The 68,273-nt window shown below is 53.0% G+C and overlaps 2 protein-coding genes across 3 annotated transcripts in view; both read right to left on the bottom strand.

Moving 5' to 3' along the window:
- The window catches only part of LOC143962457 (sodium/potassium-transporting ATPase subunit beta-2-like), a 64,217-nt gene extending 57,908 nt beyond the window's left edge, over positions 1 to 6,309 (bottom strand). For both annotated transcript variants that reach the window (XM_077471727.1, XM_077471728.1), the window contains exon 1: positions 6,162 to 6,309. In XM_077471727.1, coding sequence (XP_077327853.1) covers positions 6,162 to 6,273 — 112 coding nt within the window. In that variant the 5' untranslated portion in view covers positions 6,274 to 6,309. The remainder of the gene's footprint in view (positions 1 to 6,161) is intronic.
- Positions 6,310 to 38,055: 31,746 nt separating this feature from the next.
- LOC143962460 (sodium/potassium-transporting ATPase subunit beta-2-like) lies at positions 38,056 to 56,686 on the bottom strand. The gene is made up of 7 exons (XM_077471730.1): positions 56,466 to 56,686; positions 55,497 to 55,625; positions 47,312 to 47,413; positions 43,919 to 44,112; positions 42,532 to 42,603; positions 41,169 to 41,270; positions 38,056 to 39,639 (listed from the first exon to the last, which is right to left on the bottom strand). Exons 1-7 carry the CDS (start codon positions 56,662 to 56,664, stop codon positions 39,475 to 39,477), a joined length of 963 nt encoding a protein of 320 aa, XP_077327856.1. The 5' UTR covers positions 56,665 to 56,686; the 3' UTR covers positions 38,056 to 39,474.
- Positions 56,687 to 68,273: the final 11,587 nt, after the last annotated feature.

Here is a 68,273-nt window from a genome sequence, read left to right on the forward strand (position 1 = left end):
GCCTTGTCCATCCCAAACCCCCAACAACTCATCAGCGCCTTGTCCATCCCAAACCCCCAACAACTCATCAGTGCCTTGTCCATCCCAAACCCCCAACAACTTATCATCACCTTGTCCATCCTAAACCCCCAACAACTCATCAGTGCCTTGTCCATCCCAAACCCCCAACAACTCATCAGCACCTTGTCCATCCCAAACCCCCAACAACTCATCAGCACCTTGTCCATCCCAAACCCCCAACAACTCATCAGTGCCTTGTCCATCCCAAACTCCCAACAACTCATCAGTGCCTTGTCCATCCCAAACCCCCAACAATTCATCAGCACCTTGTCCATCCCAAACTCCCAACAACTCATCAGTACCTTGTCCATCCCAAACCCCCAACAACTCATCAGCACCTTTTCCATCCCAAACTCCCAACAACTCATCAGTACCTTGTCCATCCCAAACCCCCAACAACTCATCAGCACCTTGTCCATCCCAAACTCCCAACAACTCATCAGTACCTTGTCCATCCCAAACCCCCAACAACTCATCAGCACCTTGTCCATCCCAAACCCCCAACAACTCATCAGCACCTTGTCCATCCCAAACCCCCAACAACTCATCAGCTCCTTGTCCATCCCAAACTCCCAACAACTCATCAGTGCCTTGTCCATCCCAAACCCCCAACAACTCATGAGTACCTTGTCCATCCCAAACTCCCAACAACTCATCAGCACCTTGTCCATCCCAAACTCCCAACAACTCATCAGTGCCTTGTCCATCCCAAACCCCCAACAACTCATCAGCACCTTGTCCATCCCAAACCCCCAACAACTCATCAGCTCCTTGTCCATCCCAAACTCCCAACAACTCATCAGTACCTTGTCCATCCCAAACTCCCAAGAACTCATCAGCACCTTGTCCATCCCAAACCCCTAACAACTCATCAGTGCCTTGTCCATCCCAAACCCCCAACAACTCATCAGCGCCTTGTCCATCCCAAACCTCCAACAACTCATCAGCTCCTTGTCCATCCCAAAAACCCAACAACTCATCAGCTCTTTGTCCATCCCAAACTCCCAACAACTCATCAGCACCTTGTCTATCCCAAACCCCCAACAACTCATCAATGCCTTGTCCATCCCAAACCCCCAACAACTCATCAGCCCCTTGTCTTTCCCAAACCCCCAACAACTCATCAGTGCCTTGTCCATCCCAAACCCCCAACAACTCATCAGTGCCTTGTCCATCCCAAACCCCCAACAACTCATCAATGCCTTGTCCATCCCAAACCCCCAACAACTCATCAGTACCTTGTCCATCCCAAACCCCCAACAACTCATCAGCACCTTGTCCATCCCAACCCCCCAACAAGTCTCAGCACCTTGTTCACCCCAAACCCCCAACAAATCATCAGCACCTTGTTCATCCCAAACCCCCAACAACTCATCAGTGCCTTGTCCATCCCAAACCCCCAACAACTCATCGGTACCTTGTCCATCCCAAACCCCCAACAACTCATCAGCTCCTTGTCCATCCCAAACCCCCAACAAATCATCAGCACCTTGTTCATCCCAAACCCCCAACAACTCATCAGCGCCTTGTCCATCCCAAACCCCCAACAACTCATCAGGGCCTTGTCCATCCCAAACCCCCAACAACTCATCAGTGCCTTGTCCATCCCAAACCCCCAACAACTCATCAGCCCCTTGTCTTTCCCAAACCCCCAACAACTCATCAGTGCCTTGTCCATCCCAAACCCCCAACAACTCATCAGTACCTTGTCCATCCCAAACCCCCAACAACTCATCAGTGCCTTGTCCATCCCAAACCCCCAACAACTCATCAGTGCCTTGTCCATCCCAAACCCCCAACAACTCATCAGTGCCTTGTCCATCCCAAACCCCCAACAACTCATCAGTACCTTGCCATCCCAAACCCCCAACTACTCATCAATGCCTTGTCCATCCCAAACCCCCAACAACTCATCAGCGCCTTGTCCATCCCAAACCCCCAACAACTCATCAGCTCCTTGTCCATCCCAAACCCCCAACAACTCATCCACACCTTGTCTATCCCAAACTCCCAACAACTCATCAGCGCCTTGTCCATCCCAAACCCCCAACAACTCATCAACACCTTGTCCATCCCAAACCCCCAACAACTCATCAGTGCCTTGTCCATCCCAAACCCCCAACAACTCATCAGCGCCTTGTCCATCCCAAACCCCCAACAACTCATCAGTGCCTTGTCCATCCTAAACCCTCAACAACTCATCAGCACCTTGTCCATCCCAAACCCCCAACAACTCATCAGTGCCTTGTCCATCCCAAACCCCCAACAACTCATCAGCGCCTTGTCCATCCCAAACCCCCAACAACTCATCAGTGCCTTGTCCATCCCAAACCCCCAACAACTTATCATCACCTTGTCCATCCTAAACCCCCAACAACTCATCAGTGCCTTGTCCATCCCAAACCCCCAACAACTCATCAGCACCTTGTCCATCCCAAACCCCCAACAACTCATCAGTGCCTTGTCCATCCCAAACTCCCAACAACTCATCAGTGCCTTGTCCATCCCAAACCCCCAACAATTCATCAGCACCTTGTCCATCCCAAACTCCCAACAACTCATCAGTACCTTGTCCATCCCAAACCCCCAACAACTCATCAGCACCTTTTCCATCCCAAACTCCCAACAACTCATCAGTACCTTGTCCATCCCAAACCCCCAACAACTCATCAGCACCTTGTCCATCCCAAACTCCCAACAACTCATCAGTACCTTGTCCATCCCAAACCCCCAACAACTCATCAGCACCTTGTCCATCCCAAACCCCCAACAACTCATCAGCACCTTGTCCATCCCAAACCCCCAACAACTCATCAGCTCCTTGTCCATCCCAAACCCCCAACAACTCATCAGCTCCTTGTCCATCCCAAACTCCCAACAACTCATCAGTGCCTTGTCCATCCCAAACCCCCAACAACTCATGAGTACCTTGTCCATCCCAAACTCCCAACAACTCATCAGCACCTTGTCCATCCCAAACTCCCAACAACTCATCAGTGCCTTGTCCATCCCAAACCCCCAACAACTCATCAGCACCTTGTCCATCCCAAACCCCCAACAACTCATCAGCTCCTTGTCCATCCCAAACTCCCAACAACTCATCAGTACCTTGTCCATCCCAAACTCCCAAGAACTCATCAGCACCTTGTCCATCCCAAACCCCTAACAACTCATCAGTGCCTTGTCCATCCCAAACCCCCAACAACTCATCAGCGCCTTGTCCATCCCAAACCTCCAACAACTCATCAGCTCCTTGTCCATCCCAAAAACCCAACAACTCATCAGCTCTTTGTCCATCCCAAACTCCCAACAACTCATCAGCACCTTGTCTATCCCAAACCCCCAACAACTCATCAATGCCTTGTCCATCCCAAACCCCCAACAACTCATCAGCCCCTTGTCTTTCCCAAACCCCCAACAACTCATCAGTGCCTTGTCCATCCCAAACCCCCAACAACTCATCAGTGCCTTGTCCATCCCAAACCCCCAACAACTCATCAATGCCTTGTCCATCCCAAACCCCCAACAACTCATCAGTGCCTTGTCCATCCCAAACCCCCAACAACTCATCAGTGCCTTGTCCATCCCAAACCCCCAACAACTCATCAGCGCCTTGTCCATCCCAAACCCCCAACTACTCATCAGTGCCTTGTCCATCCCAAACCCCCAACAACTCATCAGTGCCTTGTCCATCCCAAACCCCCAACAACTCATCAGCACCTTGTCCATCCCAAACCCCCAACAACTCATCAGTACCTTGTCCATCCCAAACCCCCAACAACTCATCAGTGCCTTGTCCATCCCAAACCCCCAACAACTCATCAGCGCCTTGTCCTGTGAAGTACTCTGAACTGTGATGTAGAGGGGGATCCCCCTGAACTGTGATGTGGGGGGCTGTAGAGGGGGATCCCCCTGAACTGCGATGTGGGGGGCTGTAGAGGAGGATCCCCCTGAACTGTGATGTAGAGGAGGATCCCCCTGATCTGTGATGTAGAGCATCCCCCTGAACTGTGGTGTAGAGGAGGATCCCCCTGAACTGTGATGTAGAGGAGGATCCCCCTGATCTGAGATGTAGAGGAGGATCACCCTGATCTGTGATGTAGAGGAGGATCCCCCTGAACTGTGATGTAGAGGAGGATCCCCCTGATCTGTGATGTAGAGGAGGATCCCCCTGATCTGTGATGTAGAGCATCCCCCTGAACTGTGGTGTAGAGGAGGATCCCCCTGAACTGTGATGTAGAGGAGGATCCCCCTGATCTGTGATGTAGAGCATCCCCCTGAACTGTGGTGTAGAGGAGGATCCCCCTGAACTGTGATGTAGAGGAGGATCCCCCTGATCTGAGATGTAGAGGAGGATCACCCTGATCTGTGATGTAGAGGAGGATCCCCCTGAACTGTGATGTAGAGGAGGATCCCCCTGAACTGTGATGTAGAGGAGGATCCCCCTGATCTGTGATGTAGAGGAGGATCACCCTGATCTGTGATGTAGAGGAGGATCCCCCTGAACTGTGATGTAGAGGAGCATCCCCCTGAACTGTGATGTAGAGGAGGATCCCCCTGATCTGTGATGTAGAGGAGGATCACCCTGATCTGTGATGTAGAGGAGGATCCCCCTGAACTGTGATGTAGAGGAGGATCCCCCTGAACTGTGATGTAGAGGAGGATCCCCCTGATCTGTGATGTAGAGGAGGATCCCCCTGAACTGTGATGTAGAGGAGGATCCCCCTGATCTGTGATGTAGAGGAGGATCCCCCTGAACTGTGATGTAGAGGAGGATCCCCCTGATCTGTGATGTAGAGGAGGATCCCCCTGAACTGTGATGTAGAGGAGGATCCCCCTGATCTGTGATGTAGAGGAGGATCCCCCTGATCTGTGATGTGGGGGGCTGTAGAGGAGGATCCCCCTGAACTGTGATGTAGAGGAGGATCCCCCTGAACTGTGATGTGGGGGGCTGTAGAGGAGGATCCCCCTGATATGTGATGTAGAGGAGGATCCCCCTGAATGGTGATGTGGGGGGCCGTAGAAGAGGATCCCCCTGAACTGTGATGTGGGGGGCTGTAGAGGAGGATCCCCCTGATATGTGATGTAGAGGAGGATCCCCCAGAATGGTGATGTGGGGGGCTGTAGAGGAGGATCCCCCTGAACTGTGATGTGGGGGGCTGTAGAGGAGCATCCCCCTGAAATGTGATGTGGGGGGCTGTAGAGGAGGATCCCCCTGAAATGTGATGTGGGGGGCTGTAGAGGAGGATCCCCCTGATCTCTGGTGTACAGGAGGATCCCTCTGAACGGTGATGTGGGGGCTGTAGAGGAGGATCCCCCTGATCTGTGGTGTAGAGGAGGATCCCCCTGAACGGGGATGTGGGGGGCTGTAGAGGAGGATCCCCCTGATAGGTGATGTAGAGGAGGATCCCCCTGAACGGTGATGTGGGGGGCTGTAGAGGGGATCCCCCTGAACTGTGATGTGGGGGGCTGTAGAGGAGGATCCCCCTGAACTTTGATGTGGGGGGCTGTAGAGGAGGATCCCCCTGATATGTGATGTAGAGGAGGATCCCCCTGAATGGTGATGTGGGGGCCGTAGAGGAGGATCCCCCTGAACTGTGATGTGGGGGGCTGTAGAGGAGGATCCCCCTCATATGTGATGTGGGGGGCTGTAGAGGAGGATCCCCCTGAACTGTGATGTGGGGGGCTGTAGAGGAGGATCCCCCTGATCTGTGGTGTAGAGGAGGATCCCCCTGAACGGTGATGTGGGGGGCTGTAGAGGAGGATCCCCCTGAAGGGTGATGTGGGGGGCTGTAGAGGAGGATCCCCCTGAACTGTGATGTGGGGGGCTGTAGAGGAGGATCCCCCTGATCTGTGGTGTAGAGGAGGATCCCCCTGAACTGTGATGTGGGGGGCTGTAGAGGAGGATCCCCCTGAAGGGTGATGTGGGGGGCTGTAGAGGAGGATCCCCCTGAACTGTGGTGTGGGGGGCTGTAGAGGAGGATCCCCTGAACGGTGATGTGAGGGGCTGTAGAGGAGGATCCCCCTGATCTGTGATGTGGGGGGCTGTAGAGGAGGATGGATGGGATGTTAGTACTTGTACAGATACCCCCCCTTCTTACCCCAGCTGCTGGCGGTGCGACCCATGAACTCTCGGGTTCTGGGGTTCCACATGAATTCCTTCCACTCATCCATAACCTGGGAACAGCTTTTCTTTTGGTTGGGCTCCGACATGCTGCCTGTCCGGTGCGCTGCCTCTGATCCCGGCTCTGCTCTGCCCTTCACTATTTATCCTCTCTGACCCCCCCAATAATCCTCCGTCCTCCTCCCCCTCACCTGTAGATGGCGACTCCGATAGCAGAGGTCACCTCCACCCCCAACATCTCTCCTTCATTATAGGATATTACTGATGATATCAGATTATACAATGGCTGCTTTATTCTGTGTTATATCTTATTATACTATGTATCCTTCCTCCCTGTACAGAGGATACTCGTCTCCCATTCTCTATAATATACTCGTCTCCCATTCTCTATAATATACTCGTCTCCCATTCTCTATAATATACTCGTCTCCCATTCTCTATAATATACTCGTCTCCCATTCTCTGTAATATACTCGTCTCCCATTCTCTATAATATACTCGTCTCCCATTCTCTGTAATATACTCTTCTCCCAGTCTCTATAATATACTCGTCTCCCATTCTCTATAATATACTCGTCTCCCATTCTCTGTAATATACTCTTCTCCCAGTCTCTATAATATACTCATCTCCCATTCTCTATAATATACTCGTCTCCCATTCTCTATAATATACTCTTCTCCCAGTCTCTTTACTATACTCTTCTCCCATTCTCTGTAATATACTCGTCTCCCATTCTCTGTAATATACTCTTCTCCCAGTCTCTATAATATACTCTTCTCCCAGTCTCTTTACTATACTCGTCTCCCATTCTCTGTAATATACTCGTCTCCCATTCTCTATAATATACTCGTCTCCCATTCTCTGTAATACACTCTTCTCCCAGTCTCTATATTATACTCGTCTCCCATTCTCTGTAATATACTCTTCTCCCAGTATCTATAATATACTCGTCTCCCATTCTCTGTAATATACTCTTCTCCCAGTCTCTATAATATACTCTTCTCCCAGTCTCTTTACTATACTCGTCTCCCATTCTCTGTAATATACTCGTCTCCCATTCTCTATAATATACTCGTCTCCCATTCTCTATAATATACTCGTCTCCCATTCTCTGTAATATACTCGTCTCCCATTCTCTATAATATACTCGTCTCCCATTCTCTGTAATATACTCTTCTCCCAGTCTCTATAATATACTCGTCTCCCATTCTCTATAATATACTCGTCTCCCATTCTCTGTAATATACTCTTCTCCCATTCTCCATAATATACTCGTCTCCCATTCTCTATAATATACTCGTCTCCCATTCTCTATAATATACTCGTCTCCCATTCTCTGTAATATACTCTTCACCAAGTCTCTGTAATATACTCTTCTCCCATTTCTCTATAATATACTCGTCTCCCATTCTCTATAATATACTCGTCTCCCATTCTCTGTAATATACTCTTCACCAAGTCTCTGTAATATACTCTTCTCCCATTCTCTATAATATACTCTTCTCCCATTCTCTATAATATACTCGTCTCCCATTCTCTATAATATACTCGTCTCCCATTCTCTGTAATATACTCTTCACCAAGTCTCTGTAATATACTCTTCTCCCATTTCTCTATAATATACTCTTCCCCCAGTCTCTATAATATACTCGTCTCCCATTCTCTATAATATACTCTTCTCCCAGTCTCTATAATATACTCGTCTCCCATTCTCTATAATATACTCGTCTCCCATTCTCTATAATATACTCGTCTCCCATTCTCTGTAATATACTCTTCTCCCAGTCTCTATAATATACTCGTCTCCTATTCTCTATAATATACTCGTCTCCCATTCTCTATAATATACTCGTCTCCTATTCTCTATAATATACTCGTCTCCCATTCTCTGTAATATACTCGTCTCCCATTCTCTATAATATACTCGTCTCCCATTCTCTGTAATATACTCGTCTCCCAGTCTCTATAATATACTCGTCTCCCATTCTCTATAATATACTCGTCTCCCATTCTCTGTAATATACTCTTCTCCCAGTCTCTATAATATACTCGTCTCCCATTCTCTATAATATACTCGTCTCCCAGTCTCTGTAATATACTCTTCTCCCAGTCTCTATAATATTCTCTTATTATATTTTATTCTCTTTATATAATTTTATACAATGTATCCCTCCTCCCCCTGTATACTCTTCTCTTCCCCGCACCGTGTTATATTTTATCTCTTTTATGGTGTCTTTACTTTTCTTCTCTTACACAATATTATATTCTTCTCTTTTATTGTGCACAACGAATACTCCTCTCTTCTACTACACGGTGTATATGAATCTCATCATTGCTCAGTCGGCGCTCCTTTACCATATTGTATCTTATTATTATACGATGTGATCCTTCTCTTCTACCGTATGATACTTCATCCTATTCCGTACTCTACACCGGTGTTCTCACCCCTCACTCCTCACTCCTCACTCCCCACTCCCCACTCCTCACTCCTCACTCCCTACTCCTCACTGCTCACTCCTCACTCCTCACTCCTCACTCCCTACTCCTCACTGCTCACTCCTCACTCCTCACTCCTCACTCCCTACTCCTCACTCCTCACTCCCCGCTCCCCACTCCTCACTCCCCACTCCTCACTCCCCACTCCCAACTCCTAATTCCCTACTCCTCACTCCCCACTCCTCACTCCTCACTCCCCACTCCTCACTCCTCACTCCCCACTCCTCACTCCCCACTCCTGCTCCTCACTCCTCACTCCCTACTCCTCACTCCCCACTCCTCACTCCCTACTCCTCACTCCTCACTCCTCACTCCCTACTCCTCACTCCCAACTCCTCACTCCCCACTCGTCACTCCTCACTCCCTACTCCTCACTCCCCACTCCTCACTCCTCACACCCTACTCCTCACTCCTGACTCCCCACTCTTCACTCCTCACTCCCCACTCCTCACTCCTCACTCCCGACTCCCCACTCCTCACTCCCCACACCTCACTCCCCACTCCTCACTCCCCACTCCCCACTCCTCACTCCCCACTCCCCACTCCTCACTCCCAACTCCCTACTCCTCACTCCTCACTTCCGACTCCCCACTCCTCACTCCCCACTCCTCACTCCTCACTCCGCACTCCCCACTCCTCACTCCCTACTCCTCACTCCCTACTCCTCACTCCTCACTCCCTGCTCCTCACTCCTCACTCCCCACTCCTCACTCCCCACTCCTCACTCCCTACTCCTCACTCCTCACTTCTCACTCCCCACTCCCCACTCCCCACTCCCCACTCCTCACTCCCCACTCCTCACTCCTCACTCCCCACTCCCCACTCCTCACTTCCCACTCCTCACTCCCCACTACCCACTCCTCACTCCCCACTCCCCACTCCTCATTCCCCACTCCTCACTCCTCACTCCCCACTCCCCACTCCTCACTTCCCACTCCTCACTCCCCACTCCCCACTCCTCACTCCCCACTCCCCAATCCTCACTCCCCACTCCTCACTCCCCACTCCCCACTCCTCACTCCCCACTCCTCACTCCCCACTCCCCACTCCTCACTCCTCACTCCCCACTCCCCACTCCCCACTCCTCACTCCTCACTCCTCACTCCCCACTCCCCACTCCTCACTCCTCACTCCCCACTCCTCACTCCCCACTCCCCACTCCTCACTCCCTACTCCTCACTCCTTACTCCTCGCTCCTCGCTCCCCACTCCTCACTCCCCACTCCCCACTCCTCACTCCCCACTTCTCACTCCCCACTCCTCACTCCCCACTCCCCACTCCTCACTCCTCACTCCCCACTCCTCACTCCCCACTCCCCACTCCTCACTCCTCACTCCTCACTCCCCACTCCCCACTCCTCACTCCCCACTCCTCACTCCCCACTCCCCACTCCTCACTCCTCACTCCCCACTCCTCACTCCCCACTCCCCACTCCTCACTCCCTACTCCTCACTCCTCACTCCCTACTCCTCGCTCCCCACTCCTCACTCCTCGCTCCTCACTCCTCACTCCTCACTCCCCTCTCCTCACTCCTCACTCCCCACTCCCCACTCCCCACTCCTCACTCCCCACTCCCTACTCCTCACTCCCCACTTCTCACTCCCCACTCCTCACTCCCCACTCCTCACTCCTGACTCCCCACTCCTCACTCCTCACTCCCGGCTCCCCACTCCTCACTCCCCGCTCCCCGCTCCTCACTCCCCACTCCTCACTCCCCACTCCCCACTCCTCACTCCTCACTCCCCGCTCCCCACTCCTCACTCCCCACTCCCCACTCCTAACTCCCTACTCCTCACTCCCCACTCCTCACTCCTCACTCCCCACTCCTCACTCCCCACTCCTGCTCCTCACTCCTCACTCCCTACTCCTCACTCCCCACTCCTCACTCCCTACTCCTCACTCCTCAATCCTCACTCCCTACTCCTCACTCCCAACTCCTCACTCCCCACTCCCCGCTCGTCACTCCTCACTCCCTACTCCTCACTCCCCACTCCTCACTCCTCACACCCTACTCCTCACTCCTGACTCCCCACTCTTCACTCCTCACTCCCCACTCCTCACTCCCCACTCCCCACTCCCCACTCCTCACTCCCAACTCCCCACTCCTCACTCCTCACTCCCGACTCCCCACTCCTCACTCCCCACTCCTCACTCCTCACTCCTCACTCCCAACTCCTCACTCCCCACTCCTCACTCCTCACTCCCCACTCCTCACTCCCCACTACCCACTCCTCACTCCTCACTCCCTACTCCTCACTCCACACTCCTCACTCCTCACTCCCTACTCCTCGCTCCTCGCTCCTTGCTCCCCACTCCTCGCTCCTCGCTCCTCACTCCTCACTCCTCACTCCCCTCTCCTCACTCCTCACTCCCCACTCCCCACTCCTCACTCCCCACTCCCTACTCCTCACTCCCCACTCCTCACTCCTCTCTCCCTACTCCTCACTCCACACTCCTGACTCCCCACTCCTCACTCCTTACTCCCGGCTCCCCACTCCTCACTCCCCGCTCTCCGCTCCTCACTCCTCACTCCCCACTCCTCACTCCCCACTCCTCACTCCTCACTCCTCACTCCCCACTCCTCACTCCCCACTCCTAACTCCCCACTCCTAACTCCCTACTCCTCACTCCCCACTCCTCACACCTCACTCCCCACTCCTCACTCCCCACTCCTGCTCCTCACTCCTCACTCCCTACTCCTCACTCCCCACTCCTCACTCCCTACTCCTCACTCCTCACTCCCTACTCCTCACTCCCTACTCCCCACTCCTCACTCCCTACTCCTCACTCCTCACTTCTCACTCCCCACTCCTCACTCCCCACTCCCCACTCCCCACTCCTCACTTCCCACTCCTCACTCCTCACTCCCCACTCCCCACTCCTCACTCCCCACTCCCCACTCCCCACTCCTCACTCCTCACTCCCCAATCCTCACTCCCCACTCCTCACTCCCCACTCATCACTCCTCACTCCCCACTCCTCACTCCCCACTCCCCACTCCTCACTCCCCACTCCCCACTCCTCACTCCCCACTCCTCACTCCCCACTCCTCACTCCTCACTCCCCACTCCTCACTCCCCACTCCCCACTCCTAACTCCCTACTCCTCACTCCTCACTCCTTACTCCTCGCTCCCCACTCCTCACTCCCCACTCCCCACTCCTCACTCCCCACTCCCCAATCCTCACTCCCCACTTCTCACTCCCCACTCCTCACTCCCCACTCCCCACTCCTCACTCCTCACTCCCCACTCCTCACTCCCCACTCCCCACTCCTCAATCCCTACTCCTCACTCCTCACTCCCCGGTCCTCACTCCTCACTCCCAACTCCTCACTCCCCACTCCCCGCTCGTCACTCCTCACTCCCTACTCCTCACTCCCCACTCCTCACTCCTCACACCCTACTCCTCACTCCTGACTCCCCACTCTTCACTCCTCACTCCCCACTCCTCACTCCTCACTCCCGACTCCCCACTCCTCACTCCCCACTCCTCACTCCCCACTCCCCACTCCCCACTCCTCACTCCCAACTCCCCACTCCTCACTCCTCACTCCCGACTCCCCACTCCTCACTCCCCACTCCTCACTCCTCACTCCGCACTCCCCACTCCTCACTCCCCACTCCTCACTCCTCACTCCCCACTCCTCACTCCCCACTACCCACTCCTCACTCCTCACTCCCTACTCCTCACTCCACACTCCTCACTCCTCACTCCATACTCCTCGCTCCTCGCTCCTTGCTCCCCACTCCTCGCTCCTCGCTCCTCACTCCTCACTCCTCACTCCCCTCTCCTCACTCCTCACTCCCCACTCCCCACTCCCCACTCCTGCTCCTCACTCCTCACTCCCTACTCCTCACTCCCCACTCCTCACTCCCTACTCCTCACTCCTCACTCCTCACTCCCTACTCCTCACTCCCAACTCCTCACTCCCCACTCCCCGCTCGTCACTCCTCACTCCCTACTCCCCACTCCTCACTCCCCACTACCCACTCCTCACTCCTCACTCCCTACTCCTCACTCCACACTCCTCACTCCTCACTCCCTACTCCTCGCTCCTCGCTCCTTGCTCCCCACTCCTCGCTCCTCGCTCCTCACTCCTCACTCCTCACTCCCCTCTCCTCACTCCTCACTCCCCACTCCCCACTCCCCACTCCTGCTCCTCACTCCTCACTCCCTACTCCTCACTCCTCAATCCCCACTCCCCACTCCTCACTCCCTACTCCTCGCTCCTGACTCCTCACTCCTCACTCCTCACTCCCTACTACTCACTCCCCACTCCCTACTCTTCACTACTCACTCCTCACTCCCTACTCCTCACTCCTCACTTCTCACTCCCCAGTCCTCACTCCCCACTCCTCACTCCCCAGTCCTCACTCCCCACTCCCCACCCCTCACTCCCTACTCCTCACTCCCCACTCCTCGCTCCTGACTCCTCAATCCCCACTCCCCACTCCTCACTCCCTACTCCTCGCTCCTGACTCCTCACTCCTCACTCCTCACTCCCTACTACTCACTCCCCACTCCCCACTCCCTACTCTTCACTACTCACTCCTCACTCCCTACTCCTCACTCCTCACTTCTCACTCCCCAGTCCTCACTCCCCACTCCTCACTCCCCAGTCCTCACTCCCCACTCCCCACCCCTCACTCCCTACTCCTCGCTCCTGACTCCTCACTCTTCACTCCCCACTCTTCACTCCCAACTCCTCACTCCTCACTCCCTACTCCTCACTCCCAACTCCTCACTCCCCACTCCTCACTCCTCACTCCCCACTCCTCACTCCTCACTCCCCACTCCTCACTCCCCGCTCCTCACTCCTCAATCCCCACTCCTCACTCCCCACTCCTCACCCCTCACACCCTACTCCTGGCTCCTGACTCCTCACTCCCCACTCCTCACTCCCCACTCCTCACTCCTCACTCCCCACTCCTCACCCCTCACTCCCTACTCCTCACTCCTCACTCCCCACTCCCTACTCCTCGCTCCTGACTCCTGATTCCTCGCTCCTCACTCCCTATTCCTCACTCCCCAGTCCCCACTCCTCACTCCCCACTCCTCACTCCCTACTCCTCGCTCCTGACTCCTCACTCCCCACTCCTCACTCCTTACTCCCTACTCCTCACTCCTCACTCCTCACTCCCCACTCCCCACTCCTCACTCCTCACTTCTCACTCCCCAGTCCTCACTCCCCAGTCCTCACTCCTCACTCCCCACTCCTCACTCCTCACTCCCTACTCCTCACTCCCCACTCCTCACTCCTTGCACCCGACTCCTCACTCCTCACTCCCCACTCCCCACTCCTCACTCCTCACTCCCCACTCCTCACTACCCACTCCTCACTCCCCACTCCCTACTCCTCACTCCTGACTCCTCACTCCCTACTACTCACTCCCCACTCCCTACTCCTCACTACTCACTTCTCACTCCCCAGTCCCCAGTCCCCACTCCTCACTCCTCACTCCCCACTCCTCAATCCCCGCTCCTCACTCCTCACTCCCAACTCCTCACTCCCCACTCCTCACACCTCACTCCTCACTCCCTACTCCTCGCTCCCCACTCCTCAATCCCCACTCCCCACTCCTCACTCCCAACTCCTCACCCCTCACTCCCTACTCCTCGCTCCTGACTCCTCACTCCCCACTCCTCACTCCTCACTCCTCTATCCCTACTACTCACTCCGCACTCCTCACTCCTCACTCCCCACTCTCCACTCCCTACTCCTCACTCCTCACTGCTCACTCCCTACTCCTCACTCCCCACTCCTTGCTCCTGACTCCTCACTCCTGACTCCTTGCTCCTGACTCCCTATTCCTCACTCCCCAGTCCCCACTCCTCACTCCCCACTCCTCACTCCCTACTCCTCGCTCCTGACTCCTCACTCCCCACTCCTTACTCCCTACTCCTCACTCCTCACTCCCAACTCCTCACTCCCAACTCCCCACTCCTCACTCCTCACTTCTCACTCTCCAGTCCTCACTCCTCGCTCCTCACTCCCCACTCCTCACTCCCCACTCCTCACTCCTCACTCCCTACTCCTCACTCCTCACTCCCAACTCCCCACTCCCTACTCCTCACTCCCTACTCCTCTCTCCTGACTCCTCACTCCCCACTACTCACTCCCTACTCCTCACTCCTCACTTCTCACTCCCCAGTCCTCACTCCTCACTCCCTACTCCTCACTCCTCACTCCCCACTCCTCACTCCCTACTCCTCACTCCTCACTTCTCACTCCCCAGTCCTCACTCCCCACTCCTCACTCCTAACTCTCTACTCTTCACTCCTCACTCCTCACTCCTCACTCCCAACTCCCCACTCCCTACTCCTCACTGCCTACTCCTCTCTCCTGACTCCTCACTCCCCACTACTCACTCCCTACTCCTCACTCCTCACTTCTCACTCCCCAGTCCTCACTCCTCACTCCCTACTCCTCACTCCTCACTCCCCACTCCTCACTCCCTACTCCTCACTCCTCACTTCTCACTCCCCAGTCCTCACTCCCCACTCCTCACTCCTAACTCTCTACTCCTCACTCCTCACTCTCCACTCCTCACTGCTCACTCCCGACTCCCCACTCTCCACTCCCCACTCCTCGCTCCCCGCTCCTCACTCCCCACTCCCCACTCCTCACTCCCCACTCCTCAATCCCTACTCCTCACTCCTCACTTCTAACTCCCCAGTCCTCACTCCTCACTCCCCACTGCGCACTCCTCACTCCTCACTCCCTACTCCTCACTCCTCACTCCTCACTCCTCACTCTCCACTCCTCACTCCTCACTCCCGACTCCCCACTCCCCACTCCTCACTCCCCACTCCTCACTCCCTACTCCTCGCTCCTGACTCCTCACTCCCCACTCCTCACTCCCTACTCCTCACTCCTCACTCCCAACTCCCCACTCCTCACTTCTCACTCTCCAGTCCTCACTCCTCGCTCCTCACTCCTCACTCCTCTCTCCCTACTCCTCACTCCCCACTCCTCACTCCCCACTCCTCACTCCCTACTCCTCTCTCCTGACTCCTCACTCCCCACTTCTCACTCCTCACTACCTACTACTCACTCCCCACTCCCTACTACTCACTCCCCACTCCTCACTCCCCACTCCTCACTCCCTACTCCTCACTCCTCACTTCTCACTCCCAAGTCCTCACTCCTCACTCCCTACTCCTCACTCCTCACTCCCCACTCCTCACTCCTCACTCTCCACTCCTCACTCCCGACTCCCCACTCCCCGCTCCTTGCTACCCACTCCTCAATACCTACTCCTCACTCCCCACTCCTCACTCCTCACTCCCTACTCCTCACACCTCGCTCCCTACTCCTCACTCCCCACTCCTCACTCCTCGCTCCTCACTCCATTCCTCACTCCCCACACCTTGCTCCTCGCTCCCTGCTCCTCACTTCTCACTCCTCACTCCTCACTCCCCACTCCTCACTCCCCACTCCTCACTCCTCACTCCCTACTCCTCACTCCTCACTCCCAACTCCCCACTCCCTACTCCTCACTCCTCACTCCCTACTCCTCACTCCCCACTCCTCACTCCCCGGTCCTCACTCCCTACTCCTCTCTCCTGACTCCTCACTCCCCACTTCTCACTCCTCACTCCCTACTACTCACTCCCTACTCCTCACTCCTCACTCCCTACTCCTCACTCCTCACTCCCCACTCCTCACTCCCTACTCCTCACTCCTCACTTCTCACTCCTCAGTCCTCACTCCTCACTCCCCACTCCTCACTCCTCACTCTCTACTCTTCCCTCCTCACTCCCCACTCCTCACTCCCCACTCCTCACTCCTCACTCTCCACTCCTCACTCCTCACTCCCGACTCCCCACTCCCCACTCCTCGCTCCCCGCTCCTCGCTCCCCACTCCCCACTCCTCACTCCCCACCTCCTCAATCCCTACTCCTCACTCCTCATTTCTAACTCCCCAGTCCTCACTCCTCACTCCCCACTGCGCACTCCTCACTCCTCACTCCCTACTCCTCACTCCTCACTCCTCACTCCTCACTCCTCACTCTCCACTCCTCACCCCTCACTCCCGACTCTCCACTCCCCACTCCTCACTCCCCACTCCTCGCTCCTGACTCCTCGCTCCCCACTCCTCACTCCCCACTCCTCACTCCCTACTCCTCACTCCTCACTCCCAACTCCCCACTCCTCACTTCTCACTCTCCAGTCCTCACTCCTCGCTCCCCACTCCTCACTCCCCACTCCTCACTCCTCACTCCCTTCTCCTCACTCCTCACTCCTCACTCCCTACTCCTCACTCCCCACTCCTCACTCCCCACTCCTCGCTCCCTACTCCTCTCTCCTGACTCCTCACTCCCCACTTCTCACTCCTCACTACCTACTACTCACTCCCCACTCCCTACTACTCACTCCCCACTCCCCACTCCTCACTCCCTACTCCTCACTCCTCACTTCTCACTCCCAAGTCCCCACTCCTCACTCCCTACTCCTCACTCCTCACTCCTCACTCTCCACTCCTCACTTCCGACTCCCCACTCCCCACTCCCCGCTCCTTGCTCCCCACTCCTCACTCCACACTCCTCAATCCCTACTCCTCACTCCCCACTCCTCACTCCTCACTCCCTACTCCTCACTCCTCACACCTCGCTCCATACTCCTCACTCCCCACTCCTCACTCCTCGCTCCTCACTCCATTCCTCACTCCCCACACCTTGCTCCTCGCTCCCCGCTCCCTGCTCCTCACTTCTCACTCCTCACTCCTCACTCCTCACTCCCCACTCCTCACTCCTCACTCCTCACTCCCCACTCCTCACTCCTCACTCCTCACTCCCTACTCCTCACTCCTCACTCCCAACTCCCCACTCCCTACTCCTCACTCCTCACTCCCTACTCCTCACTCCCCACTCCCCAGTCCTCACTCCCTACACCTCTCTCCTGACTCCTCACTCCCCACTTCTCACTCCTCACTCCCTACTACTCACTCCTCACTTCTAACTCCCCAGTCCTCACTCCTCACTCCTCACTCTCCACTCCTCACTCCTCACTCCCGACTCTCCACTCCCCACTCCTCACTCCCCACTCCTCACTCCCTACTCCTCGCTCCTCACTCCCGACTCCCCACTCCTCACTCCCCGCTCCGCGCTACCCACTCCCCACTCCTCAATCCCTACTCCTCACTCCCCACTCCTCACTCCCTACTCCTCACTCCTCACTCCTCGCTCCCTACTCCTCACGCCCCACTCCTCACTCCTCGCTCCTCACTCCACTCCTCACTCCCCACTCCTTGCTCCTCGCTCCCTGCTCCCTGCTCCTCACTTCTCACTCCCCGCTCCTCACTCCTCACTCCCCACTCCTCACTCCTCACTCCCTACTACTCACTCCCCACTCCCCACTCCCCACTCCTTACTCCCTACTCCTCACTCCTCACTTCTAACTCTCCAGTCCTCACTCCTCACTCCCCACTGCTCACTCCTCACTCCCTACTCCTCACTCCCCACTCCCCACTCCCCACTCCTCACTCCTCACTCCCCACTCCCCACTCCTCACTCCCCACTCCTCAATCCCTACTCCTCACTCCTCACTTCTAACTCCCCAGTCCTCACTCCTCACTCCCCACTGCGCACTCCTCACTCCTCACTCCCTACTCCTCACTCCTCACTCCTCACTCCTCACTCTCCACTCCTCACTCCTCACTCCCGACTCTCCACTCCCCACTCCTCACTCCCCACTCCTCACTCCCTACTCCTCGCTCCTGACTCCTCACTCCCCACTCCTCACTCCCCAATCCTCACTCCCTACTCCTCACTCCTCACTCCCAACTCCCCACTCCTCACTTCTCACTCTCCAGTCCTCACTCCTCGCTCCCCACTCCTCACTCCTCACTCCCTTCTCCTCACTCCTCACTCCCAACTCCCCACTCCCTACTCCTCACTCCTCACTCCTCACTCCCTACTCCTCACTCCCCACTCCTCACTCCCCACTCCTCACTCCCTACTCCTCTCTCCTGACTCCTCACTCCCCACTTCTCACTCCTCACTCCCTACTCCTCACTCCCCACTCCCCACTCCCCACTCCTCACTCCCTACTCCTCACTCCTCACTTCTCACTCCCAAGTCCTCACTCCTCACTCCCTACTCCCCACTCCCCACTCCCCGCTCCTTGCTCCCCACTCCTCACTCCACACTCCTCAATCCCTACTCCTCACTCCCCACTCCTCACTCCCTACTCCTCACTCCTCGCTCCCTACTCCTCACTCCCCACTCCTCACTCCTCGCTCCTCACTCCATTCCTCACTCCCCACACCTTGCTCCTCGCTCCCCGCTCCCTGCTCCTCACTTCTCACTCCTCACTCCTCACTCCCCACTCCTCACTCCTCACTCCCTACTCCTCACTCCTCACTCCCAACTCCCCACTCCCTACTTCTCACTCCTCACTCCCTACTCCTCACTCCCCACTCCTCACTCCCCAGTCCTCACTCCCTACACCTCTCTCCTGACTCCTCACTCCCCACTTCTCACTCCTCACTCCCTACTACTCACTCCTCACTTCTAACTCCCCAGTCCTCACTCCTCAATCCCCACTGCTCACTCCTCACTCCTCACTCCCTACTCCTCACTCCCCACTCCCCACTCCTCACTCCTCACTCTCCACTCCTCACTCCTCACTCCCGACTCCCCACTCCTCGCTCCCCGCTCCGCGCTACCCACTCCCCACTCCTCAATCCCTACTCCTCACTCCCCACTCCTCACTCCCCACTCCCTACTCCTCACTCCTCACTCCCCACTCCTCACTCCTCGCTCCTCACTCCACTCCTCACTCCCCACTCCTTGCTCCTCGCTCCCTGCTCCCTGCTCCTCACTTCTCACTCCTCGCTCCCCACTCCTCACTCCCTTCTCCTCACTCCACGCTCCCCGCTCCTCACTCCTCACTCCCCACTCCTCACTCCTCACTCCCTACTACTCACTCCCCACTCCCCACTCCCCACTCCTCACTCCCTACTCCTCACTCCTCACTTCTAACTCTCCAGTCCTCACTCCTCACTCCCCACTGCTCACTCCTCACTCCCTACTCCTCACTCCCCACTCCCCACTCTCCACTCCTCACTCCTCACTCCCGACATCCCACTCCCCACTCCTCGCTCCCCACTCCTCACTCCACACTCCTCAATCCCTACTCCTCACTCCCCACTCCTCACTCCTCACTCCTCGCTCCCTACTCCTCACTCCCCACTCCTCACTCCTCGCTCCTCACTCCACTCCTCACTCCCCACTCCTTGCTCCTCGTTCCCTGCTCCCTGCTCCTCACTTCTCACTCCTCACTCCCCACTCCTCACTCCCTTCTCCTCACTCCACGCTCCCCGATCCTCACTCCTCACTCCTCACTCCCCACTCCTCACTCCTAACTCCCTACTCCTCACTCCTCACTCCTGACTCCCCACTCCTCACTCTCCACTCCTCACTCCCGACTCCCCACTCCTCGCTCCCCGCTCCTCGCTCCCCACTCCCCACTTCTCACTCCACACTCCTCAATCCCTACTCCTCACTCCCCACTTCCTACTCCTCACTCCCTACTCCTCGCTCCCTACTCCTCACTCCCCACTCCTCGCTCCTCACTCCATTCCTCACTCCCCACACCTTGCTCCTCGCTCCCCGCTCCCTGCTCCTCACTTCTCATTCCTCACTCCTCACTCCCCACTCTTCACTCCCCACTCCTCACTCCTCACTCCCAACTCCCCACTCCCTACTCCTCACTCCTCACTCCCTACTCCTCACTCCCCACTTCTCACTTCTCACTCCCTACTATTCACTCCCCACTCCTCATTCCCTACTCCTCACTCCTCACTTCTAACTCCCCAGTCCTCACTCCTCACTCCCCACTGCTCACTCCTCACTCCCTACTCCTCACTCCTCACTCCTCACTCTCCACTCCTCACTCCCGACTCCCCACTCCTCACTCCCCACTCCTCACTCCCTACTCCTCGCTCCTGACTCCTCACTCCCCACTCCTCACTCCTCACTTCTCACTCTCCAGTCCTCACTCCTCGCTCCCCACTCCTCAATCCTCACTCCCCACTCCCTACTCCTCACTCCCAACTCCCCACTCCTCACTTCTTACTCTCCAGTCCTCACTCCTCGCTCCCCACTCCTCAATCCTCACTCCCCACTCCTCACTCCTCACTCCCTACTCCTCACTCCTCACTCCCAACTCCCCACTCTCTACTCCTCACTCCTCACTCCCTACTCCTCACTCCCCACTCCTCACTCCCCAGTCCTCACTCCCTACTCCTCTCTCCTGACTCCTCACTCCCCACTCCCTACTACTCACTCCCCACTCCTCACTCCCTACTCCTCACTCCTCACTTCTCACTCCCCAGTCCTCACTCCTCACTCCCTACTCCTCACTCCTCACTCCCCACTCCTCACTCCTCACTCCTCACTCCCGACTCCCCACTCCCCACTCCTCGCTCCTTGCTCCCCACTCCTCACTCCACACTCCTCAATCCCTACTCTTCACTCCCCACTCCTCACTCCTCACTCCTCACTCTCCACTCCCTACTCCTCACTCCTCACTCCTCACTCCTCGCTCCCTACTCCTCACTCCCCACTGCTCACTCCTCGCTCCCCGCTCCCTGCTCCTCACTTCTCACTCCTCACTCCCCACTCCTCACTCCCCACTCCTCACTCCCTACTCCTCACTCCTCACTCCCAACTCCCCACTCCCTACTCCTCACTCCTCACTCCCTACTCCTCACTCCCCACTCCTCACTCCCCAGTCCTCACTCCCTACTCCTCTCTCCTGACTCCTCACTCCCCACTTCTCACTCCTCAATCCCCACTCCTCACTCCCTACTCCTCACTCCTCACTTCTAACTCCCCAGTCCTCACTCCTCAATCCCCACTGCTCACTCCTCACTCCTCACTCCTCACTCCCTACTCCTCACTCCCCACTCCCCACTCCTCACTCCTCACTCTCCACTCCTCACTCCTCACTCCCGACTCCCCACTCCTCACTCCCCGCTCCTCGCTACCCACTCCCCACTCCTCACTCCCCACTCCTCAATCCCTACTCCTCACTCCCCACTCCCTACTCCTCACTCCCTACTCCTCACTCCCCACTCCTCACTCCTCGCTCCTCACTCCACTCCTCACTCCCCACTCCTTGCTCCTCGCTCCCTGCTCCCTGCTCCTCACTTCTCACTCCTCACTCCCCACTCCTCACTCCCTTCTCCTCACTCCACGCTCCCCGCTCCTCACTCCTCACTTCCCACTCCTCACTCCCTACTCCTCACTCATGACTCTCCACTCCTCACTCCTCACTCTCCACTCCTCACTCCTCACTCCTCGCTCCCCGCTCCCCGATCCTCGCTCCCTACTCCCCACTCCTCACTCCACACTCCTCACTCCCTACTCCTCACTCCCCACTCCTCACTCCTCACTCCTCACTCCCCACTCCCTACTCCTCACTCCCCACTCCTTGCTCCCCACTCCCTGCTCCTCACTCCTCACTCCTAACTCCCCACTCCTCACTCCCTACTCCTCACTCCACGCTCTTCACTCCTCGCTCCTCACTCTCCGCTCCTCACTCCATGCTCCTCACTCCCCGCTCCTCGCTTCATACTTCTCCCTCCCCACTCCTCACCCCTCACTCCCTACTCCTCGCTCCTGACTCCTCACTCCTCACTCCCCACTCCTCACTCCCTACTCCTCACTCCTCACTCCCCACTCCCCACTCCTGACTTCCTACTCCCCGCTCCTCACTCCGCACTCCCCACTCCCTACTCCTCACTCCCCACTCTTCACTCCCCACTCCTCACTCCTCACTCCCAACTCCCCACTCCCTACTCCTCACTCCTCACTCCCTACTCCTCACTCCCCACTCCTCACTCCCCAGTCCTCACTCCCTACTCCTCTCTCCTGACTCCTCACTCCCCACTTCTCACTCCTCACTCCCTACTCCTCACTCCCCACTCCTCACTCCCCACTCCTCCCTCCCTACTCCTCACTCCTCACTTCTAACTCCCCAGTCCTCACTCCTCACTCCCCACTGCTCACTCCTCACTCCCTACTCCTCACTCCTCACTCCTCACTCTCCACTCCTCACTCCCGACTCCCCACTCCTCACTCCCCACTCCTCACTCCCTACTCCTCGCTCTTGACTCCTCACTCCCCACTCCTCACTCCTCACTTCTCACTCTCCAGTCCTCACTCCTCGCTCCCCACTCCTCAATCCTCACTCCCCACTCCCTACTCCTCACTCCCAACTCCCCACTCCTCACTTCTTACTCTCCAGTCCTCACTCCTCGCTCCCCACTCCTCAATCCTCACTCCCCACTCCTCACTCCCTACTCCTCACTCCTCACTCCCAACTCCCCACTCTCTACTCCTCACTCCTCACTCCCTACTCCTCTCTCCTGACTCCTCACTCCCCACTTCTCACTCCCCACTCCCTACTACTCACTCCCCACTCCCCACTCCTCACTCCCTACTCCTCACTCCTCACTTCTCACTCCCCAGTCCTCACTCCTCACTCCCTACTCCTCACTCCTCACTCCCCACTCCTCACTCCTCACTCCTCACTCCCGACTCCCCACTCCCCACTCCTCGCTTCCCGCTCCTTGCTCCCCACTCCTCACTCCACACTCCTCAATCCCTACTCTTCACTCCCCACTCCTCACTCCTCACTCCTCACTCTCCACTCCCTACTCCTCACTCCTCACTCCTCGCTCCCTACTCCTCACTCCCCACTCCTCACTCCTCGCTCCCCGCTCCCTGCTCCTCACTTCTCATTCCTCACTCCCCACTCCTCACTCCCCACTCCTCACTTCTCACTCCCTACTCCTCACTCCTCACTCCCAACTCCCCACTCCCTACTCCTCACTCCTCACTCCCTACTCCTCACTCCCCACTCCTCACTCCCCAGTCCTCACTCCGTACTCCTCTCTCCTGACTCCTCACTCCCCACTTCTCACTCCTCACTCCCCACTCCCCACTCCTCACTCCCTACTCCTCACTCCTCACTTCTAACTCCCCAGTCCTCACTCCTCAATCCCCACTGCTCACTCCTCACTCCTCACTCCTCACTCCCTACTCCTCACTCCCCACTCCCCACTCCTCACTCCTCACTCTCCACTCCTCACTCCTCACTCCCGACTCCCCACTCCCCACTCCTCACTCCCCGCTCCTCGCTACCCACTCCCCACTCCTCACTCCCCACTCCTCAATCCCTACTCCTCACTCCCCACTCCCTACTCCTCACTCCTCACTCCCTACTCCTCACTCCCCACTCCTCACTCCTCGCTCCTCACTCCACTCCTCACTCCCCACTCCTTGCTCCTCGCTCCCTGCTCCCTGCTCCTCACTTCTCACTCCTCACTCCCCACTCCTCACTCCCCGCTCCTCACTCCTCACTTCCCACTCCTCACTCCCTACTCCTCACTCATGACTCTCCACTCCTCACTCTCCACTCCTCACTCCTCACTACCGACTCCCCACTCCTCACTCCTCGCTCCCCGCTCCCCGATCCTCGCTCCCTACTCCCCACTCCTCACTCCACACTCCTCACTCCCTACTCCTCACTCCCCACTCCTCACTCCTCACTCCTCACTCCCCACTCCCTACTCCTCACTCCCCACTCCTTGCTCCCCGCTCCCTGCTCCTCACTCCTCACTCCTAACTCCCCACTCCTCACTCCCTACTCCTCACTCCACGCTCTTCACTCCTCGCTCCTCACTCTCCGCTCCTCACTCCATGCTCCTCACTCCCCGCTCCTCGCTTCATACTTCTCCCTCCCTACTCCTCACTCCTCGCTCCCTACTCCCCACTCCTCACCCCTCACTCCCTACTCCTCGCTCCTGACTCCTCACTCCTCACTCCCCACTCCTCACTCCCTACTCCTCACTCCTCACTCCCCACTCCCCACTCCTCACTCCCCACTCCTGACTTCCTACTCCCCGCTCCTCACTCCGCACTCCCCACTCCCTACTCCTCACTCCCCACTCTTCACTCCCCGCTCCCCACTCCCTACTCCTCACTCCATGCTCCTTACTCCCCACTCCTCACCCCTCACTCCCTACTCCTCGCTCCTGACTCCTTGCTGCTCACTCCCTACTCTTCACTCCTCACTCCCTACTCCTCACTCCTCACTCCTCATTCCCCACTCCCCACTCCTCACTTCCCACTCCCCACTCCTCACTCCTCGCTCCCGACTCCTCACTTCCCACTCTTCACTCTCTACTCCTCACTCCTCACTCCTCACTCCTCACTCCCCACTCCTCACTCCCTACTCCTCACTCCTCACTTCTCACTCCCCAGTCCTCACTCCTTACTCCTCGCTGCCCACTCCTCACTCCCCACTCCTCACTCCCTACTCCTCACTCCCCACTCCCTACTCCTCGCTCCTGACTCCTCGCTCCTCATTCCCTATTCCTCACTCCCCAGTCCCCACTCCTCACTCCCCACTCCTCACTCCCTACTCCTCGCTCCTGCTTCCTCACTCCCCACTCCCCACTCCTCACTCCCTACTCCTCACTCCTCACTCCCCACTCCCCACTCCCCACTCCTCACTCCTCACTTTTCACTCCCCAGTCCTCACTCCTCACTCCTCACTCCTCACTCCCCAGCCCTCACTCCCTACTCCTCACTCCCCACTCCTCACTCCTCACTCCCTACTCCTCACTCCTCACTCCCCACTCCCCTCTCCTCACTCCCTACTCCTCACTCCCCACTCCTCACTCCCCAGTACTCACTCCCCAGTCCTCACTCCCCACTCCTCACCCCTCACTCCCTACTCCTCGCTCCTGACTCCTCCCTCCCCACTCCTCACTCCCCACTCCCTACTACTTACTCCCCACTTCCTACTCCTCACTCCTCACTCCCTACTCCTCACTCCTCACTTCTCACTCCCCAGTCCTCACTCCTCACCCCTCACTCCCTACTCCTCGCTCCTGACTCCTCACTCCCCACTCCTCACTCCCCACTCCTCACTCCCTACTCCTCACTCCTGACTCCTGACTCCTCACTCCTGACTCCTCATTCCTCGCTCCTCACTCCTCACTCCCTACTCCTTGCTCCTGACTCCTCACTCCTGACTCCTTGCTCCTCACTCCCTATTCCTCACTCCCCACTCCCCACTCCCTACTCCTCACTCCCCACTCCCTACTCCTCACTCCCTACTCCTCACCCCTCACTCCCTGCTCCTCGCTCCTGACTCCTTGCTCCTCACTCCCTACTCCTCACTCCTCAGTCCCCACTCCTCACTCCTGACTCCTCACTCCTCACTCCCCGCTCCACTTCTCGCTCCTCACTCCTCACTCCCTGCTCCTGACTCCACGCTCCTCACTCCTCGCTCCTCACTCTCCGCTCCTCACTCCATGCTCCTCACTCCCCGCTCCTCGCTTCATACTTCTCCCTCCCTACTCCTCACTCCACGCTCCTTACTCCCCTCTCCTCACTCCTCACTCCCTACTCCTCGCTCCTGACTCCTCACTCCTCACTCCCCACTCCTCACTCCCTACTCCTCACTCCTCACTCCCCACTCCCCACTCCTCACTCCTCACTCCCCACTCCTCACTCCCTACTCCTCACTCCCCACTCCCCACTCATCACTCCTGACTCCTCACTCCTCACTCCCCACTCCTCACTTCCTACTCCCCGCTCCTCACTCTGCACTCCCCACTCCCTACTCCTCACTCCCCACTCCTCACTCCCCGCTCCCCACTCCCTACTTCTCACTCCATGCTCCTTACTCCCCACTCCTCACCCCTCACTCCCTACTCCTCGCTCCTGACTCCTTGCTCCTCACTCCCTACTCTTCACTCCTCACTCCCTACTCCTCACTCCTCACTCCTCACTCCCCACTCCTCACTCCTCACTCCCCACTCCCCACTCCTCACTCCTCGCTCCCGACTCCTCACTTCCCACTCCTCACTCCCTACTCCTCACTCCCCACTCCTCACTCCCCACTCCTCACTCCCTACTCCTCACTTCTCACTCCCCAGTCCTCACTCCCCACTCCTCGCTCCCGACTCCTCGCTACCCAGTCCTCACTCCCCAGTGCTCACTCCTCCCTCCCCACTCCTCACTCCCCACTCCTCACTCCCCAATCCTCACTTCCCACTCCTCTTTCCCCACCCCTCACTCCCTACTCCTCGCGCCTGACTCTTTGCTCCTCACTCCCTACTCCTCACTCCCCACTCCTCACTCCCTACTCCTCACTCCCCGCTCTTCACTTCTCGCTCCTCCCTTCTCGCTCCTCACTCCCTGCTCCTCACTCTACGCTCCTCGCTCCCCGCTCCTCACTCCCCACTCCCTACTCCTCACTCTCCACTTCTCACTCCCCGCTCCCCACTGCTTACTCCTCACTCCACGCTCCTTACTCCTCACCCCTCACTCCCTACGCCTCGCTCCTGACTCCTTGCTCCTCACTCCCCACTCCATGCTCCTCACTCCTCACACACCCCCAGCACTCCATGTTTTCAGGTTTTCCATTACTTTGCACAGCTGCTATAAATGATTATTGATGAGACGGTATTGATTGATCAGAGTGATTGTATCCAATGCTGTGCCCACGGTCGGACTTTTCCTCAGACTGAACTCCGAAGGATTTTTTGGCGGAGTTCCACTGAAACGGCCGCACACAATCCCACCGAAGTCCGATGGATTCGACCGCCATGACATACGACCGGACTGGAACAAGGATGTTCACAGCCAGTAGCCAATCGCTGCCCTCGCCTCGGTTTTCATCCGACGGACCGGCACACAGACGATTTCTCCATAGGAACTGAGTGAACCATCTTCTATTTATAAAGTCCGTCTGAGTTTTAGACAGCGAAGGTTTCGATGGAGCCCACACACCATCCAATTGTCCTTCCGGCGGACCTTTGCAGTCGAAAAGTACAGCCGTGTGTCCGGCCGTGTGTCCGGTCTTGTGTCCGGCCGCGTGTCCGGCCGCGTGTCCGGCCGCGTGTCAATTATATTATATTATATTATATTATATTATATATCTTTTATTATACTGTACAGAGGAAGCTGGGATTATGAACATATTCCATTCCAGGAGAATACTTGTAATCCAAAACACTGGCATATCAAAGCGACTTTCCCCATAGAAGTCAGTGGAAACGATATTATTATTATTATTATTATTATTTTTCGTGGTTGAATTGGATGGACTTGTGTCTTTTATCAGCCTGACTCCCCATGTAACTATGTAACCAGGATGATTTGTTCTGCATTGACTTCTATTACATGCAATCCCGCATGTGGCCAGAGGTTGGGGGGGCGCCGGAGAGACTCGGAAACCCTCAGAAAGACTTGGGAATGGAGTATTTCCGAGCGGCTCTGAACCGTTCCGAGTGTCACCGGTAAAATGCAGTACTGCACACCGCAGAGGCTTGAGTCCTGACAACACTCGCAAACCCAGTTAGGGTTTTAAAAAATAAATTCTCGTATTGCAAAGCGCTTGTTAACTGCGGTACTCGCAATCTGAGGTTCCACTGTATATAATTCCTTACTGTGCCCAGCATATCCTCCTCTCTTCTCCCGTCCTGCATTATATTATATCTGAATGGTATTGTATCATATCATGAGGTGCACTGATGAGGCGGCACTGATGGGCACTGATGAGGCAGCACTGATGGGCACTGATGAGGCGGCACTGATTGGCACTGATGAGGCGGCACTGATGGGCACTGATGAGGCGGCACTGATGGGCACTGATGAGGCAGTACTGATCGGCTGCACTGATGGGCACTGATGAGGTAGCCCTTATGGGCATTGATGAGGCAGCAATTATGGGCACTGATAGGCTGCACTGATGAGGAAGCACTAATGGAAACTGATGAGGTAGCCCTGATGGTCATTGATGAGGCGGCACTGTTGTGCACTGATGAGGCAGTACTGATGAGGTGGTACTGATGGGCACTGATGAGGTGGCACTGATAGGCTGAACTGATGAGTACTGATGAGGCGGCACTGATGAGGTAGCAATGATGGGCACTGATGGGCTGCACTGATGAGGAAGCACTGATGGAAACTGATGAGGTAGCACTGATAGTCATTGATGAGGTGGCATTGTTGAGCACTGATTAGGTGTTACTGATAGGCTGCACTGATGAGGCAGCCCTGGCAGGCACTGATGAGGTGGCACTGATGGGCACTGATGAGGTGGCACTAAAGAGGCAGCACTGATGAGGCTGCACTGATGAGAAGGCACTAATATGCAGCATTGATGGGCACTAATAGGCAGCACTGATGAGGCAGCACTGGCGGGCACTGATGAGGAGGCAATAATATGCAGAATTGATGGGTACTGAAAGGCAGCACTGATTGGCATCACTGCTACCCAGATATACAAAGTTACATCACTGCTCCCCTGATATGAGCGATGACATCACTGCTCCCCCCTGATATGAGCGATGACATCACTGCTCCCCCTGATATGAGCGATGACATCACTGCTCCCCCCTGATATGAGCGATGACATCACTGCTCCCCCTGATATGAGCGATGACATCACTGCTCCCCTGATATGAGCGATGACATCACTGCTCCCCTGATATGAGCGATGACATCACTGCTCCCCCCTGATATGAGCGATGACATCACTGCTCCCCCTGATATGAGCGATGACATCACTGCTCCCCCCCGATAGGAGCGATGACATCACTGCTCCCCTAATATGAGCGATGACATCACTGCTCACCCCCCGATAGGAGCGATGACATCACTGCTCCCCGATAGGAGCGATGACATCACTGCTCCCCCGATAGGAGCGATGACATCACTGCTCTCCAGTGACATCGGATATAGCCATTGGGGAGATAATATTACAGATATATTGATCGGTATCTGAAGAGGTCTTTGGAATAACTCCTCACTGCTCATAAGTCTGAACAAACCAGGGACCATGTGCTTGTTGTAGTTCCCCTTCTGGCCACAGAGTGGCGTCCATAGATAACATAATTTGATAGGTCCTGGACAGCTTGGGTTGATAGGCAGTGTAGGTCCCTTAAGAGCCACTAGAGGTCCTCAGTAATAATGGTAAAGCTGACCCTGCCCCGGCCAGCAGTGGGCGCCCTGGGGATTGATAGAAATGGTTTTGGTGGGGAGCCACTGCTGGGATTATTGAGGACACAACCTATAACAGGATGAGGGCCGCAGGGAGCCCCCTGAAGGCAGGGAGAGGTGCCGGACTCTATAGGAGAGGTGCAGGACTATAGGAGAGGTGCAACTCCCCCGACACAGGGCATGTCCACCCATCCAACTCCGCCCGACACGGGGCATGTCCACCCATCCAACTACCCCAGACACGGGGCATGTCCACCCATCCAACTCCCCCGACACGGGGCATGTCCACCCATCCAACTCCCCCGACACGGGGCATGTCCACCCATCCAACTTCCCCAGACACGGGGCATGTCCACCCATCCAACTACCCCAGACACAGGGCATGTCCACCCATCCAACTCCCCCGACACAGGGCATGTCCACCCATCCAACCCCCCCTGACACGGGGCATGTTCACTCATCCAACTCCCCCCAACACGGTGCATGTCCACCCATCCAACTACCCCAGATATGGGGCATGTCCACCCATCCAACTCCCCCCAACATGGGGCATGTCCACTCATCCAACTCCCCCCGACACACGGGGCATGTCCACCCATCCAACTACCCCAGACACGGGGCATGTCCACCCATCCAACTCCCCCGACACGGGGCATGTCCACTCATCCAACTCCCCCGACACGGGGCATGTCCACTCATCCAACTCCCCCGACACGGGGCATGTCCACTCATCCAACCCCCCCCCCCCCCGACACGGGGAATGTCCACCCATCCAACTATCCCAGACACGGGGCATGTCCATCCATCCAACTACCCCAGACACGGGGCATGTCCACCCATCCAACTCCTCCCGACACGGGGCATGTCCACCCATCCAACTCCCCCCCGACACGGGGCATGTCCACCCATCCAACTCCCCCAGACAAGGGGCATGTCCACCCATCCAACTCCCCCCGACATGGGGCATGTCCACCCATCCAACTCCCCCCGACACGGGGCATGTCCACTCATCCAACTACCCCAGACATGGGGCATGTCCACCCATCCAACTCCCCCCGACACGGGGCATGTCCACTCATCCAGCTCCCCCCGACACGGGGCATGTCCACCCATCCAACTACCCCAGACAGGGGCATGTCCACCCATCCAACTCCCCCCGACACGGGGCATTCCACCCATCCAACTCCCCCGACATGGGGCATGTCCACCCATCCAACTATCCCAGACACAGGGCATGTCCACCCATCCAACTCCCCCCGACACAGGGCATGTCCACCCATCCAACTACCCCAGACACAGGGCATGTCCACCCATCCAACTACCCCCGACACAGGGCATGTTCACCCATCCAACTCCCCCCGACACGGGGCATGTCCACCCATCCAACTCCCCCGACACGGGGCATGTCCACCCATCCAACTACCCCAGACACGGGGCAGGTCCACCCATCCAACTACCCCAGACACGGGGCATGTCCACCCATCCAACTCCCCCCAACATGGGGCATGTCCACTCATCCAACTCCCCCAACATGGGGCATGTCCACCCATCCAACGACCCCAGACACGGGGCATGTCCACCCATCCAACTCCCCACGACACGGGGCATGTTCACTCATCCAACTCCCCCGACACGGGGCATGTCCACCCATCCAACTCCCCCGACATGGGGCATGTCCACCCATCCAACTCCCCCCGACACAGGGCATGTCCACCCATCCAACTCCCCCCGACACAGGGCATGTCCACCCATCCAACTCCCCCCCGACTCGGGGCATGTCCACCCATCCAACTACCCCAGACATGGGGCATGTCCACCCATCCAACTCCCCCTGACACAGGGAATGTCCACCCATCCAACTCCCCCTGACACGGGGCATGTCCACTCAGCCAACTACCCCAGACATGGGGCATGTCCACTCATCCCACTCCCCCCGACACGGGGCATGTCCACCCATCCAACTCCCCCCGACATGGGGCATGTCCACCCATCCAACTCCCCCTGACACAGGGCATGTCCACCCATCCAACTCCCACTGACACAGGGCATGTCCACTCATCCAACTACCCCAGACATGGGGCATGTCCACTCATCCCACTCCCCCCGACACGGGTCATGTCCACCCATCCAACTCCCCCCGACAAGGGGCATGTCCACCCATCCAACTCCCCCTGACACAGGGCATGTCCAGTCATCCAACTACCCCAGACATGGGGCATGTCCACCCATCCAACTCCCCCTGACAACAGGGCATGTCCACATGACTTTTGACACAGCTGGGAGGAGGCTGCTGTTGTGGAACTATGCAGCCAGTATTGGGCCCACCCTGTACCCAATAGGATGGCACTCAGGATTTGGGCTGCTAGGATTGTGGGAGGTGTAGTTCTGACAGGATGAGCTGCAAAAAACAAACTGCTGATCCCACAAGGCACTGGGGCAAAGAGGAGAGGGGGTTTCCTTCGCTGATTTCCAGGGCTGAGGAGAAGAAGTGTGGAGGCTGTTCTGAGAGGCCTGTGTACACATTTGGCTGTTGGCAGCCTTCTAACTGCTGTACCTGAGAGGGAGAAAAGGCACAGGGACATACATCTGAGGTCATTGGAGAGAGCCACATATGCTGGCTGAGCCCACCACCTGAGAGAAGGATGCTGGGGATACGGATTGCCTGTGTTTCACCCAGTATACAGATGGAGACCACCTGCTGACACAAGGAGTTGGTGAGAGGCCGCTGGCCAGATCCTTATTCCACTTTGCTAAAACAGGGACAGTGTTGTCTGTGAACATCACAGAACCAGTGACTTTTTCAATTCTTGGAGGGGCAAAAGTCAGTGTCATCATCATTCCTTAAAGGGATTATAAAACCTGTATTATAATAATAATTAAAGGGATATCATCCTGAGTGCTCTGAGATAACAGTTGGGCCCCAACGAGATGGCCAGCAGAAGAGAGTATATTATAGACTGCTGACAGGGATGTAATTCTATTTGAACAGTTGTGGGCACAGGAACAGGGAACCCAATAGCCCCAATCGGCTCCTTTGAGTGTAAATGCTATATGCGAGGGTTGTCTGGGATTTCCTGTCCTGTGAGTGAAGAACAACAGCTACCACATGCCTAAGGAGCCACCATGGACCCCGCCCCTGGCTGTCCAGTGGTGCAGATAGGAAAAATGCCAACTAAGTCTGAACGTGGTTCTTGGTGTCCCTCTAGTTCAGCCTTTCTCAACCTTTTCAACACAGAGGAACCCTTGAAATAGTTCTCCAGCCTCAGGGAAACCTCAGGGAATCTACAACTCATGATACATTGGTGTGATGGTCGGTGGGAAGAATGGTCCTCAGACTTGTGGTCATCGGGAAGAATGGTCCTCACACTTGTGGTCATTGGGAAGAATGGTCCTTACACTTGTGGTCATTGAGAAGAATGATCCTCATACTTGTGGTCAGTGGGAAGAATGGTCCTTACAGTTGTGGTCATCGGGAAGAATGGTCCTTACACTTGTGGTCATCGGGAAGAATGGTCCTTACACTTGTGGTCAGTGAGAAGAATGGTCCTCACACTTGTGGTCATTGGGAAGAATGGTCCTTACACTTGTGGTCATCGGGAAGAATGATCCTCATACTTGTGGTCAGTGGGAAGAATGGTCCTCATACTTGTGGTCATCGGGAAGAATGGTCCTCATACTTGTGGTCAGTGGGAAGATTGGTCCATACACTTGTGGTCATTGGGAAGAATGGTCCTTACACTTGTGGTCATTGGGAAGAATGGTCCTTATACTTGTGGTCAGTGGGAAGAATGGTCCTCGTACTTGTGGTCATTGGGAAGAATGGTCCTCATACTTGTGGTCATTGGGAAGAATGGTCCTTACACTTGTGGTCATTGGGAAAAATGGTCCTTACACTTGTGGTCATCGGGAAGAATGGTCCTTATACTTGTGGTCATTGGGAAGAATGGTCCTTACACTTGTGGTCAGTGGGAAGAATGGTCCTCACACTTGTGGTCATCGGGAAGAATGGTCCTCATACTTGTGGTCATCGGGAAGAATGGTCTTCATACTTGTGGTCATTGGGAAGAATGGTCCTCATACTTGTGGTCAGTGGGAAGAATGGTCCTCATACTTGTGGTCATTGGGAAGAATGGTCCTCACACTTGTGGTCATCGGGAAGAATGGTCCTCACACTTGTGGTCATCGGGAAGAATGGTCCTTACACTTGTGGTCATCGGGAAGAATGGTCCTTACACTTGTGGTCAGTGGGAAGAATGGTCCTTACACTTGTGGTCAGTGAGAAGAATGGTCCTTACACTTGTGGTCAGTGGGAAGAATGGTCCTTACACTTGTGGTCAGTGGGAAGAATGGTCCTTACACGTGTGGTCAGTGGGAAGAATGGTCCTCACACTTGTGGTCATTGGGAAGAATGGTCCTTACACTTGTGGTCATTGGGAAGAATGGTCCTCACACTTGTGGTCATTGGGAAGAATGGTCCTTACACTTGTGGTCAGTGGGAAGAATGGTCCTCACACTTGTGGTCATCGGGAAGAATGGTCCTCATACTTGTGGTCATCGGGAAGAATGGTCTTCATACTTGTGGTCATTGGGAAGAATGGTCCTCATACTTGTGGTCAGTGGGAAGAATGGTCCTCATACTTGTGGTCATTGGGAAGAATGGTCCTCACACTTGTGGTCATCGGGAAGAATGGTCCTCACACTTGTGGTCATCGGGAAGAATGGTCCTTACACTTGTGGTCATCGGGAAGAATGGTCCTTACACTTGTGGTCAGTGGGAAGAATGGTCCTTACACTTGTGGTCAGTGAGAAGAATGGTCCTTACACTTGTGGTCAGTGGGAAGAATGGTCCTTACACTTGTGGTCAGTGGGAAGAATGGTCCTTACACGTGTGGTCAGTGGGAAGAATGGTCCTCACACTTGTGGTCATTGGGAAGAATGGTCCTTACACTTGTGGTCATTGGGAAGAACGGTCCTTACACTTGTGGTCATTGGGAAGAATGGTCCTCATACTTGTGGTCATTGGGAAGAATGGTCCTCACACTTGTGGTCAGTGGGAAGAATGGTCCTTACACTTGTGGTCATCGGGAAGAATGGTCCTCATACTTGTGGTCAGTGGGAAGAATGGTCCTCACACTTGTGGTCATCGGAAAGAATGGTCCTCATACTTGTGGTCATCGGGAAGAATGGTCCTCATACTCGTGGTCATTGGGAAGAATGGTACTCACACTTGTGGTCATCGGGAAGAATGGTCCTCATACTTGTGGTCATCGGGAAGAATGGTCCTCATACTTGTGGTCAGTGGGAAGAATGGTCCTTACACTTGTGGTCATTGGGAAGAATGGTCCTCACACTTGTGGTCATCGGAAAGAATGGTCCTCATACTTGTGGTCAGTGAGAAGAATGGTCCTCATACTTGTGGTCATCGGGAAGAATGGTCCTCATACTTGTGGTCATTGGGAAGAATCACCTCCTTACAGATGGCTAAAAAGATCAATGGTGTCCATGGGAACTTATCCGAGAGGCAGAAATTGCCCAATGCTGAAGGAACCCCTACAACCTCTGGATGAACCCCTACAACCTCTGGAGGAACCCTGGTTGAGACTCACTGCTCTAGTTGGTAGGGAAGAAGAACGGATCCATCAGGCGGTGATGGCCTTAGTTCCAGAAGAGCAGGTGTCTGCGTTGGGATGGTAAGTGGACCGGGCAAACTCCTGCACCTACAGAGGAATCCCAGCCTGCTTCCAAGGGGCTAAACTACAGCTGAATAACGAGGTGGAGGCTCTGGTTTTCCTTTACCAAAATCTTGGTTACCAAAAATTGAGGACGTTTTTGGGGGACCAGCCAGTGGAGAAGGCTTGGAAGAGGCCATGCAAGCTCTGGATGAATGGAACATTCTGGAGGCTCCGAGGGGGACGGAGAGTTTCAGTGGACTCGCCTTGGAGGCCATCAGGAATCTGAACCTCGGCCACCAAGAATGCGCCACTGAGGACTACTTACCTATCCTTCCAGAGGTGATCAGAAGAGAGAAGACCCCGTATATCAGCTGGAGAAAACTTATCCGAGGGAGGGGAGAAGTTGTCCGGATACGTTTGGCACCTTGACAAGAGATCACATGTGCTGCTGCTGAACAAATGATGTTTAAGGGGAGCTCTGCCCTCAGATCTCACCGTCATTCCACCAAATACCCCCCCGAGGTGGAATCCCGAGGAACCCGGAATTAAGAAGAAGAACCGTACGAGAATAGGAAGCTACGGCGGGGAACAGGGAGAAGAGTCTGGGGTCAGAGCTTGTGGTGGGGCTCAGGTTGGCTGGTGCTATGGAGGTCACCCCAGAAATGGCTGCACTGAAAGTGAATGAGTCCCGAAAGAAATGGTGACCTTCCCAGCAGGGAGGACCTGTGACCAATGTGGGAAGATGACACACGATACTCCTCCAATAAACAATGTTACTTTGTATCTCTCTATCTCCCCGTCTGATTGATGTTTATAAACAATGTTACTTTGTATCTCCGCCTGATCGATGTTTATAAACAATGTTACTTTGTATCTCTCTATCTCATCAGCAGAATCTCCCTTATACACCTAAAATTCTGCCTTATCGTATAGAAAAGAAAGGTGTGGTGCAGCAGCGGTGGGCTGGGCACTGTGCCACCATTACGGAGATTAAGCAGTGCTCCCCCACCCCTCACCTATGCCAGTGGTCCTAGAGGGGCATGAATGAAATGTGGGGGAGCTCGCAGCGAGGTCTGAATCCCACTTACATGGACCTTTTGCTTGCGGTTTTGCTGTTTTCTGGGGAACTGTCTAAGCACTGAGGACCTCCTGAGGGTGAAGGTCCAGGTTCTCCAGACATGTCCTGTTGAGATCTGGCACTCAGTACTGGACCAAGAACCCAAGATGGCTGGTAGCCCAATATGGGTGAAGTTCAAACCCCCCTCCCCCCCTCCACATCTCCTCTTGGGGCCCTGGACTGACTTAAGGTAGTTTGAGGACTTATTGCACATATTGAATTTCGGGGAGGGTCAGGGGTTGAGTGACTGTGTTGGGGGGCCCGGGCCCTAGTGGGAATCCAAAACCAAGTCCTGGAGTGGATCTGAAAGCCGCAATGAATTCTACAACTGACCAATGGGAATCCTCATACCTGCCCCTGCTCAGGGGAAAGGGGCTGATCCAACCATGACGGACAACCTCCTCCTCTGAACCTGGCCCAGAGGTCCTCTGGTCTCCTCAGCCTAGTGTCTCCCTAACTCCCTAAGTTCTTCTGAGTGACGGGAGCCTGGAGGACCTCGGGGGTCTGGGGAGGATAGGATGAGGATGATATGAAGGTACTCTCTGGATTTCCCATGTGTTAACAGATAACTCTGAGTTCTCGGGAAGTTCTTCTGAGTGACGGGACACTGGAGGACCTCGGGGGTCTGGGGAGGACAGGATGAGGATGATATGAAGGTACTCTCTGGATTTCCCATGTGTTAACAGATAACTCGGAGTTCTCGGGAAGTTCTTCTGAGTGACGGGGTGCTGGAGGACCTCGGGGGTCTGGAGAGGACAGGATGAGGATGATATGAAGGTACTCTCTGGATTTCCCATGTGTTAACAGATATCTCTGAGTTCTCGGGAAGTTCTTCTGAGTGACGGGACACTGGAGGACCTCGGGGGTCTGGGGAGGGCAGGATGAGGATGATATGAAGGTACTCTCTGGATTTCCCATGTGTTAACAGATAACGCTGAGTTCTCGGGAAGTTCTTCTGAGTGACGGGACACTGGAGGACCTCGGGGGTCTGGGGAGGATAGGATGAGGATGATATGAAGGTACTCTCTGGATTTCCCATGTGTTAACAGATATCTCTGAGTTCTCGGGAAGTTCTTCTGAGTGACGGGACACTGGAGGACCTCAGGGGTCTAGGGAGGACAGGATGAGGGTGATATGAAGGTACTCTCTGGATTTGTGGCCCACTTGTTGTGATGTGAGTCAGCTGATTGGTTGGATAGAGATACAAAGCTGAGACCTCTATTGAAGAAGTATGGCAGATGCCATTGTGGAGCTCCACTGGAAATGCCACTTCCCTGGCTGCCATGCTGGGACTGAGGGGTTCCTCATGGTCTGCAGGCTTGTTCTGGTCCTTAAACAGAAAGGTGCCGGAGCCTGAAGCAGCCAGGGAAGTGGCACATTGAAAAGATTAGAAGCAATGGCCACCCCCTTATTTCCCACTATGGTTGGGTGTGGTGGGGGCCCCGGGGCCCCAGTGAGTCATCTGAATGTAACATTCACCCACTCAGAGAAGATCATTGACCCCCCTTCCCCATCTCATCTCATTCCCCCGACATACCATGAAAGTGAGAGTAGAAATTCACCGACTTTTTATTGATGTACGCGGGCCGGAGAGGCCACAATCACTTCACATTAAATATATTATATACACATCGTTATATACAGTACAGGGGCACAGTGTGGGGGGTCGAGGGGGGGGGGGTTACAGAAACGGTGAACAGATTTATATTTTTGAAAACATTTAGTAAAAATTTAAAACTAAAAAAATGAAAAAAAACAGTTCAACATTCTTTCTGGAACATCGGCAGTTCTCTGGACACTTTGAGGGGACGGTGGCAGTTTTATGGACACTTTGAGTGGGCAGTGGCAGTTCTCTGGACACTTTGAGGGGACGGTGGCAGTTCTCTGGACACTTTGAGGGGACGGTGGCAGTTTTCTGGACACTTTGAGTGGGCAGTGGCAGTTCTCTGGACACTTTGAGGGGACGGTGGCAGTTCTCTGGACACTTTGAGGGGACGGTGGCCGTTCTCTGTACACTTTGAGGGGACGGTGGCAGTTCTCTGGACACTTTGAGGGGACGGTGGCAGTTCTATGGACACTTTGAGGGGACGGTGGCAGTTCTCTGGACACTTTGAGGGGACGGTGGCAGTTCTCTGGACACTTTGAGGGGACGGTGGCAGTTCTCTGGACACTTTGAGGGGACGGTGGCAGTTCTCTGGACACTTTGAGGGGACAGTGGCTGTTCCATGGACACTTTGAGGGGACGGTGGCAGTTCTCTGGACACTTTGAGGGGACGGTGGCAGTTGTCTGGACACTTTGAGGGGACGGTGGCAGTTCTCTTGACACTTTGAGGGGACAGTGGCAGTTCTCTGGACACTTTGAGGGGACAGTGGCAGTTCTCTTGACACTTTGAGGGGACAGTGGCAGTTCTCTTGACACTTTGAGGGGACAGTGGCAATTGTCTGGACACTTTGAGGGGACGGTGGCAGTTCTCTTGACACTTTGAGGGGACAGTGGCAATTGTCTGGACACTTTGAGGGGACGGTGGCAGTTCTCTTGACACTTTGAGGGGACAGTGGCAATTGTCTGGACACTTTGAGGGGGTGGTGGCAGTTCTCTGGACACTTTTTGCTGGCTATGGTGGTAGTTGTTCAGATTGTCCTTCATGTATGGAGAACCTGGTCCTTCATCCTCAGCTCCTGCGGGGGTGGTGGTAGTTGTATGAAGGCTTTTTGGTTAGGGAAAATGGTAGTTGTATGGATGATGTATGGGGGGGGGGGTAGTTATGTAGATGATGTTTGGTTGCTGTTTCTGGAAGGATATTACTCATGGCACCAGAGTCTTGGTCTTGTTGCCCCCCCCTCTGGGCATGGCAGTCTGCCCATGTAGGCAGACATATGGGCAGGGTGGAAAGAGGCAGTAATATCTTCCAGACTTTTGGCCATTTCTGGCTCTGTCAGTCTATGGTGGGGGATCAGATGGTCTTCTCTCTAGTTAGTGTTAGACCGCACTGTGAAAGACACTCGTCCCTGGAATTTGTCCCGGTCGTTGTTGTTGACGATGTTGCCGGCGTTCACCAAGCATTCCACGTTATGGTCCATGTTTTGTGTCAGGTTCAGGAATTGCACCGCCACGTAAGGCTGGGTGTAGTTTGGCTGCAGAAGAGGGGAGAGCAGAGAGAAGTCAGTGACCATCTGATGGGGAATTCAATTCCACACTGGACTGGGGCAAAATATGAGACACTTCACATTATAGAAGAGGGGGTGGACCCAACAGACTGTGCAATCATATCCTCAGATGTTCACACTACCCTATTCCTGGGGTGAGGTTTGGTCTTCTGCCCCTCTGGCACCCTACGGAAGGTTCTTACCTGCACCTGATTTCCATAGTAGGGGTAGTACAATCCCATCCACCCCCTGTACCTGGGGTAAGTTTTGGTTTTCTACCCCTCTGGCACCCAGCAGGACGTTCTCACCTGCACCGGATTTCCATAGTAGGGGGTGTACATAGATGGACCCAATGGACTCTACAATTCCATCCCCAGATTTTAACACTGCCCTATACCAAGGGTAAGGTTTGGTGTTCTGCCCCTCTGGCACCCTACAGAAGGTTCTTACCTGCACTGGATTTCTATAGTAGGGGTAGTACATGGATGGACCCAATGGACTCTACAATTCCATCCCCAGATGTTAACACCGCCCTATACCAAGGGTAAGGTTTGGTCTTCTGCCCCTCTGGCACCCTACGGAAGGTCCTTACCTGCACCTGATTTCCATAGTAGGGGTAGTACAATCCCATCCACCCCCTGTACCTGGGTTAATTTTTGGTTTACTACCCCTCTGTCACCCAGCAGGATGTTCTCACCTGCACCGGATTTCTATAGTAGGGGCAGTACATGGATGGACCCAATGGACTCTACAATTCCATCCCCAGATGTTAACACCGCCCTATACCCGGGGTAAGGTTTGGTGTTCTGCCCCCTCTGGCATCCCATGGAAGGTTCTTACCTGCACCGGATTTCCATAGTAGGGGCAGTACATGGATGGACCCAACGGACTCTATAATCCCATCCCCAGATGTTAACACTGCCCTATACCCGGGGTAAGGTTTGGTGTTCTGCCCCTCTGGCACCCAGCAGGAGGTTCTTACCTGCACCTGATTTCCATAGTAGGGGCAGTACATGGATGGACCCAACGGACTCTATAATCCCATCCCCAGATGTTCACACTGCCCTATACCCGGGGTAAGGTTTGGTGTTCTGCCCCTCTGGCACCCAGCAGGAGGTTCTTACCTGCACCTGATTTCCATAGTAGGGGCAGTACATGGATGGACCCAACGGACTCTACAATCCCTTCTCCAGATGTTCACACTGCCCTATACCTGGGGTAAGGTTTGGTGTTCCGCCCCTCTGGCACCCTACGGAAGGTTCTGACCTGCACCTTATTTCCATAGTAGGGGTAGTACAATCCCATCCACCTCACTATTCCTGGGTTAAGACTTGGTGTTCTGCCCCCTCTGGCACCCTGTGGGAGGTCCTAACCTGTACCCAGTTTCTATAGGAGGGGTAACACATGGATGGACCCAATAGACTGTACAATCCCATTCCTGGATGTTCATACTGCCCTGTACCCGGGGAAAGGTTTGGTGTCCCCCCCCCCCTCGGCACCCTGCGGAAGGTCCTTACCTGTGCCCATTGCCCATAGTAGGGGTAGTACTTGAGGTCGATGCTGCCCATGTTCTGGTTGGTGCTGGGAAAGTAGACTCTGCTGCCCAGGAGATTGTCGTTCTGGGAGGGGAGAGAGATATCAGTTACCGTGGTGATCCCCCAATTATTGATAATATTCCTCTATTCCTATCATACATATCATATACAGCATCATACGTATCCTATATCATATGTATCCTATATCATACATATCATATACAGCATCATACGTATCCTATATCATATGTATCCTATATCATACGTCATACATATCATACATATCATATACAGTATCATACATATCATATATCATATACAGCATCATACGTATCCTATACAGTTTAATACATATATACCGTATCATACTATCCTATATCATGCATATCATATACAGTATCATACATATCATACCCATCATATATCATACATATCATACCCATCATATAGCATACATATCAGACGTATCCTATATCATATATCATACATATAATACATATCTTACATCATACATATCCTATATCATACATATCATATATATCATATAGCATATATATTTCATACCTATCATATATCATACTATCATAAAATCTAGAGGAACCAATAGCCTTCAGAAGTCCCTAATTAGTAAATAGAGTCCACCTGTGTGTCATTTAATCTCAGTATAAATGTAGCTGTTCTGTGAAGCCCTCAGAGGTCTGTTAGAGAACCTTAGTGAACAAACAGCATCATGAAGGCCAAGGAGCACACCAGACAGGTCAGGGATAAAGTTGTGGGAGAAGTATATAGCAGGGTCAGGTTATAAAATTATCTCCCAAGCTTTGACCATCTCACGGAGCTCTGTTCAATCCATCATCGGAAAATGGAAAGGAGTATGGCACAACTGCAAACCTACCAAGACCTGGCCGTCCACCTAAACTGACCGGGCCGGGCAAGGAGAGCATTCATCAGAGAAGCAGCCAAGAGGTCCATGGTATATATGCTTTTTCCAGACACTGTATATACACATATATATCGTATGGATATTTATGATGTAAAAGTATGTTTAGGTCTGGAAATGTCTTGTAGGGTTGCTCTATGTCTAGACCTTCCATAGGCTCCATCTTTACCCAGATATACCATGCATGTCTGCCACCCACTATCAGATCTACTTGTATTGTATATAATGGGGGTGTGCAGTCTTTATGTCCTTATGTCATGGAAGGGTTGGCTATGGGTGTATAAATGAGGAGCCTATGGTGCCCCCTATGGGCTCCACCTCTCACGGTCCCATTTACAGTGAGTTTCATCTTCTGAGGAGAATAAAGAGAGATAACAGACCACAGTGAGCCCACCAGGTACTCACCTTGCCGGTACAGGTGATGGTGATGGAGGTGTTGGAGAGGCTCGGGATGACTTCTGGCAAGAAATGTATCACCTGCCGTAATGGAGAAGAACGATGAGCACCAACAATCTGCTGTTAGGAGGGTGTAGTTAGGGGGCTAACGCATAGAGAAGCGTGATAAGACTGAGAGGTGGGGTAAAATATCGACATACAGAGAGATGGAGGGTAACATAGAGAGATGGGGTAATATATAGAGAGATGGAGGGTAACATAGAGAGATGGGGTAATATATAGAGAGATGGAGGGTCACTTATAGAGATGGGGCAATATATAGAGAGATGGAGGGTAACATAGAGAGATGGGGGGTCACTTATAGAGATGGGGTAATATATAGAGAGATGGAGGGTCACTTATAGAGATGGGGTAATATAAAGTGAGATGGAGGGTCACTTATAGAGATGGGGTAATATATAGAGAGATGGAGGGTAACATAGAGAGATGGGGTAATATATAGAGAGATGGAGGGTAACATAGAGAGATGGGGTAATATATAAAGAGATGGAGGGTAACATAGAGAGATGGGGTAATATATAGAGAGATGGAGGGTCACTTATAGAGATGGGGTAATATATAGAGAGATGGAGGGTCACTTATAGCGATGGGGTAATATATAGAGAGATGGAGGGTAACATAGCGAGATGGGGTAATATATAGAGAGATGGGGTAATATATAGAGAGATGGAGGGTCACTTATAGAGATGGGGTAATATATAGAGAGATGGAGGGTCACTTAGAGAGATGGGGTAATATATAGAGAGATGGGGTAATATATAGAGAGATGGAGGGTCACTTATAGAGATGGGGTAATATATAGAGAGATGGAGGGTAACATAGAGAGATGGGGTAATATATAGAGAGATGGAGGGTCACTTATAGAGATGGGGTAATATAAAGAGAGATGGAGGGTCACTTATAGAGATGGGGTAATATATAGAGAGATGGAGGGTAACATAGAGAGATGGGGTAATATATAGAGAGATGGAGGGTCACTTATAGAGATGGGGTAATATATAGAGAGATGGAGGGTCACTTATAGCGATGGGGTAATATATAGAGAGATGGAGGGTCACTTATAGCGATGGGGTAATATATAGAGAGATGGAGGGTAACATAGAGAGATGGGGTAATATATAGAGAGATGGGGTAATATATAGAGAGATGGAGGGTCACTTATAGAGATGGGGTAATATAAAGAGAGATGGAGGGTCACTTATAGAGATGGAGGTAACGTGCAGAAGTGGAGGATAATGTATGGAGATGGAGGGGTATGTACAGAGATGGAGATGAATTGGTGTACAGAGATTTTAGGGTGGTTCAATATATGGTACATCCCCCCCAGATGCCTCACCCGGTTCATTTTGATGAGCACACATGGCGTTCCATTGGCGTATCCATAGGAGGCATCATCGAGCCCAGAGCAGTTACCCAGCAGTTCCCGGGTGAACTGACAAGCCAGCTTGTCAGTGGTAATGTTGTCCTGTCTGAAGTAGCCTTGAAATGGGCAGTCGATGCCCTTTTGCTGCTGGGTGGATTGGTTATATTCTGCAGGAGAGAAGGAGATAGTGTCACAGCAGGAAGGTTCTTCAGAAAGATGGTACATTAGATTTGACCTAGACTTTCATTAAATATCTTGGTGATGGCAGCGGATGGAGGGCCCGGGGATAGACATGTTAGAGGGACGATAAGAGGAAGATGCCTCTGAGGGAAGGGGGATGGAGCTGGATGTAGATGATGTGGAAGGATGGATGGAGGACCTAAGTATCAGAGGTAGGTAATATGGACAGAAGTTGGGCACAGTGTGCGTTGGGCAGAGGGTTGGAGATCAGGTGTCGGAAGAGTGGTGTGAGGTTGGTGACAACCACTAATGAGAGAGGTCAGATGTCATGGGTTTAGGTTGGGCAGAGGGTTGGAGATCAGGTGTCTGGAGAGTGGTGTGAGGTTGGTGATAACCACTGATGAGAGGGGTCAGATGTCATGGGTTGAGGTTGGACAGAGGGTTGGAGATTAGGTGTCTGGAGAGTGGTGTGAGATTGGTGATAACCAATGGCAAGAGGGGTCAGATGTCATGGGTTGAGGTTGAACAGAGGGTTGGAGATCAGGTGGCTGGAGAGTGGTGTGAGGTCGGTGATAACCACTAATGAGAGAGGTCAGATGTCATGGGTTGAGGCTGGCCAGAGGGTTGGAGATCAGGTATCTGGAGAGTGGTGTGAGGTCGGTGATAACCAATCATGAGAGGGGTCAGATGTCATGGGTTGTGGTTGGACAGAGGGTTGGAGATCAGGTGTCTGCAGAGTGGTGTGAGGTCGGTGATAACCAATGATGAAAGAGGTCAGATGTCATGGGCTGAGGTTGGGTAGAGGGTTGGAAATCAGGCATCTGGAGAGTGGTGTGATGTAGGTGATAACCAATGGTGAGAGAGGTTGGATGTCATGGGTTGGGGTTGAGGTTGGACAGAGGGTTGGTGATCAAATGTCTGGAGAGTGGTGTGAGGTCAGTGATAACCAATCATGAGAGGGGTCAGATGTCATGGGTTTAGGTTGGGCAGAGGGTTGGTGATCAAATGTCTGGAGAGCGGTGTGAGGTCAGTGATAACCAATGATGAGAGAGGTCAGATGACATGGGTTGAGGTTGGGTAGAGGGTTGGAAATCAGGCATGTGTACAGCGGTGTGAAGTAGGTGATAATCAATTATGAGAGAGATCAGATGTCATGGGTTGAGGTTGGACAGAGGGTTGGAGATCAGGTATCTGGAGAGTGGTGTGAGGTCAGTGATAACCAATGATGAGAGAGGTCAGATGTCATGGGGTGAGGTTGGACAGAGGGTTGGAGATCAGGTATCTGGAGAGTGGTGTGAGGTCAGTGATAACCAATGATGAGAGAGGTCAGATGTCATGGGGTGAGGTTGGGTAGAGGGTTGGAGATCGGGTGTGTGTACAGCGGTGTGAAGTAGGTCATAATCAATGATGAAAGAGGTCAGATGTCATGGGTTGAGGTTGGACAGAGGGTTGGAGATCAGGTATCTGGAGAGTGGTGTGAGGTCGGTGATAACCAATGATGAGAGAGGTCAGATGTCATGGGTTGAGGTTGGGTAGAGGGTTGGAGATCAGGTGTCTGGAGAGTGGTGTGAGGTCGGTGATAACCAATGATGAGAGAGGTCAGATGTCATGGGTTGAGGTTGAGGTTGGACAGAGGGTTGGAGATCAGGTGTCTGGAGAGTGGTGTGAGGTCGGTGATAACCAATGATGAGAGAGGTCAGATGTCATGGGTTGAGGTTGAGGTTGGACAGAGGGTTGGAGATCAGGTGTCTGGAGAGTGGTGTGAGGTCAGTGATAACCAATGATGAGAGAGGTCAGATGTCATGGGTTGAGGTTGGGTAGAGGGTTGGAGATAAGGTGTCTGGAGAGCGGTGTGAGGTAGGTGATAACCAATGATGAAAGAGGTCAGATGTCATGGGTTGAGGTTGGGCAGAGGCTTGGAGATAAGGTGTCCGGAGAGTGGTGTGAGGTCGGTGATAACCAATGATGAGAGAGGTCAGATGTCATGGGTTGAGGTTGGACAGAGGGTTGGAAATCAGGTGTCTGGAGAGTGGTGTGAGGTCAGTGATAACCAATGATGAGAGAGGTCAGATGTCATGGGTTGAGGTTGGACAGAGGGTTGGAAATCAGGTGTCTGGAGAGTGGTGTGAGGTCAGTGATAACCAATGATGAGAGAGGTCAGATGTCATGGGTTGAGGTTGGGTAGAGGGTTGGAGATCAGGTGTCTGGAGAGCGGTGTGAGGTAGGTGATAACCAATGATGAGAGAGGTCAGATGTCATGGGTTGGGGTTGGGCAGAGGGTTGGAGATCGGGTGTCTGGAGAGTGGTGTGAGGTCAGTGATAACCAATGATGAGAGAGGTCAGATGTCATGGGTTGAGGTTGGACAGAGGGTTGGAGATCAGGTGTCTGGATAGCGGTGTGAGGTCGGTGATAACCAATGATGAGAGGGGTCAGATGTCATGGGCTGAGGTTGGGTAGAGGGTTGGAGATCAGGTGTCTGGAGAGTGGTGTGAGGTCGGTCATAACCAATGATGAGAGAGGTCAGATGTCATGGGTTGAGGTTGGGTAGAGGGTTGGAGATCAGGTGTCTGGAGAGCGGTGGGAGGTCGGTGATAACCAATGATGAGAGAGGTCAGATGTCATGGGTTGAGGTTGGGTAGAGGGTTGGAGATAAGGTGTCTGGAGAGTGGTGTGAGGTCGGTGATAACCAATGATGAGAGAGGTCAGATGTCATGGGTTGAGGTTGGGGTTGGGTAGAGGGTTGGAGATCAGGTGTCTGGAGAGGCGGTGTGAGGTTGGTGATAACCAATGATGAGAGGGGTCAGATGTCATGGGTTGGTTTAGATAATGTTGAGAGATGTGGAGGATGGCTGATTGAGGAAATATTGGATAAAGAGGGATGGAGGGAGATCAATCATCTGATAGGAAGATGGTGGTCATTAGGAATGGTAAGAGAACAGACATTTTCAGAAGATATTGGAACGCACTGGATGATACTGGGAGGTGTGGAGACATTGGATGAGGTGAGGGGACAGACATGGGGGGTGATGGTGAAGATAGATATGAATTGAAGATTCTGGGGAGATATGACAGATGGACCTGGGGATGGGCGCTGGTGACAGACTTTGGGTGCCAGAGGGCAATACATATCAGTGGTAGGTGGTGGAAGGAGACAGATGAATTAGAAGAGATCTTTGTGGACTCACCTTTCAGTGCAGTATTGATGCTGTCAACATACGTCTGCCAGGTTTGGTTTTGTCCATTAAACGTGATCTGTAGGGAGCTTATGTTGGGTTTTATCATTAACCCTGCAAGGAGAGAGGTCACACATATGAATACAAGAAAAAATGTTCAGATGGTATGCCAACTCCTGTGTTTTCTCCAATGACTGAGAGCTCCCCCTTCCCCCAATGACTGAGAGCTCCCCCTCTCCCCCAATGACTGAGAGCTCCCCCTTCCCCAATGACTGAGAGCTCCCCCTCTCCCCCAATGACTGAGAGCTCCCCCTTCCCCCAATGACTGAGAGCTCCCCCTCTCCCCCTGAGAGCTCCCCCTCTCCCCCAATGACTGAGAGCTCCCCCTCTCCCCCAATGACTGAGAGCTCCCCCTTCCCCCAATGACTGAGAGCTCCCCCTTCCCCCAATGACTGAGAGCTCCCCCTTCCCCCAATGACTGAGAGCTCCCCCTCTCCCCAATGACTGAGAGCTCCCCCTCTCCCCCAATGACTGAGAGCTCCCCCTTCCCCCAATGACTGAGAGCTCCCCCTCTCCCCCTGAGAGCTCCCCCTCTCCCCCAATGACTGAGAGCTCCCCCTCTCCCCCAATGACTGAGAGCTCCCCCTTCCCCCAATGACTGAGAGCTCCCCCTCTCCCCCAATGACTGAGAGCTCCCCCTTCCCCCAATGACTGAGAGCCCCCCCTCTCCCCCAATGACTGAGAGCTCCCCTTCCCCAATGACTGAGAGCTCCCCCTCTCCCCCAATGACTGAGAGCTCCCCCCTTCCCCCAATGACTGAGAGCTCCCCCCTCTCCCCCTGAGAGCTCCCCCTCTCCCCCAATGACTGAGAGCTCCCCCTTCCCCCAATGACTGAGAGCTCCCCCTCTCCCCAATGACTGAGAGCTCCCCTCTCCCCAATGACTGAGAGCTCCCCCTTCCCCCAATGACTGAGAGCTCCCCCTCTCCCCAATGACTGAGAGCTCCCCCTCTCCCCCAATGACTGAGAGCTCCCCTTCCCCCAATGACTGAGAGCTCCCCCTTCCCCCAATGACTGAGAGCTCCCCCTCTCCCCAATGACTGAGAGCTCCCCCTTCCCCCAATGACTGAGAGCTCCCCCTCTCCCCAATGACTGAGAGCTCCCCCTTCCCCCAATGACTGAGAGCTCCCCCTTCCCCCAATGACTGAGAGCTCCCCCTCCCCCCAATGACTGAGAGCTCCCCCTTCCCCCAATGACTGAGAGCTCCCCCTTCCCCCAATGACTGAGAGCTCCCCCTTCCCCCAATGACTGAGAGCTCCCCCTCTCCCCAATGACTGAGAGCTCCCCCTCTCCCCCAAATACTGATACCTCCCCCTCTCCCCCAAATACTGATGGTTCCCCCAGTGCACCATGACCTCCCCCCAGACTGACGGATCGTTGACTCCACCATGTCCTCCCCCAATGACTGACAGATCACCCACTGACTGCACCAAGACCTCCCCACGGACTCCCTATTCATATATTGTATCATGTTCTACCCAAAGCAGTGTTCATTTCATCAACCAAAATATTTTCGTCATAGTTCTCGTCAGCCGCATGTTTTCAGTGACGAAAACGAAACAAAAAATAAATGAAAATGAAGTCAATTGACGAAAAAATTATGATGAAAGCCAAGCCCAGTTTTCGTCAATGAAAGAAAACGGAACGAAAATGTGAGGGAGGGACGATTACCACCCAACATCGGCTTTCCTTTGCAGCTCCGCTTGTCTGTTAAAGCCCCGCCCCCCACTTTATAGCCCCCGACCCCCTGACTTTATAGCCTCCGACCCCCTGGCTTTATAGCCCCCACCCCCCTGACTTCATAGCCCCCACCCCTGACTTTATAGCCCCCACCCCCTGACTTTATAGCCTCCGACCCCCTGACTTTATAGCCCCCACCCCCCTGACTTTATAGCCCCCACCCCCCTGACTTTATAGCCCCCACCCCCTGACTTTATAGCCCCCACCTCCCTGACTTTATAGCCCCCGACCCCCCCTCACTTTATAGCCCCCACCCCTGACTTTATAGCCCCCACCCCCTGACTTTATAGCCCCCACCCCCTGACTTTATAGCCCCCACCTCCCTGACTTTATAGCCCCCGACCCCCCTCACTTTATAGCCCCCCACCCCCTGACTTTATAGCCCCCACCCCCTGACTTTATAGCCCCCACCTCCCTGACTTTATAGCCCCCGACCCCCCCTGACTTTATAGCCCCCACCCCCCTGACTTTATAGCCCCCGACCCCCTGACTTTATAGCCCCCACCCCCTGACTTTATAACCTCCGACCCCCTGACTTTATAGCCTCCGACCCCCTGACTTTATAGCCTCCGACCCCCTGACTTTATAGCCTCCGACCCCCTGACTTTATAGCCTCCGACCCCCTGACTTTATAGCCCCCACCCCCCTGACTTTATAGCCCCCACCCCCTGACTTTATAGCCCCCTGACTTTATCTGCAAGCTGTATTGGCTGAGAGGCGCCAACTCCCACCAATCCTTTCCCTTTCCTATGCAGTTCCACACATCACACTCATTCACACTCTTTGCTGCCCTCTGCTGGGCCTTTTCTAGATCGGCCACACATCCCCATCCCCCTCCCCAGACTATAATAATAGCACATTAAAGTTTTATACATGTATTGCAATACCACATAAGGGTCAGTAGGGGGCATCTACTAGGCTGCTGAAAGAAAAAAAAAAAAAGAAAAAAAAAGGTTTTTCTTATTTTCCCCTAATATTTAATGTTGCCATTACAGCCAATAGAGTTTACATTTTAAAAAAATATGTATATTTTAAAGTTGCAATTCTGTTTGTCAAAAAGCAATATTTTTGTTTGTGAAACTTTATTTATAAAGATGTTATATATCACAAAATAAATATTTATCTGTGTCTGGAGTACGAGTTCAACCCTTCAGACTGGAAATGATAACATTTTATTACAACTAAAACAATTCAGATGACTAAAATAGGGACTAAGGGCCGGTTCACACTGCGAGCCGCGGCGAGGCGTCTCCGACTTCCTCGCCGCGACTTGCAGGGGGGGTCAGCGGCGACTTGCAGAGGACTTCTGCATAGAAGTCAATGCAAGTCGCCCCGAAGTAGTACAGGAACCTTTTTTCTGAGTCGGAGCGACTCGAGTCGCTCCTCTCAGAACGGTTCCATTGTACTCAATGGGACGACTTGCGGGAGCGAGGCGAGGCGAGCCGTGTCGCCTCGCCTCGCGCCGCAGTGTGAACCGGCCCTAAAACTAAAATGGCATTTTAGTCAGAAGACTGCGACTAGAACTAAATCCAAATCTGATGTCAAAATTACAGCCGCAAAGACAGACTGAGGGTTCCCCCCGTGCATCACGACCTCCCCACAGACTGACTGATGGTCTACTCCACCATGTTCTCCCCAAAGACAGACTGAGGGTTCCCCCCCGTGCATCACAACCTCCCCACAGACTGACTGATGGTCTACTCCACCATGTTCTCCCTAAAGACAGACTGAGGGGTTCCCCCCCGTGCATCACAACCTCCCCACAGACTGACTGATGGTCTACTCCACCATGTTCTCCCCAAAGACAGACTGAGGTTTCCCCCCCGTGCATCACACCCTCCCCACAGACTGACTGATGGTCTACTCCACCATGTTCTCCCAAAGACAGACTGAGGGTTCCCCCCCGTGCATCACAACCTCCCCACAGACTGACTGATGGTCTACTCCACCATGTTCTCCCTAAAGACAGACTGAGGGTTCCCCCCGTGCATCACAACCTCCCCACAGACTGACTGATGGTCTACTCCACCATGTTCTCCCCAAAGACAGACTGAGGTTTCCCCCCCGTGCATCACACCCTCCCCACAGACTGACTGATGGTCTACTCCACCATGTTCTCCCCAAAGACAGACTGAGGGTTCCCCCCCATGCATCACAACCTCCCCACAGACTGACTGATGGTCTACTCCACCATGTTCTCCCTAAAGACAGACTGAGGGTTCCCCCCCGTGCATCACAACCTCCCCACAGACTGACTGATGGTCTACTCCACCATGTTCTCCCCAAAGACAGACTGAGGTTTCCCCCCCGTGCATCACACCCTCCCCACAGACTGACTGATGGTCTACTCCACCATGTTCTCCCCAAAGACAGACTGAGGGTTCCCCCCCATGCATCACAACCTCCCCACAGACTGACTGATGGTCTACTCCACCATGTTCTCCCCAAAGACAGACTGAGGGTTGCCCCCGTGCATCACGACCTCCCCACAGACTGACTGATGGTCTACTCCACCATGTTCTGCCCAAAGACAGACCGAGGGTTCCCCCCCATGCATCACAACCTCCCCACAGACTGACTGATGGTCTACTCCACCATGTTCTCCCCAAAGACAGACTGAGGGTTGCCCCCGTGCATCACGACCTCCCCACAGACTGACTGATGGTCTACTCCACCATGTTCTGCCCAATGACAGACTGAGGGTTCCCCCCGTGCATCATGACCTCCCCACAGACTGACTGATGGTCTACTCCACCATGTTCTCCCCAAAGACAGACTGAGGGTTCCACCCCCGTGCATCACACCCTCCCCACAGACTGACTGATGGTCTACTCCACCATGTTCTCCCCAAAGACAGACTGAGGGTTCCCCCCGTGCATCACGACCTCCCCACAGACTGACTGATGGTCTACTCCACCATGTTCCCCCCAAAGACAGACTGAGGGTTCCCCCCGTGCATCACGACCTCCCCACAGACTGACTGATGGTCTACTCCACCATGTTCTCCCCAAAGACAGACTGAGGGTTCCCCCCGTGCATCACGACCTCCCCACAGACTGACTGATGGTCTACTCCACCATGTTCTCCCCAAAGACAGACTGAGGGTTCCCCCCGTGCATCACGACCTCCCCACAGACTGACTGATGGTCTACTCCACCATGTTCTCCCCAAAGACAGACTGAGGGTTCCCCCCGTGCATCACGACCTCCCCACAGACTGACTGATGGTCTACTCCACCATGTTCTCCCCAAAGACAGACTGAGGGTTCCCCCCCGTGCATCACGACCTCCCCACAGACTGACTGATGGTCTACTCCACCATGTTCTCCCCAAAGACAGACTGAGGGTTCCCCCGTGCATCACGACCTCCCCACAGACTGACTGATGGTCTACTCCACCATGTTCTCCCCAAAGACAGACTGAGGGTTCCCCCCCGTGCATCACGACCTCCCCACAGACTGACTGATGGTCTACTCCACCATGTTCTCCCCAAAGACAGACTGAGGGTTCCCCCCGTGCATCACGACCTCCCCACAGACTGACTGATGGTCTACTCCACCATGTTCTCCCCAAAGACAGACTGAGGGTTCCCCCCGTGCATCACGACCTCCCCCACAGACTGACTGATGGTCTACTCCACCATGTTCTCCCCCAAAGACAGACTGAGGGTTCCCCCCCGTGCATCACGACCTCCCCACAGACTGACTGATGGTCTACTCCACCATGTTCTCCCCAAAGACAGACTGAGGGTTCCCCCCGTGCATCACGACCTCCCCACAGACTGACTGATGGTCTACTCCACCATGTTCTCCTCAAAGACAGACTGAGGGTTCCCCCCGTGCATCACACCCTCCCCACAGACTGACTGATGGTCTACTCCACCATGTTCTCCCCAAAGACAGACTGAGGGTTCCCCCCGTGCATCACGACCTCCCCACAGACTGACTGATGGTCTACTCCACCATGTTCTCCTCAAAGACAGACTGAGGGTTCCCCCCGTGCATCACACCCTCCCCACAGACTGACTGATGTCTACTCCACCATGTTCTGCCCAATGACAGACTGAGGGTTCCCCCCCGTGCATCACGACCTCCCCACAGACTGACTGATGGTCTACTCCACCATGTTCTGCCCAATGACAGACTGAGGGTTCCCCCCCGTGCATCACGACCTCCCCACAGACCTGACTGATGGTCTACTCCACCATGTTCTCCCCAAAGACAGACTGAGGGTTCCCCCCCGTGCATCACGACCTCCCCACAGACTGACTGATGGTCTACTCCACCATGTTCTCCCCAAAGACAGACTGAGGGTTCCCCCCCGTGCATCACGACCTCCCCACAGACTGACTGATGGTCTACTCCACCATGTTCTGCCAAAGACAGACTTGCTGTTCATACACTTCACCATGTTCTTCAGAAAAAAAAATGACCAGCTTGCCCACTTCACCATGACTTCTGCAAAGACTGACAGCTTCCCCGCTCCATTCTTTTTCTCTCAAAGTTTAACAGCTCAACCACTCCACAATGTTTTCCCCAAAGACTGACGGTTTGCCTATTCCACCATGTCCTTCCCAAAGGCTAATGGTTCAAATACTCCACCATGCTCTCCCCAAAGGCTAATGGTTCAAATCCTCCACCATGTTCTCCCCAAAGGCTAATGGTTCAAATCCTCCACCATGTTCTCCCCAAAGGCTAATGGTTCAAATCCTCCACCATGCTCTCCCCAAAGGCTAATGGTTCAAATCCTCCACCATGTTCTCCCCAAAGGCTAATGGTTCAAATACTCCACCAGGTTCTCCCCAAAGGCTAATGGTTCAAATCCTACACCATGTTCTCCCCAAAGGCTAATGGTTCAAATCCTCCACCATGTTCTCCCCAAAGGCTAATGGTTCAAATCCTACACCAGGTTCTCCCCAAAGGCTAATGGTTAAAATCCTCCACCAGGTTCTCCCCAAAGGCTAATGGTTCAAATACTCCACCAGGTTCTCCCCAAAGGCTAATGGTTCAAATCCTCCACCAGGTTCTCCCCAAAGACTGACGGTTTGCCTATTCCATCATGTCCTTCCCAAAGGCTAATGGTTCAAATACTCCACCAGGTTCTCCCCAAAGGCTAATGGTTCAAATACTCCACCAGGTTCTCCCCAAAGGCTAATGGTTCAAATCCTACACCATGTTCTCCCCAAAGGCTAATGGTTCAAATACTCCACCATGTTCTCCCCAAAGACTGATGATTCAAAATGACCTCCCCACAGACTGACAGTTTGCCTACTCTACCATGTCCTCCCCAAAGACTAATTGCTCAACTACTCCACCATTTTCTCCACAAAGACTGATGATTCACAATGACTTCCCCAAAGACCGATGATCTGACTACTCCATCAAGTTTTCCCCAAAGACCGATGATTCACAACAACCTCTCCACAGACTGATGGTTTGACTACTCCATCATGTTCTCCACAAAGACTGATGATTCACAATGACCTCCCAAAAGACTTATGGTCTGACTAGTCCATCAGGTCTTCTCTGAAGACCAATAATTCACAATGACTTCCCCACAGACTAACGACTAACTCCCACCATATTCTCCCCAAAGACTGACGGTTTGCCTACTCCACCATATTCTCCCCAAAGACCGATGATCTGACTACTCAATCAAGTTTTCCCCAAAGACCAATGATTCACAACGACCTCTCCATAGACTACTCTACCATGACCTCCCCAAGACTGATGATCTGACTAGTCCATCAAGTCTTCCCCGAAGACTGATAATTCACAATGACTTCCCCACTGACTAACTGTTTGCCTATCCCACCATATTCTCCCCAAAGACTGATGGTTTGCCTATCCCACCATATTCTCCCCAAAGACTGCTGGTTTGCCTACTCCACCATGTTCTCCCCAAAGACTGCTGGTTTGCCTATCCCACCATGTTCTCCCCAATGACTGCTGGTTTGCCTATCCCACCATATTCTCCCCAAAGACTGATGGTTTGCCTACTCCACCATGTTCTCCCTAAAGACCGAAGATTCTCAGCTCCCTCCCCACAGACTGATGGTTAATCTACTCCACCGTGTTCTTCTCAAAGATTGATGGCTCGCCTACTATCCCCCACAGACGGACAGCTTGCCCTCACCCTCTTCACCCATAAAAGCCCTCATGGGAGTCCTCACCCCGCAGACACATCAGATATTTCTCCATATCTCCTGCTCCGGAGAGAGTTTTCTCAGTGAGGTGCTATGGTGGAATGTCCTTCTCCAGACACCTTGGATGGTTTCTGAGGATGAGGACTATGGGAAGGGGTCTGACTAGCAGGACCGAAGAGAGCTTTCATTGGCCACCGCCTATGGATTGGAAATAGAGGCATCCCCCATGGGAAATGAATGAGGAGTTTCCCTTACCTGGATATGTCAGTCGATCTTCATATTTCGGATAATTGTGATCGATGGTCTGCAGCATCACATACAAACAGAGAGCGAAGATTCCCGAGAGGACGGCATAGAACACCAAATAGAAGCTGATGATCAGCCCTGGGGGGACAAAGGGGCAATTATATTCATCTGGTCTCACTGGAGGTGGAGCAGCACCTCACTAATACCAAGGGGGGAGAGCCCCACCCAACTGTGATGGAGAGGAGGATCCCCCCGAACTGTGATGTAGAGGAGGATCCCCCTGAACTGTGATGTAGAGGAGGATCCCCCTGAACTGTGATGTAGAGGAGGATCCCCCTGAACTGTGATGTAGAGGGAGGATCCCCCTGAACTGTGATGTAGAGGAGGATCCCCCTGAACGGTGATGTGGGGTGCTGTAGAGGAGGATCCCCCTGAACTGTGATGTGGGGTGCTGTAGAGGAGGATCCCCCTGAACTGTGATGTGGGGGCTGTAGAGGAGGATCCCCTGAACTGTGATGTAGAGGAGGATCCCCCTGAACTGTGATGTGGGGGGCTGTAGAGGAGGATCCCCCTGAATGGTGATGTGGGGGGCTGTAGAGGAGGATCCCCCTGAACTGTGATGTGGGGTGGTGTAGAGGGGGATCCCCCTGAAACGGTGATGTGGGGGGCCGTAGAGGAGGATCCCGCTAAAGGGTGATGTGGGGGGCCATAGAGGAGGATCCCCCTGAACGGTGATGTGGGGGGCTGTAGAGGAGGATCCCTCTGAATGGGGATGTGGGGTGGTGTAGAGGGGGATCCCCCTGAACGATGATGTGGGGGGCTGTAGAGGAGGATGTCTGTATACTGTACAAATGATAAGAGTGATAGGACAGAAGGATGTTGTAGATGGGGGTTCCCACCCTCTGTTGCCCCCACTGCCCCATCTATATTATGGCGCCCCCCCCTCCCCATAGATACCCCTCACCCCCCTTCTCTTACCCCAGCTGCTAGCGGTGCGTCCCATAAATTCCCGAGTCTTGGGGTTCCACATAAACTCCTTAAATTCATCGAAGACCTTCCTCCAGGACCTGTTCATGGTGAGGGTTGCCATCTTGCCCGACCTGTTCTGCTTCTGGTCCTGGCACCGCACCTGACTTTTAATCCTTTCATGGGACACGCCCCCCTCATTAATATTCATAGTCTGACCTCCCTCACCTGGGCGGAGGTGTTAGACTGGTATCATGGGTCACCCCCCCCCACCCCCCCACAGAGTCCTCCTCTCCTCATCTATGATGTTCTATTATTCTCTATATCTCCTGACTATACTCCTCTCCTCCATCATATTATTATACAATGTATCCTCCTCTCCTCCATCATAATATTATACAATGTATCCTCCTCTCCTCCATCATATTATTATACAATGTATCCTCCTCTCCTCTCCTCCATCATAATATTATACAATGCATCCTCCTCTCCTCCATCATAATATTATACAATGCATCCTCCTCTCCTCTCCTCCATCATATTATTATACAATGCATCCTCCTCTCCTCCATTATATTATATTATTATACAATGTATCCTCCTCTCCTCTCCTCCATTACATTATTATACAATGTATCCTCCTCTCCTCCATTACATTATTATACAATGTATCCATCCTTATCAGACTGTATGATGTAAGCGATGACATCACTGCTCTCTATTCCCCATCTGCCCCCAGCACCCCCATCACACCAAATAGGGGGGGGTCTCCTACCAACCTACGGAGAAGTACCGAGATCCCCCACCCTCCCCCCACCCCTGAGTGACCAACAGCCCCGCCCCCGCCTGCAGCAGTCCCACAATACACCAAAATATTATTGTTTCCCACGTGACAGCGATCTCCTCCGCCGACACCATGATTGTTATGTTTTCTGTCCAAACAAACAATTTCCTCCTAAACCGATACAATTCACACCGGTGCTGACCGGATCCGACCAATCCCCATCAGCGTACAGCGCCACACCCTACGTCACAGCTATATACATGTATAACAATAATAGGGGGATTAGAGTGTAAGCTCCTCTGTACAGAGACTGATGTGACTGTGGGGGAGGGGACATTAGAGTGTAAGCTCCTCTGTACAGAGACTGATGTGACTGTGGGGGGGAGGGGACATTAGAGTGTAAGCTCCCTCTGTACAGAGACTGATGTGACTGTGGGGGGGGACATTAGAGTGTAAGCTCCTCTGTACAGAGACTGATGTGACTGTGGGGGGAGGGGACATTAGAGTGTAAGCTCCTCTGTACAGAGACTGATGTGACTGTGGGGGGGGGGACATTAGAGTGTAAGTTCCTCTGTACAGAGACTGATGTGACTGTGGGGGAGGGGACATTAGAGTGTAAGCTCCTCTGTACAGAGATTGATGTGACTGTGGGGGGAGGGGACATTAGAGTGTAAGCTCCTCTGTACAGAGACTGATGTGACTGTGGGGGGAGGGGACATTAGAGTGTAAGCTCCTCTGTACAGATACTGATGTGACTGTGGGGGGGGGGGGACATTAGAGTGTAAGTTCCTCTGTACAGAGACTGATGTGACTGTGGGGGAGGGGACATTAGAGTGTAAGCTCCTCTGTACAGAGACTGATGTGACTGTGGGGGGGAGGGGACATTAGAGTGTAAGCTCCTCTGTACAGAGACTGATGTGACTGTGGGGGGGAGGGGACATTAGAGTGTAAGCTCCTCTGTACAGATACTGATGTGACTGTGGGGGGGGGACATTAGAGTGTAAGCTCCTCTGTACAGAGACTGATGTGACTGTGGGGGAGGGGACATTAGAGTGTAAGCTCCCTCTGTACAGAGACTGATGTAACTGTGGGGGAGGGGACATTAGAGTGTAAGCTCCTCTGTACAGAGACTGATGTGACTGTGGGGGAGGGGGGACATTAGAGTGTAAGCTCCTCTGTACAGAGACTGATGTGACTGTGGGGGGAGGGGACATTAGAGTGTAAGCTCCTCTGTACAGAGACTGATGTGACTGTGGGGGGGAGGGGACATTAGAGTGTAAGCTCCTCTGTACAGAGACTGATGTGACTGTGGGGGGAGGGGACATTAGAGTGTAAGCTCCTCTGTACAGAGACTGATGTGACTGTGGGGAGGGGACATTAGAGTGTAAGCTCCTCTGTACAGAGACTGATGTGACTGTGCGGGGGAGGGGACATTAGAGTGTAAGCTCCTCTGTACAGAGACTGATGTGACTGTGGGGGGGAGGGGACATTAGAGTGTAAGCTCCTCTGTATAGAGACTGATGTGACTGTGGGGGGAGGGGACATTAGAGTGTAAGCTCCTCTGTATAGAGACTGATGTGACTGTGGGGGAGGGGACATTAGAGTGTAAGCTCCTCTGTACAGAGACTGATGTGACTGTGGGGGAGGGGACATTAGAGTGTAAGCTCCTCTGTACAGAGACTGATGTGACTGTGGGGGAGGGGACATTAGAGTGTAAGCTCCTCTGTACAGAGACTGATGTGACTGTGGGGGAGGGGACATTAGAGTGTAAGCTCCTCTGTACAGAGACTGATGTGACTGTGGGGGGAGGGTACATTAGAGTGTAAGCTCCTCTGTACAGAGACTGATGTGACTGTGGGGGGGGGGGGGAGGGGACATTAGAGTGTAAGCTCCTCTGTACAGAGACTGATGTGACTGTGGGGGGAGGGGACATTAGAGTGTAAGCTCCTCTGTACAGAGACTGATGTGACTGTGGGGGGAGGGGACATTAGAGTGTAAGCTCCTCTGTACAGAGACTGATGTGACTGTGGGGGAGGGGACATTAGAGTGTAAGCTCCTCTGTACAGAGACTGATGTGACTGTGGGGGGGAGGGGACATTAGAGTGTAAGCTCCTCTGTACAGAGACTGATGTGACTGTGGGGGAGGGACATTAGAGTGTAAGCTCCTCTGTACAGAGACTGATGTGACTGTGGGGGAGGGGACATTAGAGTGTAAGCTCCTCTGTACAGAGACTGATGTGACTGTGGGGGAGGGGACATTAGAGTGTAAGCTCCTCTGTACAGAGACTGATATGACTGTGGGGGGGAGGGGACATTAGAGTGTAAGCTCCTCTGTACAGAGACTGATGTGACTGTGGGGGGAGGGGACATTAGAGTGTAAGCTCCTCTGTACAGAGACTGATGTGACTGTGGGGGGAGGGGACATTAGAGTGTAAGCTCCTCTGTACAGAGACTGATGTGACTGTGGGGGAGGGGACATTAGAGTGTAAGCTCCTCTGTACAGAGACTGATGTGACTGTGGGGGGAGGGGACATTAGAGTGTAAGCTCCTCTGTACAGAGACTGATGTGACTGTGGGGGAGGGGACATTAGAGTGTAAGCTCCTCTGTACAGAGACTGATGTGACTGTGGGGGGGAGGGGACATTAGATTGTAAGCTCCTCTGTACAGAGACTGATGTGACTGTGGGGGGGAGGGGACATTAGAGTGTAAGCTCCTCTGTACAGAGACTGATGTGACTGTGGGGGGGAGGGGACATTAGAGTGTAAGCTCCTCTGTACAGAGACTGATGTGACTGTGGGGGAGGGGACATTAGAGTGTAAGCTCCTCTGTACAGAGTCTGATGTGACTGTGGGGGGAGGGGACATTAGAGTGTAAGCTCCTCTGTACAGAGACTGATATGACTGTGGGGGGGAGGGGACATTAGAGTGTAAGCTCCTCTGTACAGAGACTGATGTGACTGTGGGGGGAGGGGACATTAGAGTGTAAGCTCCTCTGTACAGAGACTGATGTGACTGTGGGGGGAGGGGACATTAGAGTGTAAGTTCCTGTGGTTTCAGGCAGGGTGATACTGTGGGATAGGTGGGTCGGTTTCTGGGGGGGGTCTCGGTGTACCCATACAATGGAGCCCGGTGTGGGGGGAGGGATTCCTGACGGATCTGGTTTATGGGGCGATAGGTTCTCGGTGTTCATCGAATGTTTGGCTCGGTCCCTCCCCGGGGGAACCGGTTGGACGGCTTCTCGCTGTGTCAGGACTGGACTGGATCTTTCTGTCTTCACCGCTCTATTAACATGCCTGATGTGATTTTATCATCGCCCTGACCTACAGAGCACAACGTGTACCATGTGCTATTCTTGGCTCAGGAGCTGACACTCCTAACATAGAAAGAAAATAAAACGTAAAAAAAAAAAAAGAACACGTCAACCTGAAAAAAAAAGGATTTTTTTTATTCTGATAAAAAAATACAAAAAGAAATGAAAAAAAGGCGCAAATCACCTGATAAAGGTAAAAAAAAAAAAAAAAAAAATGAAAAAGAAACATATATTTTGATAAAAATTCTAAAATAAATGTAAGGAATGTCCAATAGGGTTTAGGTCTGGAGACTTTCTTGTCCATCATCTTTAGAAGAGGCTTCCTTCTGGGATGACAGCCATGCAGACCAATTTGATGCAGTGTGCGGCGTATGGTCTGAGCACTGACAGGCTGACCCCCCACCCCTACAACCTCTGCAGCAATGCTGGCAGCACTCATACGTCTATTTCCCAAAGACAACCTCTGGATATGACGCTGAGCACGTGACCTCAACTTCTCTGGTGGACCATGGCGAGGCCTGTTCTGAGGGGAACCTGTCCTGTTATACCGCTGTATGGTCTTGGCCACCGTGCTGCAGATCAGTTTCAGGGTCTTGGCAATCTGTTATAGCCTAGGCCAGTGATGGAGAACCTTGGCACCCCAGATGTTTTGGAACTACATTTCCCATGATGTTCATGCACAATGCAGTGTAGTTGAGCATCATGGGAAATGTAGTTCCAAAACATCTGGGGTGCCAAGTTCTCCATCAGTGGCCTAGGCCAATCTTTATGTAGAGCAACAATTCTTATCTTCAGATCCTCAGAGAGTTCTTTGCCATGAGGTGCCATGTTGTACTTCCAGTGACCAGTATGAGAGAGTGAGAGCGATAACACCAAATTTAACACACCTGCTCCCCATTCACACCTGAGACCTTGTAACACTAACCAGTCACATGACCCCGGGGAGGGAAAATGGCTAATTGGGCCCCAATTGGAGATTTTCACTTAGGGGTGTTCCTGACTTTTGTTGCCAGCGGTTTAGACATTAATGGCTGTGTGTTGAGTTATTTTGAGGGGACAGGAAATTTACACTGTTATACAAGCTGTACACTCACTACTTTACATTGTAGACAAGTGTCATTTCTTCAGTGTTGTCTCATGAAAAGAGAGAAGAAATGTCACCGAGGGGTGTACTTACTTTTGTCAGATACTGTATACTGTACTGGTATTGTAGCACCTCCCTGCTCCCCTCCCCCTCCTGTACTAATGATGAGGATGTTCCCGGGATTCTATAGCTAGACGGAACATCGGTGTCACAATATATAATTATCTGGAGATAATAATAACAGGAGGACGGGGAAGGAGGAAACGTCTATCCGATTGGGCAATGTGTGTGAAAAGATATTGTATGTGAAAATATTCGCAAAATGTGACCGAGGGGTGTACTTACTTTTGCGAGATACTTAATATAGATATAGAGAGATCGATCGATCGATATCTGGTAGTGTAGGACCTCCCCGCTCCCCTCCCCCTCCTGTATTACGTAAGGATGAGGATGTTCCCGGGATTCTATAGATAGACGGAACATCGGTGTTCACAATATATAATTATCCGGAGATAATAATAGGAGGAGGACGGGGAAGAAGGAAACTTCTATCCGATTGGGAAATGTATCTATATATAGAAGAACGTTACACTGAGCTGGGGGAGGGGAACTCTCTGGCATCCACATCAGTTCTGGGGGGGGGGAGTGACCCTCCCCTCCTATTGGTCAGAAGTCAGGACCATCTTCAGCCAATGGGCAGACACGCTGATCTCTGAGCTTTGACTGATGTTTGTAAACAAAGAGTGTATGTGAATGTTTGCATTTTGTAGACTTTTTATTGGGGCTCCATGTCTGGATTAAGTGGACTTTTATTGGGGCTCCATGTTTGGGGTTTAGTGACTTTTATTGGGGCTCCATGTTTGGGTTTAGTGGACTTTTATTGGGGCTCCGTGTTTGGGTTTAGTGGACTTTTATTGGGGCTCTATTTTTGGGTTTAGTGGACTTTTATTGGGCTCCATGTCTGGGTTTAGTGGACTTTTATTGGGGCTCCATGTTTGGGTTTAGTGGACTTTTATTGGGGCTCCATGTCTGGGTTTAGTGGACTTTTATTGGGGCTCCATGTTTGGGTTTAGTGGACTTTTATTGGGGCTCCATGTTTGGGTTTAGTGGACTTTTATTGGGGCTCCATGTCTGGGTTTAGTGGACTTTTATTGGGGCTCCATGTTTGGGTTTAGTGGACTTTTATTGGGGCTCCATGTTTGGGTTTAGTGGACTTTTATTGGGGCTCCATGGTTGGGTTTAGTGGACTTTTATTGGGGCTCCATGTCTGGGTTTAGTGGACTTTTATTGGGGCTCCATGTTTGGGTTTAGTGGACTTTTATTGGGGCTCCATGTTTGGGTTTAGTGGACTTTTATTGGGGCTCTATGTTAGGGTTTAGTGGACTTTTATTGGGGCTCCATGTTTGCATTTTGTGAACTTTTATTGGGGCTCCATGTTTGCATTTTGTGAACTTTTATTGGGGCTCCATGTTTGGGTTTAGTGGACTTTTATTGGGGCTCCGTGTTTGGGTTTAGTGGACTTTTATTGGGGCTCCGTGTTTGGGTTTAGTGGACTTTTATTGGGGCGCCGTGTTTGGGATTAGTGGACTTTTATTGGGGCTCCATGTTTGGGTTTAGTGGACTTTTATTGGGGCTCCATGTTTGGGTTTAGTGGACTTTTATTGGGGCTCCATGTCTGGGTTTAGTGGACTTTTATTGGGGCTCCATGTTTAGGTTTAGTGGACTTAATTGGGGCTCCATGTTTGGGTTTAGTGGACTTTTATTGGGACTCAATGTCTGGGTTTAGTGGACTTTTATTGGGGCTCCATGTTTAGGTTTAGTGGACTTTTATTGGGGCTCCATGTTTGAGTTTAGTGGACTTTTACTGGGGCTCCATGTTTGGGTTTAGTGGACTTTTATTGGGGCTCCATGTTTGGGTTTAGTGGACTTTTATTGGGGCTCCATGTCTGGGTTTAGTGGACTTTTATTGGGGCTCCATGTTTGGGTTTAGTGGACTTTTATTGGGGCTCCATGTTTGGGTTTAGTGGACTTTTATTGGGGCTCCATGTTTGGGTTTAGTGGACTTTTATTGGGGCTCCATGTTTGGGTTTAGTGGACTTTTATTGGGAGCTCCATGTTTGGGTTTAGTGGACTTTTATTGGGGCTCCATGTCTGGGTTTAGTGGACTTTTATTGGGGCTCCATGTTTGGGTTTAGTGGACTTTTATTGGGGCTCCATGTTTGAGTTTAGTGGACTTTTATTGGGGCTCCATGTTTGGGTTTAGTGGACTTTTATTGGGGCTCCATGTCTGGGTTTAGTGGACTTTTATTGGGGCTCCATGTTTGGGTTTAGTGGACTTTTATTGGGGCTCCATGTTTGGGTTTAGTGGACTTTTATTGGGGCTCCATGTTTGGGGTTTAGTGGACTTTTATTGGGGCTCCATGTTTGGGTTTAGTGGACTTTTATTGGGGCTCCATGTTTGGGTTTAGTAGACTTTTATTGGGGCTCCATGTCTGGGTTTAGTGGACTTTTATTGGGGCTCCATGTTTGGGTTTCGTGGACTATTTTTGGGGCTCCATGTTTGGGTTTAGTGGACTTTTATTGGGGCTCCATGTCTGGGTATAGTGGACTTTTATTGGGGCTTCCATGTTTGGGTTTAGTGGACTTTTATTGGGGCTCCATGTTTGGGTTTAGTGGACTTTTATTGGCGCTCCATGTTTGGGTTTAGTGGACTTTTATTGGCGCTCCATGTTTGGGTTTAGTGGACTTTTATTGGGGCTCTATGTTTGGGTTTAGTAGACTTTTATTGGGGCTCCATGTTTGGGTTTAGTGGACTTTTATTGGGGCTCCATGTCTGGGTTTAGTGGACTTTTATTGGGGCTCCATGTTTGGGTTTAGTGGACTTTTATTGGGGCTCCATGTTTGGGTTTTGTAGACTTTTATTGGGGCTCCATGTTTGGGTTTAGTGGACTTTTATTTATGGCTCCAAGCCTGGGTTTAGTGGACTTTTATTGGGGCTCCATGTTTGGGTTTAGTGGACTTTTATTGGGCTCCATGTTTGGGTTTAGTGGACTTTTATTGGGGCTCCATGTCTGGGTTTTGTAGACTTTTATTGGGGCTCCATGTCTGGGTTTAGTGGACTTTTATTGGGGCTCCATGTTTGGGTTTAGTGGACTTTTATTGGGGCTCCATGTTTGGGTTTAGTGGACTTTTATTGGAGCTCCATGTCTGGATTTAGTGGACTTTTATGGCGCTCCATGTTTGGGTTTAGTGGACTTTTATTGGGGCTCTATGTTTGGGTTTAGTGGACTTTTATTGGGGCTCCATGTTTGGGTTTAGTAGACTTTTATTGGGGCTCCATGTCTGGGTTTAGTGGACTTTTATTTGGGCTCCATGTTTGGGTTTAGTGGACTATTTTTGGGGCTCCATGTTTGGGTTTAGTGGACTTTTATTGGGGCTCCATGTCTGGGTTTAGTGGACTTTTATTGGGGCTCCGTGTCTGGGTTTTGTGGACTTTTATTGGCGCTCCATGTTTGGGTTTAGTGGACTTTTATTGGGGCTCTATGTTTGGGTTTAGTGGACTTTTATTGGGGCATCCATGGTTGGGTTTAGTGGACTTTTATTGGGGTTCCATGTTTAGGTTTAGTGGACTTTTATTGGGGTTCCATGTCTGGGTTTAGTGGACTTTTATTGGGGTTCCATGTTTAGGTTTAGTGGACTTTTATTGGGGCTCCATGTCTGGGTTTAGTGGACTTTTATTGGGGCTCCATGTTTGGGTTTTGTAGACTTTTATTGGGGCTCCATGTTTGGGTTTAGTGGACTTTTATTGGGGCTTCCATGTTTGGGTTTTGTAAGACTTTTATTGGGGCTCCATGTTTGGGTTTAGTGGACTTTTATTGGGGCTCCATGTTTGGGTTTTGTAGACTTTTATTGGGGCTCCATGTTTAGTTTAGTGGACTTTTATTGGGGCTCCATGTCTGGGTTTAGTGGACTTTTATTGGGGCTCCATGTTTGGGTTTAGTGGACTTTTATTGGGGCTCCATGTTTGGGTTTAGTGGACTTTTATTGGGGCTCCATGTTTGGGTTTAGTGGACTTTTATTGGGGCTCCATGTCTGGGTTTTGTAGACTTTTATTGGGGCTCCATGTCTGGGTTTAGTGGACTTTTATTGGGGCTCCATGTTTGGGTTTAGTGGACTTTTATTGGGGCTCCATGTCTGGGTTTAGTGGACTTTTATTGGGGCTCCATGTTTGGGTTTAGTGGACTTTTATTGGGGCTCCATGTCTGGGTTTAGTGGACTTTTATTGGGGCTCCATGTTTGGGTTTAGTGGACTTTTATTGGGGCTCTATGTTTGGGTTTAGTGGACTTTTATTGGGGCTCCATGTTTGGGTTTAGTGGACTTTTATTGGGGCTCCATGGTTGGGTTTAGTAGACTTTTATTGGGGCTCTATGTTTAGGTTTAGTGGACTTTTATTGGGGCTCCATGTTTGGGTTTAGTGGACTTTTATTGGGGTTCCATGTCTGGGTTTAGTGGACTTTTATTGGGGCTCCATGTTTGGGTTTTGTAGACTTTTATTGGGGCTCCATGTCTGGGTTTAGTGGACTTTTATTGGGGCTCCATGTTTGGGTTTAGTGGACTTTTATTGGGGCTCCATGTCTGGGTTTTGTAGACTTTTATTGGGGCTCCATGTCTGGGTTTAGTGGACTTTTTATTGGGGCTCCATGTTTGGGTTTAGTGGACTTTTATTGGGGCTCCATGTCTGGGTTTAGTGGACTTTTATTGGGGTTCCATGTTTAGGTTTAGTGGACTTTTATTGGGGTTCCATGTCTGGGTTTAGTGGACTTTTATTGGGGTTCCATGTTTAGGTTTAGTGGACTTTTATTGGGGCTCCATGTCTGGGTTTAGTGGACTTTTATTGGGGCTCCATGTTTGGGTTTTGTAGACTTTTATTGGGGCTCCATGTTTGGGTTTAGTGGACTTTTATTGGGGCTCCATGTTTGGGTTTAGTGGACTTTTATTGGGGGCTCCATGTTTGGGTTTAGTGGACTTTTATTGGGGCTCCATGGTTGGGTTTAGTAGACTTTTATTGGGGCTCTATGTTTAGGTTTAGTGGACTTTTATTGGGGCTCCATGTTTGGGTTTAGTGGACTTTTATTGGGGTTCCATGTCTGGGTTTAGTGGACTTTTATTGGGGCTCCATGTTTGGGTTTTTGTAGACTTTTATTGGGGCTCCATGTCTGGGTTTAGTGGACTTTTATTGGGGCTCCATGTTTGGGTTTAGTGGACTTTTATTGGGGCTCCATGTCTGGGTTTTGTAGACTTTTATTGGGGCTCCATGTCTGGGTTTAGTGGACTTTTATTGGGGCTCCATGTTTGGGTTTAGTGGGACTTTTATTGGGGCTCCATGTCTGGGTTTAGTGGACTTTTATTGGGGCTCCATGTTTGGGTTTAGTGGACTTTTATTGGGGCTCCATGTCTGGGTTTAGTGGACTTTTATTGGGGCTCCATGTTTGGGTTTAGTGGACTTTTATTGGGGCTCCATGTTTGGGTTTAGTGGACTTTTATTGGGGCTCCATGTTTGGGGTTTAGTGGACTTTTATTGGGGTTCCATGTTTGGGTTTAGTGGACTTATATTGGGGCACCAAATGATGGAGATTTGGATGGATGGAGCCACATGTAATGGGGATGTGGATGGATGGGACCCCATGTAAATTTTGATCTGGATGAATGGGGCCCCATGTGATGTTGATCTGGATGAATGGGGCCCCATGTGATGTTGATCTGGATGAATGGGGCCCCATGTGCTGGAGATGTGGATGGATGGGGCCTCATGTGCTGGAGATGTGCATTGATGGGGCCCCGTGTGATGGAGATCTGGATGGACGGGGCCCCATGTGATGGAGGTTCTAGATGGACGGGGCCCCATGTGATAGAGGTGTGGATGATGGAGGGGGCCCCATGTGATGGAGGTGTGGATGATGGAGGGGGCCCCATGTGATGGAGGTGTGTACGATGGACAGGGCCCCATGTGATTGAGGCGTGGATGATGGAGGGGGCCACGTGTGATGGAGGTGTGGATGGTGGACGGGGCCCCGTGTGATGGAGGTGTGGATGATGGACGGGGCCCCGTGTGATGGAGGTGTGGATGATGGACGGGGCCCCGTGTGATGGAGGTGTGGATGGTGGACGGGGCCCCGTGTGATGGAGGTGTGGATGATGGACGGGGCCCCGTGTGATGGAGGTGTGGATGATGGACGGGGCCCCGTGTGATGGAGGTGTGGATGGTGGACGGGGCCCCGTGTGATGGAGGTGTGGATGATGGACGGGGCCCATGTGATGGAGATGTGGGGGGGTCAGCTGAGTTCCAGGGTGAATCTCTCGGGGTAGATATAGCTGACACTCCTCCCAGTACCAGTACATTCTCCTCTTACTGGTTTCTGCTGGTTCCCGCAGTCTCATTCTCCCCGCAGGGCCCGATATTCCAGTCCGACCAGTGAGAGGTGGGGGCCCGGGGACCGGAGAGGACTGGCTGGAGGGAAGACAAAAGATGCTGGTAGGGAGCCGAGAATATGAACTTTATCACATAGAGGAGAAAACAGAGAGAGGGGTCAGGAGAGAGTGATCTGCCCCCCCCGGGGGGCAACTAGACTGACAGATCACAG

The sequence above is a fragment of the Lithobates pipiens genome, unplaced genomic scaffold (genome assembly GCF_037356315.1).
Source record: "Lithobates pipiens isolate NorthernLeopardFrog02 unplaced genomic scaffold, aLitPip1_a1.2 Scaffold_8, whole genome shotgun sequence".
NCBI classification, from domain to species: Eukaryota; Metazoa; Chordata; class Amphibia; order Anura; family Ranidae; genus Lithobates; species Lithobates pipiens.

Bases quoted from the DNA above. Each gene is read 5' to 3' on its own strand.
- LOC143962460 (XM_077471730.1), bottom strand. From the start codon at position 56,664: ATGAATATTAATGAGGGGGGCGTGTCCCATGAAAGGATTAAAAGTCAG. The intron at 44,113-47,311 runs GTGAGTCCACAA...TCTCTCCTGCAG, and splicing joins CATCAATACTGCACTGAAAG to AATATAACCAATCCACCCAG. The intron at 39,640-41,168 runs GTAAGGACCTTC...CCTCTTCTGCAG, and splicing joins ACTATGGGCAATGGGCACAG to CCAAACTACACCCAGCCTTA.